The sequence below is a fragment of the Panthera tigris genome, chromosome B3 (assembly GCF_018350195.1).
Source record: "Panthera tigris isolate Pti1 chromosome B3, P.tigris_Pti1_mat1.1, whole genome shotgun sequence".
Taxonomy (NCBI): Eukaryota; Metazoa; Chordata; class Mammalia; order Carnivora; family Felidae; genus Panthera; species Panthera tigris.
Genome location: NC_056665.1, coordinates 129,446,042 through 129,518,130, shown reverse-complemented (window position 1 = coordinate 129,518,130; position 72,089 = coordinate 129,446,042). Strand labels below are relative to the sequence as shown.

General features: G+C 36.9%; 1 long non-coding RNA gene and 1 pseudogene across 1 annotated transcript; both read right to left on the bottom strand.

Moving 5' to 3' along the window:
* Positions 1-11,789: 11,789 nt before the first annotated feature.
* LOC102954907 lies at positions 11,790-20,266 on the bottom strand (annotated as a pseudogene).
* Positions 20,267-28,993: 8,727 nt separating this feature from the next.
* Positions 28,994-39,815, bottom strand: LOC122239294. The gene is made up of 3 exons (XR_006218251.1): positions 39,696-39,815; positions 30,311-30,494; positions 28,994-29,152 (listed from the first exon to the last, which is right to left on the bottom strand). It is a non-coding gene; the product is annotated as an uncharacterized LOC122239294 (long non-coding RNA).
* Between the last annotated feature and the right edge of the window lie 32,274 nt (positions 39,816-72,089).

The window sequence follows — 72,089 nt, the reverse complement described above, 5'->3', positions numbered from 1 at the left end:
CAGAGGAGAATGAAACCTATAAATGCCACGGAAAAATAGGTGGGGCATGAATTGTGAGTCATTTCTCTAAGAAGGAATGCCCATAGGATTAGTTTACGGAGAACTCATAGCGAAGAAACCATTACGAAGCAGATACACCAGTGGGTTTCTTCAGAGGTGAGAGTTTTTCTGTCCACTGAGAAAACTTTCCAACTCAGCGAGAAGAGGCACAGGAAGCATGATTGGACCACCGGGAATCAACAAGACAATTAAAGGCTTTCTATGAAAGGGTGGGTGGTTGTCCCTGATGAAGCTTCAGAGATCTATAAAACACAGGAAGTAAAACAAACAAAACATACAAGCTAACTAACTAGCATGTTAGCCTGGAGTCCAAGAGAGGATAATTGGATCGCTTGCCTGCTCCTATCCCAGAAACTTAAAGCACATTCTGACTCTTCCTGCACTAGGATGCTTGCCTACAATGTAATTAATAAGCATATCTTAGAGGGAGATGAATACTAAATTCCAAATCCACCATCTCTCTTTAGTATAAGTATACTAAGTTTAGCATACTTAACTTAAAAAACTCCAGCCATAGGTAAATTCAAAGGTGCTTTGGACAGCCACAGTATTGTTTAAAAAACTGGTAAAGTTTTCACACAGGGAGCCCTAAAAGGATCTTGAAGATCTACGTATCTCCTCTTACATTTTAAATACATACCTAAAATATGGAGTGCCTGGGTGGCTCAGGAGGTTGAGCGCCCCACTTTGGATCTTGTCTCAGGTCATGATCTCACGGTTTATGGCATCAGGCCCTGCATTAGGCTCCATGTTGACAACACAGAGCCTGCTTGGGATTTTTCTCTCTCCTCCTCTCTCTGCCCCTCTCCAGTTCATTCTCTCTCTCTCTCTCTCTCTCTCTATCTCTCAAACTTTTGAAAATAAATAAATACCTAAAATAGTTGCATAAATTATAAAGATCATAATTTCAGATATAAATTTGATATTTTTAAATAAAATAGCTAGATCATTATCTTATTGGTTGAATATATATATAAATCATATATCAACTATCTATTTAAAAATATGTTAAGTTTTGCTTTTATTATTACAATGTCACAGTTTATCTTCTTGAAAATATATTTCCATTCCACGTTCCCTGAATAATTTTATAAAGCATAATATATTACATATATTATCCTTAGTGTTTATTTTTTCTAACAGAGAAAGACTGAGAGTTTGCGTGTGCATGAAAGTAGGGGAGGGGCAAAGGTGGAGTGAGAGAAAGGATCTCAAACAGGTTACACACCAAGCCCAGAGCCTGACATAGAGCTGGATCTTACAACCTTGAGATCATGACCTGAGCCCAAATCAAGAGTCGGATACTTAATCCACTGAGCCACCCAGGCACCCCTTAGTCTTTTGAGAAATCTGTCATATCTCTGTATATTGAACTTTGTTCATTTCAATTTCCCCTAACAATAAGACTATTTTTTTTAAACTTTAGGGTTGAATTACCTTTTAATATCTGTAGCACTTAATTAAAAAAAAAACAAAAACCTAAGTGTATTACAACTTATGATAAAATAATTTGAAATATAACAAGCAAATTTAAAATTCTCCTTCTGTTTCACATGGAGGCTTTCATATCCTTGGACAATTTACTATAGTAAATTTCAGGCTGATGGTGTGGTAGGGTCCCCTCCCTAAGGAGAGAAAACAACAATAACAACAACAAAAAAAACCCTCAAATCAACTTGTAACATGAGACCACTTAATCAGACCTCATTGTTTGTGTGTTACCATATATGGAAGACAAAGAAACAGAAAATGTATAAAAAACTAAGCCACATGGTGTTCGGGGCTCAGTTCTTCAGGCACAAACCCAACTGAGCAGTGCCAGCAGGAATAAAGTTGCTTCCTGGAAAGTAAAACCTCAGTGTCAGGACCCTCTGCGAGAATCCTGTTACTGTGGTAGATGTAACTTTCTTCCTTAAAAGGCAGAAAAAAGGCTTTTAAAGGAAAGGGGTAAAAGGGGGCCTGGGTGGCTCAGTCCCTTAAGCATCCAACTTCAACTCAGGTCATGATCTTATGGTTCGTGGGTTCGTGAGTTCGAGCCCTGCATCGGTCTCTCTGCTGTCAGTGCAGATCCTGTTTTGGATCCTCTGTCCCCCCTCTCACTCTTGCCCTTTTCCAGCTCTCGATCTCTCTCTGTCAAAAATAAATATAAATTTTAAAAATGTCTGTCAAAAATAAATATAAATTAAAAAAAAAAGAAAGGGGGCACAGGAGCATGTCAGCATTCAGTGCAGGCCCATTCTCCATTAGATCCATTTTGGAAAAACATGTGTCAGTTAACTAGAATATGCTTCCCACCATTGTATATACCTCATGGGATGTCCTCATGCACTCACAGTGCAGAAACACTGGTTTGAAGTCCACTAGTTTAATCACAATTATAGGCATTTTTTTATTACCAATGTGATATATAGATATATATATATAATCACACACAGAGTTGGTTATATGTATATAGATGATATAGGTATAGGTATAGATATAGATATAGATATAGATATAGATATAGATATAGATATAGATATAGATATAGATATAGATATATAGATATAGATATAGTTATAGATATGGGATTATATACCCAACAATTTTAATATTATGTATCAACCTAGGAGATTCTTAAAAATTCATGGCAAGAATTCTAGCAACATTGTGTTCAAGAATGAAAGCTCATGCGGGCAAGTGACTTACATTTATATAGAATACTCTGCACTTGTTACAAACTGAGGAAAAGCTACATGGTTAATAGAATAATTATAAAGTTAAACTTAATGGAGAAATTATAGTTAACTGGAAATACACAAAGTTCTGACATTTATCCTCACAGCAGATGAATGAGAAATTTGCTAATATTTACAGGTATTTCAATGTTAAGTAACTTTCTCTAGTTCACATAGTCGGTTAAGTAAAAAAGGTCAGGATTTGAAACCAGCATTCTGACTCTGGAGCCAGACACAGAGCCATTCAATAGACTCCAATGACATAGAAAGATATAATTGATACACTATTAAAAAGGAAAATAAATAATTTTACAAAACAATTAAAATAGTATGAATTCACTCTCACAAAACAGAATTAAGAAGAGTAGTTAGGTATATGCATACCTGTGTGGTTAAGGTGAATGATGAAAGAACTAAATGTTAAATTTCATTTACTTTTAATTACATTAAATTTAAATTGCTACATGTGACTACTGGCTACCACAGGGCAGAATACAGATCTCGAGAGTAACAACAAGACAATTTTATGTCATGAATCAATTAAAGTTGTGTTCAGAAAAAAAAAAAATCATGACCTGAAATGCATATATTACTAAGTAAGAAAAAGTGAAAGTAAATGAATAAAGTACTATATTTAACTCAGTGCTAGGGAAAAAAAATAAAATAAAAACAATACATTAATTTATGGAAAATATTTGCTAGAAAAAGCAACAGTTATTACAATGGAAAATCCAATAATAATAGAATGAAGAAAGAATGCTAAGTATTATTTACCTGATTTAAGAGAAAAGTAGAAAAAAAATATAGCAACTCAAAAATCTATCCATGAAAAACAGAAAAACCATAAAAAATTGCTAATAAGAATAAAAATAATATTAATGCAAGGTATTACCAAAGAAATAAAAGTATTTTATCCAGCTTTGGGCAGATTTATTAGGAATGCTAGATGAAATAGCTGACTTACTAAGAAAATACAAATTATTATTTTTGACACAGAGACATTTAACAGATCTAAATATATAATAGACCTTAGAAGACTCTAACCCTCCCCCTTCCCTTCTTCTCTGCCATTTATATGAAAGAATAGGTTCAGATTTCACAGATAAATGAAGTTATCAATGAAATAGAAGTTCAGTTAAACTAAGAAAATAACAAAAGCTTCTAAATACATTTTATAAGAATACCATATATAACAATTGATTTGGAAGTAAATTGATTTATTCAAATAAAATCATCCTAAGTCTCTACATGCATCAACATCGTGTCTTATCAATATGACAGGTTAATATTCACGTTGTTTATATTAGACATAGTGGTTTGACCACTGCATATTTCTCTACTGTAAAGATACTTATAGTTGATTTAGTTTTTGCCCTAAATGATATAATTTTTAAAAATAGTTATTCCTCTTGGAAACTGTGGTGAAAGTTGTCAAAACTGGAGAAGAAATAAGATTATATCATATTTCTGTGGAAGAGGAAACGACCAGTTCACACTGGAAAGTAGTTTGTAAGCAAAGTCTCTGTGCTTTGACACCACAGGAGAGTCTGTATATCACATTAAGCCTCAGCCCTGAGCAGGGTCTGAGTTTATGGAGCATTCCTTTTATATAATTGAAGAAGCAACGTAGTGTATCACGTGAGTCATTGAAGTGTTACAAGTAGCAATAGAAAGTATTTCTTGGTTAGATTAAGAGAAGAGAATATAGTTGGCTGTGTAGCTTCCTGGAAAATTTTGTGGTTAGCCGACCAGTTTTTCAATCAGCTTGGTTAGCAAGTTTGAAATACTTGTATTTTTTTTGACTGTAATAACAGGGAAATATAATATTTGAAATGTATTACAAATAGTAATGTCAGCTAAAATGACATTTCCCAACAGGAATGGTGATAAGATCCTGTTCTTTTTGAATTATTTTGTAAAGAATACCTTGCATTTCTCCATGAAGTAAATAGGAACTACAGAAATAAAAGACATATTTTTATTCTATTGGAGAATATTTGTATTCCTATTTTAAATATGTTATTGAGAAAAACGTATGGATTTTATAAAATGCACTTCTAACATATGCAATTATTTCATTCGCATTAACTGTAATTTTCTTTTTCTTTTCTTTTTTTTAACTTATGGAAAAGTTTATGGTATCAATAGACTTATTTAATTTTTTTTTTTTACAATATTCTTTTTTTTTGAGAGACAGAGAGGGACAGAGCACAGGTCGGGGAGGGGCAGAGAGAGAAGGAGACACAGAATCAGAAGCAGGCTCCAGGCTCGGAGCTGTCAGCACAGAGCCCGACACGGGGCTCGAACCCAAAAACTGTGAGATCATGACCTAGGCTGAAGTCCAACACTTAACTGATTGAGCCAACCAGGGACTCCAATAGACTATTACATTGAATTAATTCTTGAATACCCAGGTTATTATAATGAACCTCCAAGACTGATAGACCAATCATTTAGACCATCCTTAAACAGACACCCCATTGGTTAAGAGTGGTTTCTGGCTTTGTATTTCTTAGGCTGTTATTCTTCCCTTACTTGCCGTATAAATTTAATCAAGTTGCTTGTCCTTATAATGTCACAATTTATCTATTAAATTGGATACAATAATAGGATCCGACATGTTTGTTGTAAAGATTTCAAATGAAGTCTATATACACTTAAAGAGATGCTTGAAATAGAGTAAGTTCTCAAAATTAATCCATTAGCTTTATATCTATTTTCATAAATTACAGGTGGGCTCTTAAACTATTCAAGGTAGGTAGACAGGATTATGTTTTTCATTTTCAACAGCTTGAGCCTGATTTCTGTTGAATCTTACTGGCATATGAAATAAATTCTAAACCAGATTTGTAGAAGTTAATTTTCATGAGAGATCAAGGCATATACCTTCGGTTCAAAGACGGTGAGCTAAACAAGGTGGAACAGGTGGGAGTGATGATGCCTTACACAGTCTTCTTGCTCAGCCCTTAAGAATCCCAAGGTAATGGAGATACAGCAATTCATTTAGTGATAATAAAAAGGACTTCGCAGTAAGGGAGCCAATGGTGCAGTAGGTCCCCCTTTGATTAAAGGTAGTGTCTTCAAAATCCACATGTGCACACCCTTACAGGTATGCAAGCACACAACGGTGCCCTCAGGCACACATGCAAAGACGGTGTCGCAAACATTCGCTTTCACAAGCAATGACACACATATGGAAACCCTAGGCTCCAATAAGACGGTTTTAGGGTGTGGGGTCTTCGGGAGAAAATTAAATTCATTGAAAGTGGAGCCCCCAGGGTGGAATTAGTATCTTCAGGAGAGGAAAACACATAGGCCTTTCCTGCTTCACCATACAAGAGGGCAGCTGTCTATATTGGCCCCCTGATCTTAAGCTTCCAGCCTTCACAAATGTGAGAAAATAAATGTTTGTTGTTGAAATCACCCAGCCTATGATAATTTCTTATACCACATCAAACTTCCTAAGATAAGCTGGCAGAGTTTTTTTTTCTGATTTGAGCAAGAATCAACAGAAAAAAAAAATAAGCAAGGGGGTATGGGTAAAGGCAGAAGCATAGGTGAACCTAAACATTTAGTCAGATAATTAGAGAATTCTTGGAAGGGACTGACAGCAGAGGGAATTTTCACAATCAAAACCATAGTTGCGCTTTCATTGTCATAGTGATTTTTAGCTGACTTTTATTCATGAAATTTCAGTTGACTGAGGAAAAAATGAATTCTACTCACACTTATAAGATGTACATATGTGTGTAAAGGTACTCATATGCTTATCCTGAACTGAACTAATTGTTCACTGGCATGGTGCCCCTGACAGCAAATACAGGCCAGCTTCGGAGCTAATGGTGTAGTTGACAATTAAGTTGTGCTTGGTCTATCATTCAGGGTTCAAGGACTACCTGTATTTTTGCCTACTGACTTTGATTCGGTTTGTCCCAAAGCAAAGACTTACTGCAACATGGAATAATGTCTCTAGAGCCTTTCATTCGAACAGGGTAGAGGCGCAGATGAAACCCATCATTCGCTACCACCGTGACGGATCGGAAAACTCAAGGAGTCTTCTGTAACTTTATTTTAAAAAAGTTGTACAGATGCTCACTGTGACCTACTGTTTTAATGACAGGCACTATCAGAAAACATCGTACGGATTGTCTCCTGAATTTCTAGGTAAGGAGAAAAATGCACATATACCTGCACACATACCTACATATATACAAACATATACGTATCATATTGGAATTAAGCTTACTCTTTGCTATTACTTTCTGATAGTACCTAGCAAAGATACTGGACTATTGCAGGCATTTGGTAGACAACTATAAAGGGTTTAACATGCAAAACACCAGGGAAGGCACACACGAGGACCCAACAAAACCCACCACCCACCCTACATTCTTGAACGATTATAACTCTGTAAAAACACCAGTGCCATTTTTTATTTTCCAAAATAGAGAACACGAGAAAGAAATCTTCCACTTTCAGCACAGTGGCAATAAAATATAAAATAATCAATGGATTTGCCACAGGGCCTAGAATATGAATCACCTGGACCACTATCATTTTTTCCATTACAGAACACAAAATAATTTTCTTGGTTAAAGGCAGTTGTTACCCTATCGCCTGCTCAAATCAATATCAGCTGTATGGTTGAGAATCCTCCGGCTAAAATTGTATATCAAAGATGCTTAAAGCAAGGGAGAATCATTTTTATTGTGGTTCCTTGACTTCTCTACTCTCTTTTACTTTATAAATAACAGCCAAGACACTGGGATTTTCCTCAAAGCTTCATCCCTGAGACAATTGTTAAGTGTGGTTCATGATGTCATATTATTGTTCAAAAATATTGGCCTCTAAAAAAAGATCGTCATTTCTGTACAACTCAGTCACCTATTCTGAGATGAAAATACAAAAGAGAAATATACAATTTAAGTGAATTTTTCTTGGTTAGTGAAATAAAATTTCAGGAAAGTTATTAAGAAGTTACTCCAGGTTTACTTACTTGAAAATTATTTGATCAATATTAAATATGATATCTATGGAGTTACATTTATATTTCTGATTTATAAATATTTTAAAAATACAAAGGAGATCACTACCTTTCAAAAATAAGTAATTCTAATTTAAAAGAAAATTAAGTTGATAGAGCTAGAGTGACACCAAATATTGTTATGTCATTCCCTCAGGATGAAAGAACAAAAAGCTAAAAGACATATGCAGATTTATTTCTACTACTCATAAGTAGGGATCATTAAGAACATGTGTAGATGACATTAATTACCTCAAATAAATAGGAGAAAGGAGAAATCTTACCGACTAGTTTACAAAACTCTTTTTCCAGAACTTTCAAATGTGGAGAACATCATCAGAGACATGAACATACCAATTCTTTTATTGCATTTTATTTCCACAATAAAGGAAGTGGTTTTACCAGTGCTAAACATTACTCAGGAATTTTTCATTTGCTTATAAATAGCTCTAAATCATAATGTGCTAATGCGTATATTGTTTTTACAAGTGTTTGTTAGCCAGATACACGTCACACGCCAGTATCTATGATAGCTACAGGTTACATTAGACAGCCAAGAGCCAATACAAACCTTTCCAGGATGAACATACTCCTGATTTATATGTCTTTATTTCTCTCACTAAATTTTGGTGACTTTGATTGTATATATGAACAACTGAGAGAGAGAGAGAGAAAGAGAAACAGAGAGAAAGAGAGACAGAGGGAGAGATAATAAGAGAGGTAGGGTTGATAGAGAAAGAATGTATATGGTTTGAGTCTATGGGAGGTAGAAAATTTCTTCTCATCAATTCTTAACCCAACTTAAGTGGTGGAATAATTAATAAATTAAAAAAGAAAAAGTAAATAAAATTCTAATATTAGCTCAGACAAATATTATGTCTTCAATAATGTAATCAAATAATATTTATGTGAGGTTTACCAGGTAACATGATGGAATGAGTTGGCATGCTCTGACTAACTCTATCCCAACTCTACCACAAACACTTACTAGCACAAATAAAATAAAATAAACCAATAATAATTGAGATAAAATAGAAGAAAAAAGAGGAGTTGGAAGAGAAGTAGAAAGAGAAGAACAAAAAGGAAGAGATAGAGAATATCTAATGCTTAAAATGAAAAAAAATAAATAAATGAAACCTGGACTCATCAGTAAATACTTCTGTTTTGGTCTTACTAAAGGCACTAGCCGGGGCTGGATTTTAGCACCCTTAGTGACATAAAAAAGAAGAGATTGAGCTCTCAGGGAGTTAGGAAGTTGGAATTCAATTTATATCATACATCCAGATTATGCATGTAGTTCCAATAAGATGCAAGAAAGTACATCTAAAAATACTATTAGAGGATCAGAGAGTTTGCCAACTAACTGAATATCTGTGTGAAATTGTGTACCGGGTTGAGGGAGGAGGGTATGTGTTAGTTGTTTCATGAGATTGAAAAACTAAGCACACATGCCTGTCAGGTGTCTGAATTTATATAGTTTGTGTGGTCAGGACTTAAACAAAAATGAATGGGGCACCTGGGTGGCCCGGTCAGTTAAGTGTCTGACTCTTGGTTTTGGTTGAGGTCATGGTTTCATGGTTCGGGAGTTGAAGCCCTGCATCAGGCTCTGCGCTGACAGCGTGTAGCCTGCTTGGGATTCTCTCTCTCCCTGTCTCTCTCTATGGCCCTACTCTGCTTGTGCTTTCTCTCTCTCTCTCTCAAAATAAATAAATAAACTTTAATAAATAAATAAATTAATTAGTTAATTAATTAAAGAGAAAGAAATAAAGCCAGAACAAAACTTTTGATATTCTTTTGATCTAGGAAGAAGCAATATACATTGTCTAAGATCATGGAAGGTAGATGACAAGATGACATTACATGGGTAGATGTAACCACCATGAAAGAAAGCAAACTGGGCAGAAGATGAGCCTACAATTAAAGAAAGGCAGAGAGAAAGGCGAAAGAAAGAAAGAAAGAAAGAAAGAAAGAAAGAAAGAAAGAAAGAAAGAAAGAAAGGAGAAAAGAAAGAAGAAAAGAAAAAAAGAAAGAAAGAAAAGAAAGAAAGGAATGAAGGAAGGAAGGAAGAAGAAAGGAAGGAAGGAAGGAAGGTAGGAAGAAAGAAGGAAAGGAAGAAAGGAAGGAAGAGAGAGAAAAAGGAAGAAAGAGAGAAAGAAAAATTTTAAATGAGGATCATCAGAAGATTAAATAGAAAAATCTGTTCCCCAAGGACTATAAATAAAAGTCATAAAATTTGAAATATATGTTACAGTAGTATGTTTTAAATTATTATGAACAAATAGTATACATATGAAAAGAAATGAAATGTAATTTCTATAAAGTCTTTATTACTAAAAATTCAATGAATGGTTAAAATAGCATATCACGTACAAATCTAAGGACAAAATTAGTTAACTAGAGCTATATTTGTGTAAATATTTGTATGGACAGCACAGTTAAAAACAGATGTACTATATGAGAAAATGTTTCAAAAACAGACCTGAAAGATACATTGCATGATGCAAAATATGTCTTATAGGAATATCAAAATGATAAAGAAAATGGCAATGAATCAGTAGTCAAAGCAATGTACAAAGATGAGATTTTAAGAGATGATGAATCTCACAACCTGAGGTTAAATCAAAATACCAATTCAAGGACTACACCAAAAGCAAATCTACGTCTGAACACTTTGGAATAGAATTAAAAAATACAACTAAAAAGAAAATCGTAAATCACACCAAAGAGAAAAGTAGATGATAACTAAACTACACCAGTTGTTTTTCAGAAAAAAAAAATTGAGTTCAAGAGTTTAGTTATTTTAAACCTAACTAAAATTTAGTTTTGCTATTATAATTCATAGTTAAAAAGTGTCCTAAACTCTCGACCTCAGAAAGAGGGAAATAAATCCAGAAGGAAAGAAAGAATCTGAAAAGCAGTTAAAATTAGTAAACAGTAATAAACATAAGTAACTATCGACAGTGATGTGCATAATAAAAATGATGATTAATTTTGGGCGGATAAATACTAAAGAGCAACTAAAATACTAAACAATGATGAAATGGATGATGTTAAGGAGTGATAATATTTAAAATATACTTTAAAAAATAAAATATTCTTAAAAACTCCTTTCTAGATAAACTTAATCATGAAATTGTTTTTATCTTTTTTCAAGTGATTTTGTTAAAGATTTAATTGTAACCAATAGAATAAAAATAGCATATGTAACACATAACTCTTTAGATATAAAATTTTAATAAAGAAAATGTGAAAAATTTGAGTAGTCAATTGACTTAAAGAAATGTCAGTAATAAAAAAAAAAAAAAAGAAAATTGAAAACACTTGGTCCAAAAATCAAAAAAACAAAAATATATAGGTAGAACGACATTCAATGATTAAAATAATTTTTAATGGCATAAGACTCCAATTTTATTACTTTTCTAAACTTTTAAGAAATAAGTAATTTTCTTGGTATTTACCAAGTAAGTATCTCACACAGGTAAAAAGAATGAAGACTTTCAGCTCATTTTAACCCCACTTTTGGTATTACTGGATTCAATTTGCTAATATTTTATTAGATTTGTGAAATAATATATATTAGAGAAATTGATCTATAGTTTTTCTTTTAATGTCCTTGATAGGGTTTGATATAAAGATTATCCTCACTTCAAAAAAAAGGATCTAAGAATGATTTTATCTTTATTAAATAGAAGATTTTGTATTTTTCCCTTTCTTAAATATTTTGAAAGATTTGCTAGTGAAATCATCTAAATCGGGAGATTATTGTGAGATTATTAAAATAATGAATGTAATGTTCTGAAAAGAAAAACAATGCTACTGAGATTTGTCTATTTCTCCTTTTAGTACTGTTAAGTTATATTTTCCTCAAATTGCAGCATCTAAATTGTCAGATTAATATACAGTTTCAATTTTATTTGTTTATTTATTTATTTGTTTATTTATTTTCACCAATAGGATTTTTTTATCTGTCACCATTAAATGTCTGAATTTCACACAGATTCTTGGGCTGGTGGCTCAGACCCATCAGCTTGTTCAGTTTTAGCACTGGTCTCATCTCTAGTCGCTTTTCCAGAACTACTACCTTTACCAGAAAGGTCCATAAGCTTTCCCAGTTCAAACCTGGGCTTCTCCAGCATTTTTACTTTTCTAGCAAAGATATCATGGAGTGGATAAGTAGATTTATAAGCTTTTCCTATGTCTCTTTTTTTTTTTTAATTTTTTTTTTTTAACATTTATTTATTTTTTTGAGACAGAGAGAGACAGAGCATGAACAGGGGAGGAGCAGAGAGAGAGGGAGACACAGAATCCGAAACAGGCTCCAGGCTCTGAGCTGTCAGCACAGAGCCCGACGCGGGGCTCGAACCCACTGACCGTGAGATCATGGCCTGAGCCGAAGTCGGACGCTTAACCGACCAAGCCACCCAGGCGCCCCTCCTATGTCTCTTTTTGATGCTGTCTGATGCTGATTGACTTTTTTTTTTTTTAAGTCATTTGCACCTCTCAGGTCATGATATGCATTGTCTTTTTTCGAAATTTGGTGGACCAGTTGGAACTGAGCATAAGAAGTCTTTCAAATCTGATTGTTGCATTTTTTTAGTAAAATCAACACAAAATACACAAGGCAAATAACCATCGGTAGTCTTAACATCAACATGAGCTTTAATCATGGTCTACCATTTTTGACCATGGAACACGTTTTGTCAGGGTTAAAACGCATGCCATGAAAATTAGTCAGACAGTTTTTGCCCTGTACGTCCTCAGCAATTTGCTTGATTTTTCTAAGTGTAACTTCATCATTCTGCAGATCAGCAAGGCTCACCTCCAAAACACTACCATTGAGGCCATCAGATTCAATTTTGCTTCCTTGAGCTCTCACGACTTGTGTTTTTCCAATATTTCTTACATTGAACATAGCTGGTGCTTTCACATCATACCAATCTTTCTTAGAGAATGGATCAACTACTCTCTTCTGGGCTCCCTTTTGCCACCTTTCATTAGGCCCTTGCTCTGGTGAAACATATATTCTTTACATTTCTAATGTCTTTAACATCTGAATATCTTCAAGCTCTATCTTTAATATCTTATATATTTTTAAAGTTTATTTATTTATTTTGACAGAGATAAAGAGACATAGAGCACATGCACAAGCAGGGGAGAGGCAGAGAGAGGAGAGAGAGAATCCCAAGCAGGCTCCACACTGTCAGTGCAGAGCCAGACATGGGGCTTGATTCCAGGACCCTGGGATCATGACCTGAGTCGCAATGAAGAATCATATGCTTAACCAACTATGCCAGCCAAGCATAATATCTTTCTCATATCTTTCTGATAGTATAGATTTATCACTTTTCCCCCTTAATTAGTCTTACTAAATTCTTATTTATTTTGTTATGTTTTCCAAAAATTAAATTTTACTTTATTGGTTTCCTTTACAAATAGAGGGAAAGATGCTTACTTTATAATTTAATACATTTTCTTTTATATTTACTTTTTCTTTCTATTTTCTTTGACCATCTTAACTTTAAGCTGGTGCAGTCTGCCTTTCACCCTCTCTCCCAAATACTTCACAAAAATAAGTCTTGTCAAATTTAGCAAGACCACCACATTCCTATCTCCATACGAAATTTTTTCAAGACTGTTGGAAATAGGTTGTTGATCATCATGTCACAATTAAATATATAATATAGTGACTTAGAATATAGCCTCTGGAGGCAAAATTTCTGGGTTGAATTCTTGCTCTGCTATATGACCTTACGTAAATTGCTTTACCTCTCTGTGTATAGTTTTCTTTATCATTAAAATCAATATTCCAAACGTAATATGGGATTGAGTTGATACATGTAAAATTCTTAAAACAAGCCTGGCACATATTTAAATTCTTAATGTATGTTTGCTATCATTATTATATCCTCATGTTTGTTTTCATCTAAGCAGTTGTGAAAATTACAGTGCATATCCATTTCCAAAACTTGGTCACTCTCAACAGGTGGTTTTCAAACTTTCATTTATGTCTGAATCATCTGGGTTGATTTCTAATATGTTTTGGGTCCTAAACAAAATATTTTAATTTAATAACTCTGGGTAAGATTCAAAAATCATTTTTCCAATAATTACTCCAAAGTTCTCGTGTAGGTGGTTTACAGAGTACATTTTAAAATCCTTGCTGCTGATGATTATCTCCTTGACCAAACCTTAGTCAGATTTTTTCTACTATGCCTCCATCTTGGCCTATAAAGACCTGAGCAAACATTACTATAGTTTGTAACAGCTCAAGTCAGTACCCTTAGGATGTCTCTAGACCCTCTTCAAGTACCTGCTTGAGCAAACTCAAGGCTGCCAAAAGAATTTACTCTGTTGCTGCCAATGTCTGAGGATAGGGCCCCTGTTTCCCAGTCTCTGTGCAAAGGGAGAGGCTTACATTTGGTAAGTGCCAGTTAGAAAACCCAGATGGGTTTCACTTGGACCACCTCCCTCTGCTTTTTGTGAGTTTTCACTTCCCTGACTGCTGGAGCCCCTGAAATTTCCACTCCCTCCTCTCTATTCTCTTTTCAAACATCCCATCACCTCTGAACAAATAGAATGGAGCTCAGCACTTGCCCCTACAATCCGTAGTTACTGAATAAAATCTGTTCTCCTTGAAATTAACGTATGGTGGTGTTTATCTTTGACACTGTCCTACAACTAGCATTACTTTAATGTAATTTTGAAATAAATCAAATGATGTAAGACTCTCAAATTTTATGCGTTTCTTTTTGTTTGGTCCTGCTACTAGGTAACTATGTGCTTTAAAAACCTCCCTGGTGGGGCGCCTGGGTGGCTCAGTAGGTTTAACGTGGGACTCTTGATTTTGGCTCAGATCATGATCTCTTGGTTTTGTGAGTTGAAGCCATGCGTTAGGCTCTACATTGACAGCATGGAGCCTGTTTGGGATTCTCTCCCTCTCTCCCTCTATGGCTACCCCTCCCCCCACTCACTCTCTGTCTCTCTTAAAATAAATAAATAAGCCTAAAGAATAAAATAAACCAACCAGGTGATTGTTACTGGACAAAAAATTTAAACCCATAAAATCTAACTGTGGCCTTGTTCTTTTTTACCATTAATGTGAAGAGTTTAATTTTGAACTCATTTTTGTTCAATTTATCTTATAAGTCCATCCTTATACCAGGACCATGCTGCCTTGCTTCGTGTAGATTTATAGCAAGTTTTGAAATTGGAAAATGTTAAGTGTTTGACATTATTCTCCTGTCAAGTAGTTTTGGCTACTCTGGGTCCCTTGCATTTCCCTATAAACTTTAAAATATTTTTGAATGCTTTTATTTATTTTTGAGACAGACAGAGCATGAGCAGGGGAGGGGCAGAGAGAGAGGGAGACACAGAATCTGAAGCAGGCTCCAGGATCTGAGCTGTTAGCACAAAGCCCGACTCTGGGCTCGAACTCACACTGTAAGATCATGACCTGAGCCAAAGGCGGACACTCAACTGACTAAGCTACCCAGGCACCCCTCCCTATAAACTTTAAAAACAACTTGTCAATTTCCACCAACACAAAGGCCTGCTGGGGTTTTGAAAGTGACTTAATTATATCTATAGATCAATTCGTGACAAATTGCCATCTTAATACATTTAGTCTTCTGATTCATGGACATGGAATGCCTCTCCATTTATTTAAATCTTCCTTCTCGCAGAGGCATTTTGTAATTTTCAGAACACAAGTCTTGTACTGCTTTTGTTAATGTTACTTCTAAATATTTTATTCATTTTTCATGCAATTGTGAATGGAATTGTTTGTCTTATTTCATTTGCAAATGTTCACTGCTAGTACAGAAATTTAATTAATGTTTCTATATTGATGTTAAATCCTGTGATCTTGATACTGACATTATTTTAAAGCTTTAGTAGTTTTTTGTGATTTATTTGGATTTTCTACATACAGAATCAGGTCATCTGCAAATAAAAAATCTTATCTCTTTCTTTCCAATTTAGATACCATTTATTTATTTATCATTTTCTTCTGTTTTTCTGTTTTATTTCACTACCTATACACCTTCAATGCATGCAGTGTTGAATAAAAGTGTTGAGAGCAGGCATCCTTGCTTTTTTCCTGATCTTAAGAGGGAAGCATTTGGTATTTTACCATTTGAAACTAAAATTTTCACTTTAGCAGTGAAACACCAAATGCTTCCCCCTAAAATCAGGAAAAAGCTATAGCTTTTTTAGCTATAGGACTTTTATAGAGACTCTTTATCAGTTTTAGGAAGTTCTCTTCTATTCCTAATTTGTTGAAAATCACCGTCCATGGATAAAAGATTTTTCAAAATGTATTTGTGCATTTATCAATATGATCATGAGGTTTGGTACTTTAGTTTATTAATATGGTGCATTACATTAGTTGATTTTGGGATATTTATACCAACCTTCCATTCCTGAGATAAACCTCATGTGGGCATGGCGTGCATACAATCATTTTTGTGTGTGTGGCTGGGTTTATTTGCGAATGTGTTCCTGAGGATTTTTACATCCATATTCATGAGATCTATTGGCTAGTACTTTTTTCCCCTATTGATGTCTTTTGATTTTCCTCTCTGGTAGGATTACGATAGCAGTTGCCTCACAAAATGAATTAGGAAAGTATTCCCTCCCTCCTGCTCTACGTTTTCTAAAGAAAAATTTCCATTTCTGTTACTTCTTTCTTTTTCTGGATGAGTTCAGGAGCCATGGTTATTACTTGCTTCATATAATGATTGATTAAATCACCAGTGTAGACATGGGAGCCTGGTCTTTGTGAGAAGATTTTTACTCACTAATTTAATTTCTTCATTTGTTACACATCTATTCACATATTCTTTTCTTATTGTTTTTCTTGTTGTTGTTCAGATTTATCCACATTGTCCAATTCGTTGGCAAAATGTTATTCCTAATATTCCCTCTGATCTTTTTAATTTCTGTAAAATCAGTAGTGATAGCCACCCTTTTATTCCTAGTTTTGTTAATTTGTCTATTGTCTTATTTTCTTGCCAACTCTAAAAAATTTTTGACAGGTTTGTTGATTTCTTTCAATAAAATTTTGGGGATTCACTTTTATGTTATTTTTTTGTATTTGGTATCATTTATTTCTTTTCTAATCTTATTTCCTTCTTTTTGTTTGTGTTGGGCTTAATTTGTTCTTTTATTTTCTAGCTTTGTAAAATGAACTCACAGGTTATTGCTCTGAAATATTCCTTTTCTAATGTAGGCATCTCTGTTATAAACTTTTATGTAAGCCCTGTTTTAGATACATGCCGTTAATGTTTATATATTGTGTTTTCATTTTGTTCAACTCAAAATATCTTCTGATTTCCTTTGTGATTTATTCTTGAATTCATTGTTTGTTTAGAAGTATGCTAGTTAAATTCCAAATATTTTTGAATTTCTCAAGTTCTCCTTTTTTTGATTTCTAATGTAATTCCATGGGGATCAAAGAACATATGTTGTAGGAATCCAATTATTCTAAATTTATTGAGAATTCCTATGACCCAGAACTTAGCCTTTCCTGGAGAATGTTCCATATACTTTTTTTTCTGCTGCTATTGGATAGTGTGTTCTATAAATGTCCATTTGCTCATCTTCATCAGTAATGTCTTTTATGGTCTTATGTCTCGAGTCCTTAAGAGTCTTGCTGATTTTCACTCTAGCTGAGCAGGCTAATGTTGGGAGTAGGGCATTGAATTCTCCAAATAATTTTGTTAAATTTCTTATTTCTCCTATACATTGTGTAAATCTGCTTCATGTATTTTTTAATCTTTTGTCAGGTGCATGTGTATTTGTAATTAACATACCTCCCAAGTGAATTGATGTTTATAATTAGAAAGTGTCCATATTATATCTAAAAACAAATTTTTCCTAATGTCTTTTTTTTTTAATGTTTATTCATGTTTGAGAGGCAGAGAGAGGCAGAGTGTGAGTGGAGGAGGGGCAAAGAGAAAGAGAGACAGAATCTGAAGCAAGCTCTGGGCTCTGAGCTGTCAGCACAGAGCTCGATGTGGGGATCCAACTCACCGATGGTGAGATCATGACCTGAGCTGAAGTCCGACAGTTAACTGACTGAGCCTCCCAGATGCCCCTGATTAGTTTTTAATCCATACATGCTTGCTACCATTATTGACATGGCTGGATTTATATTTACTATTTTGCTATTTGTTTCCTGTATGCTTCACCTTCTCTCCATCTCTCTCTCTCTCTCTCTCCCTCTCTCTTTCTGTCTCTCTCTTTTACTTCCTTTCTTGGTGTTATGTAGATAATTAATGTTCCATTTAAATTCTTTTCTCGAATTATTTTCTGTATTTTTTTTTCTTAGCTGTTGCTCTAGGAGTTACAGTATACTTCTTAATGGGTCAAAAATTCTAGTTTCTTTACATATCTCATCCTGTTTTGTTAGCAGCTAGACTTTAAAAATTTTTCTTTTAGTGTTTATTTATTTTTGAAAGAGAGAGAGAGAGAGTGGGGGAGGGGCAGAGAGAGAGGGAGACACAGAATCTGAAATCTCTGAGCTGTCAGCACAGAGCCCAACCAGGGCTCGAACTCATAGACCACGAGATCATGACCTGATCCAAATTCAGACGCTCAACCGACTGAGCCTCCCAGGAACCCCAAAAGCTGGACTTGTAGAATTACACTGCAGTAATATTGCAACAACTCTAGACTCTGAGTCCCATCAAGATTGATATTTTCTCCTGTTTTCATGTTTGTTTATTTGGACTAATTTGTGGCCATGTCTCTGCTCAGTTACTTGTTTCTGTTTTTGTCTTCTTTAATTCTTGTTTTTATTTTTAAGGTCAGCTTCTTTGATGTAGCTTTTGGGTCAACATAGCTTAGTTTTCATCCAGTGCTTGTTCAGAGGTTACGCTCACACACTTTGAAAGAGTAGAACTCTCACATTTTGCCCATAGATCTCTTAAAATTCAGTAGCTCATTAGGGCTCCTCTGCTCTCTTCTAAGTTTGCACACAGTGTTGTGCATGCAGCCTTTCTGGCAGTGAGCCTGCTAGTCCTGAGGCCATGGCTTGCACTCCTAGGTAGAATGTCTGGATGACAGAGCTGGGATGGGTAAGAAGAACACGGCCCTGGACTAAACTCCCACAATCCCTCAAGGTGTTTATGGACGCTCAGTTGAGATCCTTAACGTCATGTTTCTCATTTGTTGTATGCTTTTGGTCAATTTCCAGAGCGCTTAAATGGTTATTTTTGACAATTTGTCCAGTTTTTATCATTGCTTTTTGGAGAGAGATTTTGTCATTTTCTTTAATTTGCTGTTCCAGAAGCCTCACGTTGTTCTTTTAAAGCTACTTTAGATTAAGTTTGGTATTTTTTTTTTCCTCCGATTTTTTTCTTGGAATGAAATACAAGTATTTAAAATTTCTCAATTATATTTGAATCCCAATTGTTATCTACATTGAGGATGACAACGGTGTTTTTTCTTATAATAAAATATATTTAATTTAATCGAATAAAAATATATTTATGGTTTTTTTCTCCTCAAGTACCTTATGTATAGAAACATATCTAAACCCTTTTGACCTAATTTCAAGATGTCTTTACGAATTTATTTTTTTCTGTAAAGGTTCATTTTCCTCTGATGAAAAATGTACAGAGGTGTTTTATATAAACAATATATACAAGAAAATGTTTGTCATACTATTTGAAATATTCTCAAAATTGGAATATCAAGACAGATAGCACAATTCTTAGATGAAAACTGGAAAACATTCACCAGGCTTTTTAATTTTCTGGTGAAAATTCTATCTTAGAAAAATGCCATATGGAGCTGGGGAAAAGTGTGCCTTTAACAATCAAATGCATTAATCAAACATTAATTTTTGCTAACGTGGGTAGAGAGATCGTATTATGATTCTATGGCATATGTTTGATTATACAAACAGGAGTGCAGCACAGTTCTGTCTGAAACTCTATGATTTGTTGGCTAAAAGAGAAATTCTCATCATAAAAATCTCAGGAAGTCTTGTAGCTGCTTAATAAAGATTGATGTCACCTTGATGTGGGTGGTGTCACTAAAGCTGATTTATACTATCAATTCTTTCTCAACTTTATTTTTTCTTAAGTAGATTCCTGTACTGTTGTTAGCATATGTAACATTCAGTCTTGTAAGAATTAGAAGCTGGAATGGTTTCAGTAAATGGCTAAGAATTTTACAACTAATAATACTGTTCAAGTTCACTTTTCAAGTTCAATTATGAAGTTATTCAGTCACCCAGTTATTCAGCCATCCAGTTCTTCATGCCATTATTTGATTATGTATAACTTTAAAAAGGATAAATTGAATAAAATTTTATATTTAAATTTAAATATTGAAATACCTGGTACATTTCAAGGCACATAAAATAGGCTGAATCATTCTGGAAGACATTTGTCCCTAAATCTCTGTAAGCCTTTTGAGCTTTTCAGAGACCAGCTTCTTCCTCACCTCCTTTAGCCATGCTTATCCTAAGACTGTCTTTCCATATTGAAACATGCCAGCTTTTATATCATCTCCAGCAGACTTCCTTTTATTTATTAATGTATTTATGTATATCTTTATTTATGTATTTATTTATTTAAAGTTCATTTATTTTGAGAGAGAGAGAGAGAGAGACAGAGGGAGAGAGACAGAGAGAATCCCAAGCAGGCTCAGTGCTTTCAGCTCAGTGCCTGACACAGGCTCAATCTCAGAAATGGTAAGATCATGACCTGAGCCTAAATCAAGAGTCAGACACTTAGCTGACTAAGCCACCTAGCCACTCTTCCAGTAGATATATATATTTTTTTAATTTTTAATGTTTGTTTAATTTTAAGAGAGAAACAGACAGAGTGCGAGTAGGGGAGGGGCAGAGAGAGAGACACAGAATCCGAAGCAGACTCCAGGCTTTGAGCTGTCAGCACAGAGCCCAATGCGGGGCTCAAATTCAGGAACTACGAGACCATGACCTGAGCCAAAGTCGGATGCTTAACCAAATGAGCCACCCAGGTGCCCCCCTTCCAGTAGACTTCTTAACTAACCTGTCAGTATTGTGAATAACAGTTCACAGTTGTTTTAGAAATGAGAATTTCAGCCTCAAAATTTATTTATTCAAGGATGAAACTGGTTAATGGGACTTCTTATGTAAAGTATAATTTTAGATTCTTTCACATATTATGTTCATTTTTTCTCATCTCCTTCCCTGAAATAGATTCTTTACTCGTAGTGCAGAAACTGAGAGACAAGAAGTAAGCTATCTGAGGTCTGATAAATTTTCTAATTCATGCTTATCTGATTGCCAAACTCACATTCTCCCTAAGTTCATGTTGCATAATAAGTATTAGCTGAGTACTTATTATGCCCAAGTTTGTATACCAGGCTTTTTAGGTTTCTTTGTAGAGATTTCTTACTCAAATCTCTTATTCAATAAGAAACAAAAGTTCAGATAAAAAATGATTTGAACCTGTTTTTCTGCTTATTCCAACATCACACATTTATAAAACATTCTCTGGAGCCTTATTGCTTCCCAGAAAAATACATACCAAACACTGACCTATCATTATTTACTCAGAAAAAATGAATCCAGCTTATTTCCCTTAAGTACTGAGTGTGGGCAGTGACGTACCAGCTTCACGAGATTTTATTCTAACACTTAGATTACAACGATGGTAACAATTTTTTCATAGTTTTTCTGTATATGGGTAGAACTCTGGGCATTCGTCCTGGATTTAAAATTTACTAGAATTTCTATTTTTATGCTTAGTAAAAAAAAATCACCTTAAAATAAATCCACTTCCATTTTGAATAACAAAGCCAAAGACTTATATTCCAGCTTTACAATAAAATGTGGATTTCCCTTTAACATCTTGCATTTTAAAAAGCTGAATAAGATGACACTTAGAAAGACATTCCAGCCAGCTAATTAGTTCATGGGGGAAAGTTCAACACTAGAACAGTCTTTGGATGTACTGTATTTTTATTTGATTATGACCAGGATTCATTTTCATTTAATTTGCCAATATGCCTCTCAGTGTTTTATTCTTAGGTAAACAAGTGACTGTAGACATGTTGAGTCAATTACTCCTATTTTGTTCCTAAATTGGCATTAATATAGTAGCCGGATGGAAATGGTCTCATGCTTGCTGACACATTATTAATGACCAGTGAGGCAAAAAATATTGCCGTAGCTATATTTATTTGTCTCTATGCTTGAGACCGATGGGCTTGATCAGTCTCATGTTGCATGTTGTTTTTCCTTTTTGGAACCCACTGTCAGCATCCTTTTACTGATAGCAAAGTCAGCTTCACATCTCCCAGCTCTATTGGAGGCTGAGTCAGGGCACAGATAAAACACTTTTTAATGCCTTTGCTTCCGTTTCGGATTTCCACTAACAATGCTTCATACTTTGGGACAACATTCTAACTACAGCACACTGTAACTTTTTTTTTTTTTTTTTGATTGGATATATTCCATCAACAGGCCATATCACATCTTCATGAAACTTAATGGTCAAGTACCTGATGATCACCTAAAATAGCCTTAAAAGCTTAAGACTAAAATTTCAGTATTGAAGTTAAGACTCAAGCTCTGTGGCTATAAGATCTGAGATTTAGTCACAACTGTTCCACTTCATCAATGAGTTAACTTGGGCACATTACTGAATTAATTAGGCACATTGCTTAAACTTTATCTAAGATTTTTCATCTCTAAAATGAGGGTGGTTGAGTACCAAATGAGATGTCAGTCTATATCATCAAATCAAGCTGCATGTTCCCTCTACTTGAACCTAATCCTTTGCTTACAGTAATCAGAATCTTATCTGGTTCTCAGCTTCAAGCTCTTACTACAACACATTGCCCCTTTACTCAAGTAGCATTTGGAGTCTATGCCTCATTTTCACATATTTTCCTCCTGGGAGTGTGATCCTATGTTGCCTGCCCTGTATTACTAAAGATTCCAGTTCTGGGTGCTGTTCCTAAGAGTGTTGCATGCAAATCAGTATTGCTGAGTGTGCTACCTAGGGCAGCCCCCACCTCTGTTTAGATCCTCCCAAGTCTTTCACAACCACCATCTACCTATTCATGTATATTTATTATCATCTATATTTATTACTGGCTTTGTGGATCCTTAAAAGCAGAATGTACATTTCAAGACACCAATTAAAGCATCTCTTGTCAATCCTTTCTTTTTTTTATATTAAATATAATTTATTGTCAAATTGGTTTCCATACAACACCCAGTGCTCATCCCAAAGGGTGTCCTCCTCGATGCCCATCACCCACTTTCCCCTCTCCCCCACCCTCCCATAAACCCTCAGTTTGTTCTCAGTATTTAAGAGTCACTTATGGTTTGCCTCCCTCCTTCTCTGTAACTTTTTTCCCCCTTTCCCCTCCCCCATGGTCTTCTGTTAAGTTTCTCAGGATCCACATATGAGTGAAAACATATGGTATCTGTCTTTCTCTGACTGACTTATTTCACTCAGCATAATACCCTCCAGTTCCATCCACATTGCTACAAATGGCCAGATTTCATTCTCATTGCCAAGTAGAATTCCCTTGTATATATAAACCACATCTTTATCCATTTGTCAGCTGATGGACATTTAGGCTCTTTCCATAATTTGGCTATTGTTGAAAGCGCTGCTATAAACATTGGGGTACAAGTGCCCCTGTGCCTCAACACACCTGTATCCCTTGGGTAAATTCCTAGCAGCACTATTCTTGGGTCAATCATTTCTAATACATGTTCTGGTTTAAAACCCCAGCATTGTTTTAAATGACTTATAAAGGTATTGTCTCATGTGACTCTGTGAAGTGTCCCCATTTTTATTTATTATCCCCGTTTTTCAGATAGGAACGCTGAATCACAGTAGGTAGAGGAGCCAGGATTTAGAATTTAAAACTCTGACTCCTGAGGTCGTACTCTTCACCATTCTGTGTCCCTGTGGCCATGAAACTAACTGCCTCCAACACAGGACTCCTGCAGACTTCCCATTTCCAGACTCCTTGAGTGTTTCCCAGATCTCCGGTTGAAATACTCTCTGAAGTATAATTAATACTTTTGTGCTTCTTTGCAGAATCTGACTGAGGCTGATGCTCTGTGTCACTGGGCTTCTTCCTCTTCACTATCCTGATTCTGAACTCTTGTGGGTCTCTCCCAGAGCATTTCCTTAGTAAATCACTTGCACACAATCCTCATCTCAGGCTCTGCTTATGATAAACACAAACTTAGCACAAATAATTAATAATTAGAGAGGACTTTTGAGGGAAAATAGAGAAAATGATTTATGAAGAAGACACCAAACAATCATATGATTTCGGCCTCAAATATTTCATGATAAAGGTATTCCATTTTCCTTGTTGCATCTAAGAGAAATTAACAATAATTCATTAATAATATCAAAAACCCATTTAGTGTTCAAATTTCCACTGTCTCATTATGTTTATTCATTTTTATGTGTTTGAATCAGAGCCCACATAAAATTCGAATAATGTAATTTGTTGATGTTTCTTTAAGTTTCTTTTGTAAGTTCTGCCCAACTTATTTATCCTTGTGATTTATTTGCTGGAGATAAGGTTGTTTGTCCTGTTACATTCCCCACAGTCTGCACTGTGTTGATTATATTTCCATGGCACAGATTAATATATTCCTCTGTAAATTGCTAACTGTTTATAGAGGTCTGATCTGATTCATTTTTGTTTCTTCTGGCAAGGCTGCTTCGCTGGTAGGTGGTATGACCTTCTATCGGAAAACACAGAATGTCTACTTTTTTGTGTGTTCACAATTGTTGATGATCAGTACCTAGATTCATTTATTCAAACAGAAGTTTCAAAATGATAATTCTATTTTTTATAATGTCTTCTTTATCACATTAAAATCTCTATAAAGGGGGAAAAAACCCTTCATCTCATACCTGGTTTACTAGTTTTCTACTTATTATCAAAAAGGTCATAGAAATGCCTAATCTTTCATTTACCAGTTTCAAAATAATGAGTTTGGGTTTTTATACAATCTCCCAGTGATGACCAGTGTGTTTTCTTTGCTCATTTTGTGTTTGTTATGAATTTATGTATTTAATCATTCTTAATATATTTCATCCATAGCATTTGTTATTCTTAGCAATGTTCAAATTGTCTTATCTTTGACCAGTGAGACTGTCTTCAAATCGACTCTCAGGTACTTTTGGATAACATGCTTAATTTCTGACAAAACAAGATGTTCCAGGTACATTTCCTGCCCCAGACTTGTAATCACCTATTTCTCTAAGACACCCTGTCTCTTTTCCAGGTACATGTAACTTAAACCCTTTCATGAGTTGCTCCCATTCTCCTAAAAATGAAAAATCTCCTCTTAAAGGTAATGGATGACCCTACAGTTTTAATCCAGTGGCTCTCCCTTAGCCATTCTCTACGATTTCCTTTACAATTTTCTCCTTTGGAACTTTTTAATTTTGACACTCCACTTTTTTTTTCTCTAACTATTTCTTAATTATACTCCGTTACACTATTTTTGGTTAATCTCTTTCTCTTTTCGCTCACTAAGCATAAGTGAATTACACACATACACATATGTGACATGTATTTATATATCCCCTAAAGGAAGTAAATAGGAATTGCTGGTATCTCTGGGCATTGAAGGGAGGGCTCAGTTCTTTTAACAAGTATGCAATAGGCATTGAGAACATACTATATATCAGCAATAAATCCATGAATAAAACAGAGGTTGTGTTTGAGTGTCAGAAGACAGAGAATTAAGCGAAAGAAATATACGTATATACAGTTGGTAATTGCCATACAGAAAATTATACTTTTAGAAATGGACTTCAAGTACCCAGGTGGACAGTAAGCTCAGAAGGCCTCTCTGAAATGTTGAAATCTAACCTGAGTCCGGAGGAGGTGCTGGAGCATGCATATACCTATGTAGAGGAGAGCATGCTGGGGAGAGGAAATAGCAAGTACAAAGGCCCTGAGGAAAATGTGTGCCTTGCACGTTGGAGATGCAGTGAGAAGTCACCTGTGGCTTGAGATAAATGAACTCAGGAAGAGTGGGATTTAAGATCAGAACAGCAAGGAGTGGGGGAAGCAGAACATATAGCACCTGCCCTATAAACCATGAGAACTTTGGCTTCTACTGAGTGAGAACTCTCTGAGGTCATTGAGCAGACAAGTGATGTAATGTAACTTAACAAATCGAAGGGATCTCTTGGGCTGACATGTGGCAAGTAGACTGTAAAGGAGCAAAAGGAGTAGCAGGGGGACTTGTTAGCAGTTATTGCAATAATCTCGGCCAAAGAGCAGAGCATTAGCAGTGCTGGTGGTTAAGAAGTGGAGAGATTTGCCTAATTGAGAACTCATTCCCTGCCAACACCAGAACCTGGCATGTTGCCCTGATGTGCCAGTGGGAGCCAATTACACTGTGTCCAGGAGGCACTACATTTTATTCTTTCCAATTAACCCATTCTTGTGTCCTCACACAAGCTGTATTCTGATGAATACAGACATGCCCACCTTAGTCAGAGGGTTTTGACCACAACTCTGTAATCACCACTTGGATGCACCAGAATACAACACATCTCATGCCATAAGCAAGCTGCAGTCTATAGACATAATTCTTTTGGCTGCAGCTGCTAATGACCTACCTGATGGCCACCCAGCTCAACTTGTCCTTCAGATGTACATTCGAGATTCTCTCTTCCTCATTCCTCCTGCAATCCCTCAACAATTAGGAACTTCTACATCTTATTCCTCATCCTTGATACTTTCAATCTGTTCGTTCAGAAATTCAGAACATTGAACTTTGCATTAGAAACTGCCAGATTACTCTTCATCATCTCATTCTGGACTGCAGAGAAAATGGTTCAAAATGACTTTTTTTTAATATACGAAATTTATTGTCAAATTGGTTTCCATACAACACCCAGTGCTCATCCCAAAAAATGCCCTCTTCAATACCCATGACCTACCCTTCCACCCCCCATCAACCCTCAGTTTGTTCTCAGTTTTTAAGAGTCTCTTATGCTTTGGCTCTCTCCCACTCTAACCTCTTTTTTTTTTCCTTCCCCTCCCCCATGGGTTTCTGTTAAGTTTCTCAGGATCCACATAAGAGTGAACACATATGGTATCTGTCTTTCTCTGTATGGCTTATTTCACTTAGCATCACACTCTCCAGTTCCATCCATGTTGCTACAAAGGGCCATATTTCATTCTTTCTCATTGCCACGTAGTACTCCATTGTGTATATAAACCACAATTTCTTTATCCATTCATCAGTTGATGGACATTTAGGCTCTTTCCATAATTTGGCTGTTGTTGAGAGTGCTGCTATAAACATTGGGGTACAAGTGCCCCTATGCATCAGTACTCCTGTATCCCTTGGGTAAATTCCTAGCAGTGTTACTGCTGGGTCATAGGGTAGGTCTATTTTTAATTTTTTGAGGAACCTCCACACTGTTTTCCAGAGCGGCTGCACCAGTTTGCATTCCCACCAACAGTGCAAGAGGGTTCCCATTTCTCCACATCCTCTCCAGCATCTATAGTCAAAAATGTTTAAAAATTAGACTAAAGTTTATGAGTAAAGTACAAGTTATGTCATGAATACCAGGGTCATATGATGACTTTTTATTATTCGATCTCCTCAACCTTGGGTTAAGAGTCCTTAAATTGGACCAACTGGGCAGGAATTCTAGAAAATCATTTCCCAGGAGAAATAGCAAACTAATAAACAAAGGTGGTTTGCCTTCAGATGATTACTAAAAAGGTACAAATCATCTATTATCACCCTGAAATGAAACCCACCAATTCAAAATAATAATAATAATAATAATATAATAAAAAAAAGACTGACATAAAGAGTTGTCAAGAATACTTTTTATCTGAAGTGAGTAGTTCTCAGACATCTTAAATAAGTCCATAAAACTGATAATAAAACAAAACATATACACACACACAGATACATTCAGGTAAATGATATAAAATACTGTTATTGAAAAGCATGTACTAGGGCTGCTTCAGTGGCTCAGCTGGTATTTGTTGACTCTTGGTTTTGGCTCAGGTCATGATCTCGCAGTTTCATGGGTTCAAGCCCCACGTTGGGGTCCATGCTGACAGCAGGGAGCCTGCTTATGATTCTCTCTCTCCCTTTATTTCTGCCCCTCCCCTACTCACACTGTCTCTGTCTCTCAAAGAAGAAAAGCATGTACTCAGTAGTTTTGGTGATTCAACCACCATAAGCTCATTCTACCTCTAATGTAGATGGAAGGAAAGCAGGGACCCACATATACCCTTGTCTACCTTGAACTCTGAAGTCATAGATCTTAAAAGATGATGTGTTCTCGTTCAGAAAATCCCAGATCCTGACTCATTTTATTTTTCCATATTCCTGACTACATGTATAGGGCAGGAAAGAATGTTAACTCTTGTGATAACCAAGCCTGGGTCAGAGAAGAGAGGGGAACAGAGTAAAGATTATTAATAGAGAGTTGTGTAGGATAATACAGCAGCCAGCTCTATGGAAGTGTGGGAAGTCAATCATCTTGACCTAGTATTATTCAGTCTGCCTTTTGTCTTATTGGCCTGTATGTTCTTTGAATGAAGTGGGCATCTAATGTAGTCTGAGAACTACTCCCTGCTTCTGCCATACAAAGTGTTTTTGCAGTTTGGACAGCTAACCATGGTCCTGAGAATGCAGCTGCAACAGAACAGTGGTGCCACACAATTTGGATTAAATCCCCTGATTAGTGAGGCTTTCACAGTGATCTTTGTGTTTCCCAATATTAGATCATGACCTGAACAGCCCTTTGGTGAGGCTGAAATGGCCAGTCCACTTTGCTGCACTTTTGATCCAGGCAACTCTTCGGTACCATACGGTATAATTAACACACGTTTGGGCAAAGTAACAGCTATTCAATTCAAACTAGCTTACTCAAAAAGGAGGAATGTACTAAGGAGATTCTTGAATTCAGAAACCAATGAAAGGAAAGTATTTGGGCTTCAGAAATTAAGGGATCCGAGGATTCCAACAATGTTAGGACTTTTTCTCTATTTTTCTCTGCTCCTTTCCAAGCATCTCTTTTCTCAGCCCCTTTCAGTTGTAGAATATCTTCCCCCATTTAAGTTCATGAAGCAGAAAACATGGTTGTGGGTGGTTTCTTTATTGCACATATTGTGACTCAAACATCCAAGGAGTTAATACTCCAGCTTCTTTGGCTCAAGTGCAGAAATCTTGATGAAGTGTCTCACAAGTTCAGCTTATGGTTGGTTCCCAACCACTGAACCAACCATCTGGGGTGGCTCAGTGGTGTTGGTGGCCTGGGTGTTCCTACTACCAGCCAATTTTGAAGCCTGTGTCTTACTAGAAGATCAATTAACTCTGTCCAAGAAAGGAAGACATGGTGTGATATGGCTACTCCTGCTTCAATAATGAAATTGGGGAGAAAAATTAAATTCCTAGAAAAAAAAAGGTGCTGCGGGAAAACTAAAATAACTGTATATTCTGTTTGCTCCCCTATGTACATGTTCTTCCCCCCTTTGTATATTATATACCTTCCCAGTATGTCTTCTTAAATGCAGAATTGTCACTCTTACCCACCCCCCCCGCCCCCTGCACATACATGCTTAGGCATGCTGTAATGTGCATAATTGTGAATCTTCACGTCCAGAAAATTTTGGAATGACTTAATGGCATTGTAATACAACATACTCTTTATTTTTCCTACATATAAAAAGAAATACGCATACTGCAAAAAGGAAATGTAGCAACTGTTTGTAATGATTAAGAAGAAATAATTCTTAACTTAATAGTATTGGTTTAGGAAAAGAGCCAAACAATAGATAAATAGGATACCTCTTCAGAAAAATAATTAAAACAAGGACCGTAAAGATTAATTTCCCATTTTTATTATGTGTAGATATACTAAAATGTATGTTCATACTCTTTAGCATATCTGTATTGGCTGAACATCTCTTTCCATTAAAATTAGTTTTCCAAGGACATGCACTACATTATTGAAAGTTGCCTTTTTGATATAGATTCTTCTCCAAAATAATTTTATAGTTGCTAAGCAGTCAATTGCCAACTGCATACTAAAATATACATAATGTAAATGGAGGCAAGAAACAGGAGTAGGCAAACGTGAGGAAGAAACACAATCATTTCTATTCAGTCGGAAAAGGAATGAGTGGCTGGCAAGGTAAGAGTGCAGCAAAGTTATGCCACCACCAGCCTGATATTGTTGCAAAACTGCTTTCTTGTCAACAACAGAACTTTTGTATGCAATCTTGGGACAGCTTTTAGCAGCAACATATTTGGTCTTCACCCTGACTACCATCACATTTATGATGATCTTATTCGGGCCAACGACTGGCCCAGGTGTGGTATTTTCAGACTGGGATGTTTCCACGTGTACCACTACATTTACAGCATAAAGGAACACCCAATATTCTTATTAAGATGTAGATGATACAAGTTCATTGCAGGGGAGGCATAAAATTATGCAAAACTCTCTGTCTAGAGTTGGTGACCACATACCATTTTGGGGCTGATCCTTATTCCTTCCAACGATCACTAATAGATTGCTTCCTGCTGGTCCCCTTAATTGTGGAGGTCTAGGGCTAGCTGGCATCAATTGCTTTGAGGAAAGGTGAAATGAAGCATTTCATGACATGAACAGGACAGATCGAATCGAATCCCCTTTGGTTGACAGAACAGGACCCTAGGAAGGAGGCACATCAATTTGTATGAGTGAGAAAGTGACAGAATAAAAACTGGAAACCACAATGGGAAGAGAGGAGTCCTGACTGGTGATTCAGGGTCAGACCAGGGCCTGTAGGCTCTTAGAAGAGACTGGATATGACCCTGTATGTGGCTTATGGTGAAACCCTTCTGGAGAGAGACCCCCTATACCATGGTTGAGTTTGTGGTTTTGTGGATAACATGTATGTATTGATATATGCACCTTAGTTGAAGGAGTACATCAGGGAATTTGAATATGCATATAAGAAACTTTTAAAAATACTGTTGACCCTTGAACAAAATGGGTTTGAATTATACAGGTCTACTTATGGATGCATGCATATGTATCCATTGATTCTTAGTTTTCAAATAATCAGAACTTATTGAGAAAAACACACACTTTGGAGTGAAGGATTAAGATTTAAACACCAATTTTACAAACTCCAGGCAATTAGACAAATTACGTGAACTTTCTGCCTTAATCTAACCCACAAGTTTATTGTGAGGATCAGATGTACTGTTATAGAATCACATGTGCATGTAAGTTAAAGTAATACACTGGACTGTGAATTTTTATGTCTCTAGCGACCAACTTTGTATGAATAAGGTTTTATCAGATTTGTTTTGGAGTTCCAATGTGCAGTAGTCTCTCACTATTGTTTACTGAGTAAATAAAATTGGCTTCTCAATAGAAAAAAGCAGGACTCACTCTTAATACACAAATTTCATTAAATCAAGATCCATTTATTAGTTGGTAGTTAGAAATATCCTCGTCACTAATGCTGAGCCTCAGGACATTATAACAAATACCCACCATTTCTTTATTATTGATTCTTGGTTGCATCAGATAACAAGAGCTCCACTGGAAAGAATGAATGATAAAGTGAATTTCATAATTTATTCTACAAAGGGAACGGGCATTCATTTTTCTGGTTTGAGAGAAACATGAATATTTTGTATCATAGAAGAAAGACTTGCACCAGGCAAAGATGCTTTCAGTGTCATGCCTAAAGCCTCAGCAATAATTAATGGTAGATTTGGAATACGAAATGCATTATGTCATGTCTTACGCCGTGTAAGAGGTTGAGATATTGGACTGAAGGTGTCTTGACATAAAGATCAAAACAAAGACTAGGCGTGAATGGGTGTTTGTGTGTTACTCGAGAGCAATATCCAGCTGTTGGTGGGCATTACTGTTACTGCAGCCCTCATCACTCTGCCCCCTCTCTAATCCAGTGGGTCAGTACATATGCACAATGGATGCTCTGCTTCATCAATCAGTCCACATTCTTCAGTCTATCCTTCTCCCCTAGTCCGTCTGCTCCTGCTGATCATTCTCCCTGGCATCTACTTCTTCTGGTCCACCGACCACAAGCAGAGGTAAAATTTAATTAATATGTTAATTGCCTTTAATTAATATATCAATATGCTAATTTATACTGAAAAAAATTTTTTTAGTGTTTATTTACTTATTTTGAGAGAGAGAGAGAGAGAGGATGAACAGCGGAGGGGCAGAGAGGCAGGGAGGGAGAGAAAGAATCCCAAGCAGGAGATGCACTGTCTCTGCAGAGCCCGATGGGGGAGCTCGATCTCACCAACTGCAAGATCGTGAGCTAAGCCTAAATCAAGAGTCAGATGCTCAGACACCCAGGCACCCGGTTAGCTGATGTTTTAACTAATATCAATTTAACAGTTTGAATCAAGGATATCTGCTTGGTTAAAGACTTTTTCCTGGTCCCACAACTAGCACACATGTACTTATTTATCAGAATCCAATGTGACCGAAAAAAGGCCGGAGCACACACATATGTAACAAAATGCAGAAACTAAAATCTCAGAATAAAAGAAGGCATGCGTTGATGTATGGGTATGGTTTTCCCACTTTTTTTTTTCCTATCTACCTCCTACTCATTATTCAGTTAAGTATCTGTTCTGCCCTTAAGCCTTCCCTAACTCACTTAAACTAGGTCATATCATCGGGTAAATATTCATTGAACATGTTAACATGCCATGACACTGATCATACTTTATTGAGTTTATTTATTTAATGTCCATCTTTGCAGCTAAACTTTACTTTTTACAGACACAGAACGTATTTGCTCTCTTAGCCCAATTTTCTGTACACAGTAAGTGCTCATTAGGAGTTGGTGAATGAATGGAGAGCTGGCTACAAGAAAACACTACTTCCTCTCTTCTTCCAATTCACCACACCGGCACGAAACACGTGCATGTGCACACGTGTGCACACGCGCACATACATGCACACATGGATGCACATACACACACCATGATGCAAATGCAATTCATTAAAGGCCGAAGTTTGCCTTTGGTGACATGTAAGGATTAATAGTCTTTTATACCCAAGCTATTCTTGTTCATTGTATATTTAAAATGGGAAAGTGTAGTGTAAAAAAAAAAAAATTCAACTGAGTAAGATTTAAAGATCTCCCTGGCTTTATTCAAGGATTCATGAATCAGGCAGCATCCCATATGGCAAAGAGAAAAGAGCTCTGAAGAGCTGCACAACATGAAACATTTTTATAAGCAGAAGGAGGTGGGGCAAGAAAGTTATACTAGCAAAGAACTGATTGTGGCAAGGTCATTTTCCTTTAGAGGACCACAGGGTCCATCAAACAGATTACCTCACTAGTGCCGACCAGGTAATTCTAAATGGACTGGTTTATCTGGGAGGGGCTGAAATTGTAATTGAGTTAAGGAGTAAGTCTCAAATTAGTGATGTGGGGTTCAGCACAAGTGACTCCATTTAGAGTATATTGTCTCTTTTTTAACAGTAGCAAGTTTTGACAGAATTATGGTTGAATAATAGGGGTGCTGTTTATGCCAGATGCACTTAAAACATCAATATCACAGAATCTCTCTAGCATTATTTCTTATGGATGTACTGCAGAGAGTTGGGAAATACAATGCAGAAGAATTTATAATCTAAGACTTTCCTAAGAAAATCACCCATGCTTATTGGTATGGCATTACATTTACTGTAATTGCCTAATATAAGCGTAAATATACTTAATTAACTTTTCTACCCTCTTTCCACTAACAAAATTGTGGCATTATTGTAAAATACCAAACATGGACAGCGAGAAGAAAAAAGTTTGCTTAAGAAAGAATGCCCTGTTTTATTTGTAAAATGACACATTTATTCGTTTTACTTATTCTGCACTTTAGTTATATAATATATGCATACTGAACAGCAAGCTTAGAGAATAAAAGAAAATGCTCCTTTCACATAGGATAGTGTGGTATAAGAAGAAATATATTTGGTCTCTGTCCCAGCTTCCTGGCACAAAGCTCCTAAAAATGCTTGTAATTTCCTGAGTGGTAGGAGCGTCTTTTGTTATTCATAATGAGTTCCTTTCAATTACACCTTAGCTCATGATGATTAGGTGACTTAGGACAGGACCACTAAATAGCCTTAGTGGGTTGGTCACCGGAAAGACTAAGTGATTAGAGAGCTGGAACTTTCAACCCTGCCCACTGACTTCTGGGAAAGGGGGATGGGGTGGAGATTAAAGATCTATAAAATCTCTTGAACAAGGAGAAAAGATGAGCTTCAAGTTGGTGAATGCGTCTGGAGCATTGTGCACCGTGGTTCCAGGAGCGGGGGAAGTTCTAGGACTCTCGACCCTCTGAACCTTGCCCTATGTACATCTTCATCGAACTATCCATCTGTATCCCTTATCACATCCTTTATACTAAATGTAAGTGAATGTTTCTCTGAGTCCTTGAGCCACGTTAGCAAATTAATTGGACCCAAAGAAGGGGCGTGTGGGAACTTCCCATTTACAGCAGTTTATAGACACCTGGACTTGGAATTGGTGTCTGAAGTGGGAGCAGTGCTGTGAGACCGAGCACTTAACCTGTAGGATATGACACTATCTCTAAGGAGATAGAGTCGGAATTGCATTAAATTCATAGGACACCTTGGCCGTGTCCACTGAGAATGTGAGAATTGCCTGGTGGTGTTGAAAAACACACAATAGAAATGACTATGCCATACTGGATCCTCAAGATTTTGTTCAGGTCACTGATGGACTCACTTAACACTCATGCTTACTGTACCACAAAGCAAAATAAGGTTGATCGTACATTGTGCATTTTTCGATGAACAAAGCACATTTGAGCAATTCAAGCTCACCCTGAAACTCTAAGCTGCACAGCTTAGCACATAAATGAGCTCTGTACAGACACAGGTCCATCAAACTTCAGCGTCCATGCTCTGGACCATTGCCCCATTAGGGACCGTCTACTACACACATGCGTGGTTCCCTACAGTTTGCCTTTTCTCCTATTCTAGCTCTTATAAAACTATTTCTCTGGAATTAAGTTAAATCTAAATTTTTTTCCAACTAAGTGAGAACTAAAGGGAATCAGGAGAGTCCCTTCTTGTTCTTATATAGTAAGAATAGTGAATTCCCCAATCCCAACATCTAGCATCTCTATAGCCTGACCATGTTCACTGTGACAGAGGATTTTAAAAGCTCACTGAATATCCAAGAGGTTTCCTACACTTCCCAGTCTCTTGTGGATGTTCTGAGTTATGTGTCTGGCTCTGGCTAATGGACTAAATGAAAGTCACCATCGTTTTGCGGCAGTAGAAAGTTTTAGGTAGTGCCCTATCTCTCTCTTTTTCTCATTCAGTAACCCTGGAAATCATGTGTTGAGATTGCAGGACCTTAAGATGTTAAAAATAAAGAATCCCTAAGTCAATACGACGAGTTTACCTGGAAATCCACTGAAATGTGGCCAAATTTATGTGGATGGAAATAAACTTTGGCTTATTCAGCTCAATCTGATTAACACAAACACGATCTAAAATCTTGAAGTTAAAGATATTAGCATGCTTTCAGTTTGAGGTATCAGAAAATCTTACTACAAATGACTTCAACAATAGGAAATGTATTATCTCATGAGAAAATATAATCAGGAGGTGAACTATTCTACCATCGTAGCTCAGTAATGTGTTCATAATATGACTGCAAGCCCCAAACATCACATTATGAACTTTAATATCCAAGGTTAGGAAGAAATGTGTTCTATTTTCATGTCTCAGTTTTAAGGGAAGGAGAATTTTCCTATTATTTCCCCTTTCCAAAATAACCCCTCCCCTCTTTATAAGTAAGTGTCGAACTCTCCTGCTTAAACCAATGGCTATAATTGAGTTGGCTTTACTGGGATTGGTTCCCTAGTCTAATCAACATTCATTACCCAGGGTTAAGAGATTCCATAAAAACAAAACAAAACAAACAAACAAAAAAAAACCAGTCACCCAATTCCTAAATAAACATAGGGTTCTGCTACTGTGTAATGTCCTTTTAACATTATGCACCCAAGTACAAATGTGATTTTAAGGTCAAAATGTGGCTGATATTACTTTCTCTTCAAATCTTCTATTTTTTCCAGCTAATTAATATTTTATAGCAGCCCCAAACATGTAATCATTGTTTGTTAACCTAACACAGGAGTAGAAAAGCTTCTAATGGGAGCAAAAAAATCTCATCAATGTTCAATTATTAACTTACTTTCCTTTTAAATCACAAACTGACCCAATTTCAGGTTGCTGGCTTTAAAGTATTATGTGTATCTTTTCTATTTAATTTTAAGCTATTTGTGTTGGTGTCAGGTAGAAAGTACCAAATTTGGGAATATTCACTTTTGAATATTAGAGCATATGGATATTTGGAGACAAGGACCAATTTACAGGTAAAAATGGATTCTCCTTGTTCTCCGATAGGCTGCCACATTAAGCCAACTTGACTGAAGAAGATCTTTTTTACTTAAGGAAAATAATGTTTGTTTAATGTAAACTCAAGTTCAATTCCATATTATGAGCACAAAAAGAGAAGCTCACCCAAGGAATCATTACTGTAATCGTGAAGGTTGGTCAGGACCTATAAACTATTCTGTTTTCTGGCTTGAAATTTTATCACTTTCTGAGGTGATTTCTAAGAGAATCCACTATAAAAGTCCCCAGTGTGTATGTTTTTTAGGAATTCATATTATAGTCTCCACCTCTCCAAAGTATGCATTTAAATGATTGGCGCTAATGTGCACACAGGATCAGGTGGGTTATTGGCTCTTCAGGATCACTGGAGCGAGGAGGTGAATGATGTGTGAAATGAAAAACCTGACCCAAAGCTCAGAGGGAGTCTAGGGGACTGTTCTGTCGTCCTGGAAGCGCCGGGTTAGCGTGATGATGAGAATCACACAGGTGGATCATAAAAGCTCCCTGAATCTCAGAGAGGGGAGGGCGGACGAGGATGCTTTAATGAGCTATTTTACGTCCATCCTTTCCTCGGTACATCTTTCTTATCTCTCAACTACTCAGAGTTGTAACAATTAATAGTCTCTATCTCCAAGTGAAGTATTAAGGTGAGTAAATTATCTGGACCACTTGAGCTGAATGACTCAACTTTACCTCCATTTTCAAGAGATATTACGGGAGGAGGGAGGAGGAAAAAAAGGGGGGGGGGTAAGAAAGAAGCTACTAGGGGTAGAAGTTTGTCTTTAGAAATACTAACTTCAGTACTTTACCTGAGTTTTCTGTGGAGACCTAAGGCTTAGACTTAGAAATATCACATCCTGATTTTCATTAGCCTGTGCAAAATTAATATAATATACTATAATATTGAATAAACACACATGCACACACTACGCACAACATTAATATAATAAAATACACAACACATATGCACAAGAAATGAGATAGGAAAAATCTATTGAAGTGTCTGAGCTGTCTGTAAAATGTTAAGCTCTTGGATCACCTTGTCATGAGTATCAGGTGAAAAGCTTTCCAGGATTGGACTAACTGTAGAGGGATTAGGGATTGAGGAGAACCAACAAGCAACCATAGTAGACAAGCAAACCGAAATAACTGAAATCAGTGTGACTGTTCTTACTCCCAGAACCTCCTGACTTGTAGCAGCAATGGTGGTAATTAACATGTGTTAGCTTCAATGTTTCCTGAAAATGGACCATACGCTATCACAACACAATATTTGGGTTTTTTAGTGATGATCTCATTTTTAATTTGATAGTTACAAATTTTTTTTTGTATGTATTTGGGAAAAACATAACTCAGGTGCCAGCACGTCATAGCTTGCACATTATTCCTTACGAGACGATCAAGTAGGAGGCATACCATATAATAACATATGTGGAAATAGGATCTAAGTGACACGTTTAAGGAGCACTAAGATACAGCGATGGGAAGGGCTTACAGGGTTTTCAGGAGAGAAAGAAGTATCACAATTTTCTTTACGATTTTGTAAGACTCAATGACTCATTTGTCATTTGGTTCCAAATGTCCCCGTCCTAGCCTGTACATTGCAACCAGGTCATTCCACTGCTAACCCCGACTCTATGTCATTTTATTTACTACTACTGTCATCATAACAGCCACCATTTTTCAAGTGTTCATCATGTGCAAGGCACCGGATTAAATGCTTTAGGCGCAGTGTTTCAATGAATTCTTAAAACAGTAGACACTATAATTATTCCCATTTTCCAGATAGCGATGCTGATGGTTAGAGATGCTACCATTTTAATCTGACTCTTCTTACCAGGCTATTTTGTTTTCTAAAATTTCCCTCTTTATATCTCTTATACTCCCTACCTATATATCTTATATATTAATAATACAAAACAGCATGTCCTCATAACAGCAAACATTTATTGACCACACACTGCTTAGAGCATGGGGTTAAGTGGTTACCGAGATTGTCTTATTCAATATGCATTCACAAAATCCCTACAGTAGGCATTGATATTATCTTCACTTTATAGGTGAGGACATGGAAGTGGAGAGAGGTAAAACAACTTGCCCAGTGTCACATAGCTATGGAGCAGACCACATCTCTACCCCACCTCCCAACCCATTCTCAGGGAACAGCATTTGCACTGGCCTTCGGTCTCAGACTCTAGTATCAGGCTGAATCAGTTACCCTTCCCACTGGACTCATGTTTGTAAGGCTGAGACAGACTTGGTAAGCTCTGGGATCTCTATTTCTGTTCCGCCAGTCTATTCCATGTACTAGAATTACTTGCAGGTAACATGGAAGAAGACAACAGCAGAGACAGAGAGAAGGAAAGGAAAAGGGACAAGAGAATTGTAGCAGAGGAAGTTAAATTGATGTTCCCCTCTACTTATGCTTCAAGTCTCCAACATATTTGCATACTTAAAAATTAAAAGTTTCAAAGAACTCCTTGGCTCAGTTGACCTCAGTGTTCTGCGAAATTCTAAAGTAATGATAGGCTCTGTCACATAAGCTTTAAAGACAAATCTGCTTAATGAATTGAACTTTTCAATTACAAATTAGCTAAAGGCCAAATTATGTTCACATTGTCCTTTAAAAAACCTCCATTCTCAAATCCACCAGTGAGTTTAATCCCTTGAATGTAAACAAGAATCGGCATGATTAAACCCTCTTAATTTTATTAATATAGTTCCAAAGGCATATAAGTTTATTGTAAAGTGTTTTCCAAAGTCTTCTTTGTCCAAATTACTTAATATTTTATCCTTTATGCTTTCTATATTATTTACTTATGGTAAGAGGATTCAAGATATTCATAAAGTGTGTAATGAATTTAACATGATACACTAATTAATATCTAGTTAAAACCATTCAGAGATTAAAGATGGCAAACTAAGTCATTTGCAGGTGCATTCTTCACTTAGTTATTGGGGAGCAATTCCATACTTTGCTTTCTTTACCATTTCAAAAAAAAGACACATACTCTTCCATGCAATCCCTAGTTATCAGTAATAAATCTATAAATAAACACATACCTACATACATAAATAATAAATAAATACAATTATCAACTCAACTTTTTCAGCTGGGCTATTTCTATATTCCATGAAAAATAAGCCTTAAGTGCTGACCTTTAAAATTATTATTATTATTATTGTTGGGGAGACAGAGTATGAGCAGGGGAGGGGCAGAGGGAGGGGGGGAGAGGGATAGAGAGAATCTTCAGCAGGCTCCATGCAAAGCATAAGCCTGACTCAGGGCTCAATATCATGAATTGTGAGACCATGACTTGAGCCAAAATCAAGAGTAGAACACTTAATCTACTGAGCCTCCCAGGTGCCCCTAAAATTATGAAATACACAAAAATATCATGATAACCACTGATAGGACTTATTCAAAGTAAATTATACCTGCTGTTGGTCAGTGTGAAATGGCATCAGTTGACAAAACAAAGTACAACCTCTTTCATCTAAGGCGTGAGGAAGCTTGGCTGGGGTTTATCTTAGGTTGAGTGGAAATTGCTCTTCTAGAAAATCCAATTGCTTAACGTGGATACACTGCATAGAGAAGTCCAAAGGAATAGATGATATATTTAATTTAGCAAACAGACATTAACTAAACTTCCAGCAAACTGATGATTTTGAGGAACACGAAAATAAATGAGGCACTACACCAGTTATAGCAAGAAGGAAGGTAAGAGTAATAGTTAACAGAAAGGAAGGCAACCGCTGCATTACCCATACTTCTCTTGACTTAAAGTTCACAACAACTTAAAGAGGAAGATGGAATTAATAACCCCATTTTAAAGGTGAGAAACATGAGGCTGGGAGAGTTTTTAGCCAATGTTTTCCAGCTAACTGTTTGAGTCAGGATTCCAAACCAGGTCTGTCTGTTGCCAGGACCTGTTCTCTGAACCATTATTCTTTGCTTTTCTAGCAGTACTATGGCAGACCTGGTAAGGGTGCAGACGGTGAAAAATAAGATCCTGTACTGACTCTGCATCAATGATAGCCAAGCATGAATACACATATGGAAAACACAAGACAGTATAATAATTTGTTCTTAACTAGGTATGAACATGACAATGAACAAAAGGAATATGGTGGTTAAGATCAATGAGAATATCTGCGTCCATAGTGTTCCCTTGCTCTCAGTCTGGGAGAGGGCATTTAGATATATGGAGGGTAGGGGGGATCATTACTGGCCACAGAAAGGGTCTAAAACAATACATAAAATAAAATGTACATTTACATAGTCCTTTTCTGAGTCAAAAAAAAACCTCTATGTTCAACACTTCATTTAATTTTCACTCCATTCCTGGTGGGTAGGTTAGATTACCATTCTAACTTTAACTTTTTGAGGCTCAGTGAGGCCCAATAAGTGGAGAATTCTGAATGAAAACTCAACTTTCCTGCTGACCAATGGTCTTTCTAGTAAATTATCACAAAAAGTGGTAGAATAAGCATGTTCTGTAGTGGTTTGGAGATGGGGACGAGTGGGTAAAGGAAACAGATCAACTGCAGTTTGTTGGATGGGAATAGGGGGAGAGTTATGTGCGTTTATGAATGTATTCCAATAGGACACATTTATGAGCTCAAACGTGATTGAGGTGGTAACAGGAGAACGGTGTGGTTTGTGGAAGATAGTGGACAGTATTCCACCCTGAGCTTTAGAGTTGGCAAACCCAGGGTAAATACGGCAGGCTATTTAACTTCTCTAGCTCTGAGTTTCTTTATCTTTAAAGTGGAAGTATTAATCTCTCCATCACCAGAGTTTTATGGTGATAATAAAGGATAAATGTGAAAATATATGTGAGATGCACACAGCAAGCTCTCCATTAGTGCAGTGGTTGTGATTATAATTCTGAAGAGAGTGAAAGAGAAATTGTATTTCAAGTTGGTTAATCTGGAAGCAATGTAAAAAAGAAGAGAATCGTGAGACCTTGGGTCAAGGGAAAAAAATAATGTGGCATCATTTTAACAATATAAAATTTTACTCTCCTCCATAATATCTTTTCCTGGTTCTCCATTATATTTTTGTTAAAGTAATCAAACAAGGAGGCATTACACTGAGGTGGCTGTAACACCTTGGTCACCTACATAAGTAAACTAGAACCTAAGCCAGAGACAATTCCTAAAAATAACTCAAGGTTAAGAAGAAAGCCAATCACTAACAATGAACTTCACTTTCCCAAATAATGCAAGTACTTAAGCTATAGTCACATAAATGATTTCCTTGCTTTGCTCCCATCTTCTCTATAAAAACCTTGTCCCTTGGGGCCCCTGGGTGGCTCAGTTGGGTAAGCTTCTGACTTCGGCTCAAGTCATGATCTCAGGGTCCATGAGTTCAAGCCCTGCTTTGGGCTCTGTGCTGACAGCTCAGAGCCTGGAGCCTGCTTCAGATTCTTTGTCTCCTGCTCTCTCTCTGACCCTGCTCACCCTCTGTCTCTCTCTCTCAAAAATGAATAAACTTAAAAAAAATAAAAAAAAAAAAAAACTTGCCCCCTAGCTTCTGTGGGTAAAGCTCTCCTACCTACTGTTTGGTCTTGCCTGATTGGAGTCAATGCTTGCTCAAATAAAATCCCTCCAAATTTTAATGTGCTTCATTTATCTTTTAATACTTGGAATGAAATTCAAATTTTAGGTAGTAAGTCCTACAAACACCTGTATAATGTGGCTTCTGTGTTCTCTTCCAGATTATGTCTCCAAGATTCCCTGTTGGTTTGTAATCATCAGCTATCCTGGGATTCCTGGATTTACGTCCTGCTCTTCAGCCTTGCTAAAATGTGCTTTCTACAACCGCTCAGCTGGTCTTAAGTGTTTGCTTCTTCAGATAAGACTTCCCCGACCTTTTGTTGTCCTCATTAATTAATTATTAAAATTTGTAATTACATGCATATTTGTATGTTTGTGTTCAAGTAATTGAATTATTTACAAGGAAATAGAGAAGCATCAATTAATGTGACTCAAGCCTCTCAGAAGCTCTGAGTGCTCAAAGTATGGAGACCTGCCGAGGGAAATGAACCATTTATATAACACTTCATGGTATCAATACTCGAGATGCCAGACATGGTAATGAGTGATTAATTGCCAAATGAAGGGAAAGAAGAAAAAAATCTGTAAGTGTTAGAGTTGGGATGGCAGGAAGCTCTTGGCTCGTCTAAGAAACGATTGAAGAAATCGTCAAAGGATTTACCACTTACAAACTTTAATAGCCATCTAAAGATGGCTACCATTTTTCTCGAAGCTAAAATAAGAAACTATGGTTTAAAGTCTTCAAACCTGTGGATCTGTGGTGTGTGTGCATGCCTGGTTATGTGCCTTTCCTGTTCTTTTTATGCGTATTTTCCTTTCTGTGTTTTGCTTTGCTTTTGTGTGTATGTGTGAGACTGGTAGGGGTATGTGACAACAGACACTGTTTTGAAAGCAATGGGAAATGTGCCATTTGGTGTCATTTTGCTGCACTTGGCTTCTGCCTTCTCTTTCAAGTTTTCTTCATGGCAACATCACTAAATTAGACTGTCAAAAGTTTCTCTGTCCAACAAAGGATGTCTCTTGAAAATAATCCATTTGTTGGAGAAGACAATTGTATTAAACACAAAATAAACAAGAAAATGCTTACTAACAAGATCAAATAATTTTCTATTCCATTTGATATGCCAGGAACATTTTTTCTAAAGCTGGAGACATTGTGGTTTGCTTCATCAATTTCAACAGCTTTAGTTTTTTTGGTGTTTGTTGGTTGGTTGGTTGATGAGAAGTACAAATGTAGAAGACAAGTATCCCACTGTGCCCATGGGTCTGGCAAATCACTGAAAAATAGCAAATATGTCACCAATTAACTAGTGGAAAGGCAAAACAAAAATGCATCTAGGAAATGTCAAGACAGATTTCAAGCCTGAAATCTGACAGCATCCGGAAGATCCAGGAAATAAGGAGCAAGTATAATCTTGAAATTCCGTCTTCTGAGGAATTCTTTCTTAATCAGCCACAGCATTGTTTTGGGGAGATTACCAAAGTAGGTATGGATTTGGGACTAGGAAGTCCAAGTCATGATCAGGCAGACAAAGAGAAGTTTCTAGGCACTGTTGTCCAGGTCAGGAATTTCATTATTACTTCTCTAGATAGATCCTTCCCAACCACCATTTATGGTTCAGAAACACCATTTACCATCAGTTATGTACACCATAGTATATTGGTCCTTCCATTATTTATTCTGTTCTGAAGTCTTACTGTTAATACGTTTATTGATTTGTCATTGATTGCTTCCCTCTTTTCCCCCAGCATGGACACTGTGAAGCCATGAACCTTGTTGATCTTGTTCCCTGTGTACCCCTAACTCATAAAACAGTACCTGACACATATTGGGGTCCAAGTCAATGTTTACAGTAAACGACATGAAAGTAACATAAGGAACAGAAAGAGAGAGAATGGCTATGGCATAGTAATGTGTTAATTATCTGCTCAGGATTTGTTTGATTTTCTTTTTAATTTTGTTCCTGTAGCTTAAAACATTTGTAATAACTATAGTAAAAGATACAGTAATTATGAAACATTGAAAGTCAAAAAGTGCTGCCTTTCATTTGTTAAAAGAGTGTTGATTACTTTATTTTTTGTCATAATTACAGCACCATTTCTTCAAAGCAGAATTAGATGGAGTAACTAAATGCCACAATGATTTTATCCTTGAAGAGAGAATAATCTCTTTATTTTATTTTTATTACCACTCATTTATGCTGTTATTCATCATTCATTCGTTCATTCCTGTTTTAACACTTCTTGAGTGGTTAGTGTCTGTCATTGTCCTACAAAGTGCTAATAACAGACATAGGTGCTTTTCCTTCCAGGGAATCCGAATCTGGTAGACAGAGAGGTAAGGAAACCAATATGTACCAATGTGATATGTCAGTAGGGTTGTGTGCAGTGAACTGTGAGACCACAGTCATCGCTTGGCACAAGAAGTCCACAAAGACCTAGCAGAGAAAGTTGCACAGCAGAAAGTAGAGGTTAGGACAGGCTGCAGGAATCATCTAAATGGCAAATAGGAAAATTCAACTAGTTGTAATAACTGAGCAGGATATATTCAGGAAAGAGGCTGGAGGGGTGGGCTGGGCAGTAGTCATCACAGGAGGACTTTTATGCCATGTACCCTACAGATAGTGTAGATTTAAAAGCTACCTGACCCCCGATAATTATGAAACAGCAAGGATAGCCCAGTTACACCACACGAAGCAAGAGCCTACAGGAAGAGCTGCTGGCAGTGTGAGAAGCAGGGCTCTCAGGCTGACAGTGCCTTCTGGTGGTAAAAGCGCCACCAGTGTCCTTAGCTTTATAGATCAGACACTCAACTTGTTTAGTTCATCCAGAGTACTGGTTAGTTTAGGCTGCCAAAATTCACAGAAGACCAATAATATTTGGTCCAAGTGTAAAAGGACACTTAGGTTGACTCATCAGTCCATCTCATCCTGGGCAAGAACCTCCAAACAGAACAAAAGAAGCAGAAAACCTTATTGATAAAGATATTTGAGTAAGTTGCCATGATGAATCCATTCATCTACTGGGGGACAAACAAAATATAAAGCTAATTATGTGCACGGTCAGAGTCAATTCAGACATTCAGATGACCAAAAATAAATGCATGTGTGTCGCTCTTCGAATCTTCTGTAAGTTTTTAAATTGCGTTTCTTTTCTTAATAGTTTCTTTAGATTGGAGTAAACTTGATTGAACTTTGAGTTCTTAAGTTTCTATAAGGATATATTTTTCTAAAATAAAAATGTTATCACATAAATGTAGCATATAAACCTTCTCAAATATTTACTAGATGTAAAAATATCAAGGTGAAGTCACCTTTTAGTCAAACACTTAAATATAAACTATTGCGATTGTATTGAAAATCCTTGCACCTTTTTATATGATAATGTGTACATATACATTTATTTCCTTGTAAGTCTCTTTTTGATTAAATGATAGATCGTTAACATCTAGGGACATTGATTGATATGTCTTATGTTTTGTGTACAGCAATGTCCATATTTATATATTCCAAATCTTGTGATAGTAATGTAGGCTATAGGTACATTAATTTCTTTTAAATATTAAAGAATATTAAATATTATATTCTTGAATATGTATATACGCCCTCTTATTTTTATCATAAATTCCTAGAAGTGTAATTTATATCAAAGGTATGCATATGTTAAAGATTTTGCATTAGATATGAATATTATTGCTTCCCAGAAAGTACATTTTAGGCAGTAATTTTCATCAAAATTATATTAGTATTTTTGTCAATGGTATTTTGATAGGCAGAAAATAGGTTTTCTTTACATATATATAAAAAAGACAGATATCTTTGATTATTAATGTGGCTGAATACCTATCTTACTAATCCCCTGCTTTTTTTTTTTCTAACTGTATCCTTTATTACTTTTCCATATTTATATTGAGATGCTAGTTTTTGTTATTTTATTATGGATTTGTTGGATTCTATTAATATGACTGATACTGAGTACCGCTTGTGTGCCACTCTTTTGGCATCTAAGCTATAGGAGTGAGCAGAGAAAAACAAAACAGTGAGAACAAAAATAAATAGACAATTCATTAATTTATTAAATACCTTTTTTTCCAGCCACTGAGGGACAAACACATGCTATTTTTCCCCAACATTTCCCATAATATTTACAAACCACTGCTTAAACTAAATGCCTCTGCAATATGTCAATGCATACATGATGATCTGATTCCTATTATTTTTCCTTTTCAAAGAGTGATCTCACCTCCTAATTCTGGGTCTTTCCATCGGATCAAGATTAGTTGGTATGAGGTACTGGAATGCAGAAGAAGAAACAACCAACCCTCTTTTAAAGATTCCCACATATCCACAGGGTACATTTCAGGAAAGCCTGGATCCTGAGATGGCCCTTACCAAACCCCAGGTGTGCCTTTATTTTCATTATAATAAGGAGTGAGTGGAGCCCTCTGGGCAAGGAAGGGAGTATCAGCAGTTTGAGGAGGACAGGCTGAGTCAGGAAGAGGAGAGAATTTGCTTATCTTTGCTCTGTAGGTTCTGTACTGGTTAAATCTCACTTGTGGAAACAGGAATTTGTTTACAAATGAACAAGAGAAAAAGAGTTTTAGCTCTGATGATCCACCTAGTTAGACACTTGAGAAACAGGAGAGCCTGACTCGACAAGAATCTTTGCCAACCTTATCACACGTGCACCTTGCAGGCCGACCCGATAAATGCATAAATGGTTTTGCTACAGTGAGAGCTAACCAGAATTTCCATCAAGTCACTCTTCAGAACTTCGCCACAAATTTAATTTGAATCTTTTATGCTCATAAAATTTCAATATTTACTCTTCCCAGCCCACATTCTTATTTTACTTTTGATTGCCTCTGCCCTTGCTCTTTCAAACAAGATCTAAATGGGAAGTGTCAGAATATTGTATCAAAAACGATTCAGATTGTTTCTGAGAGTGCAGATAAGCATCCAAACTTTTGAGTGCCGGTTCTAGCTGATTATGTCTTTCCGCGTGACTTCAAGAAGCAGTTCCTGGGCTGTGACAAGTATTTCCCATCACTGTAACTCACAAATGAGTCTGAACACTGAGAGGTGTAGGGCAATTGACAACCTTAGGGATAAACCAAGTAAACCGTCATCACCAAGGCTGATATTTGGTGGCTGCCGTGTCCCCTCCCCTGTTGAGTGATGTGCTACATCAGTTTAAGGCATGCATCATTTCATGAGAAAGAAAGCCTTTGGATTTTAATCTCACAGCAGATTCAGTTTTTCCTGTGTGTAGAGTTTTATCATCAACTCTTCAAAAACACTTTATTTTTTAAAAAATTTTTTTTTCAACGTTTTTTATTTATTTTTGGGACAGAGAGAGACAGAGCATGAACGGGGGAGGGGCAGAGAGAGAGGGAGACACAGAATCGGAAACAGGCTCCAGGCTCCGAGCCATCAGCCCAGAGCCTGACGCGGGGCTCGAACTCACGGACCGCGAGATCGTGACCTGGCTGAAGTCGGACGCTTAACCGACTGCGCCACCCAGGCGCCCCCAAAAACACTTTAAAAAAAAGACATTTTTTAAGTGATTATTTAAAAATAACTGAAACTTAAAAATCCTGTCTAGGATTAGTGTTTGCAGTTTCTATTCAAATGAGGTAAATGGACAGCCTCTCTTGTGCCTAATTCAAGCTATCTTTTTTTTTTTATGGGTTATTTACATATATTGACTTCCTTGTGGGCGATTTTCATATTTACATAGTACTTCAGGGAGCTTCGGGTATTTTGCAAATATTAAATCATCTAAAGGTCACTAATCCTAATGGTCCTAAGAAAAAGGTAAGAATTTTTTAAAGCATTTGAGAACTACTCATGATCAAATCATTTTCATCATTTCTGGGAACAAATGTCCATGATTGCACAGTGTTTCTGCACAGGAGCAGAGTTTTCTATCAACTGGATGGACCATAGATGCAGGAATCCATGGGATCTGTGTCATTACTAACAGTGCAAAGACCTGATGTGGTGTTTAGCCGTGAATGTACCCACTCTTTGTGCTGAGAAAACTGGTTTAAACTAGATGTTACTAGAAAATTTTAGCTCCCGTACAGATCAACAAACATATTAATGACCCCCACCATTTAGATAAACTACAAGAAGTCCCTCCCTAGTGCTTATTGAAGCCAGGGTTACTGTGAATTGTCTCTGAGGAAGGACTCCAAATAATCATCAAATCAAAACAAATCATCCTCAAATCAAGTGATAACATTTAGCTCTGTGCCTTTGAGACCATTCAAGTATTTTCAAAACAAAAATACGAGCCTTCTGTGTTTTCCTGCAAAGATTTAAAGCATTAAAAAAATCTATACGAAAAAGTGAAAGCAACAGTAAATTTTGCCTTGGTTGAAAGGTGATTTAATTATTTTTAAGTCTTCATTCATTCATGCATTCATCATTTCTTTCTTCATTCATTGAGCACTAGAGCCAGGAGCTGTTAGAGTTCTACGAATGCCAAGAAGCATAATATAAAATCTTACCCTGTGAGAGGTGACAGTCTAATCTTACTAGAGAAACAGGAGAGAAACTAGCTAAAATGCAAGTTGATATTTGTTGCAAAGTTTAAAGAAGTAGCACGTAGAATTTAAAGGCTCTGACTTTAATTCCAGTGTCCTTGGGCAAGTCACTTGATCTCTTATAAGCTTCACATCTCTGAATGAATGGAAATAATGAGTATGTCAACCTCACCATGTGGTTGTCAGAATTAAATGAAATAATATCTATAATGCAATTAAGCTGACATTAGGAAATGCTCAATAAATCTTAGCTATCTTCATCGTTGTTATTTTTGGTTTTTTTAATGGCTGTTTATTTTGGAGAGTGAGAGAGAACGTGGGTGGGGAGGGGCAGGGAGAGAGGGAGAGAGACAGAGAATCCAAGCAGGCTCCACACTGTCAGCACAGAGCCTGGCTCGGGGCTAGAACTCACGAACCACGAGATTATGACCTGAGCCAAAATCAAGAGTCGGTTGCTTAACCTGCTGAGCCACCCAGTCACCCTCATTGTTGTTATTTTTGTGGGAATAAAGTATTCTTCACATATAGAACATGTAGCTACTATGTCTCTCTGAGGGAATAGAAAAGCATCCAAAGAATAGTGTAACTTGCTATGAAATCCATCTGCTTACTCGTGTTTTGCATATGCAAGAATAGTTTTAAAAAGTCTTACTAGTGAATTAAACCGTTTGTGGGCTTTACCCAATGAAATTTAGAAAAGGGAGCAATTGTTTTTGGTTAAAGCAAGACCTCACTCAATTCTAAGTACAAAATCACCACGAGGAAAAATTTTCCCTATCTTTTTCTCTGAAAATTCTAATGGGACATTTAATCATTGAGTGTATTTACATTTGCAAATGAAGTGTATGTTTCAATCTCTTTCAGAAAAGAACAAATGGAAACATATGCATGGAGTCATCACATTGTCATCGGGCCGAGTTAATCCCTTTGAATCGAAGCTTCTGGACATTAAAGTCCAGCTGCTAGTGGAAACAGGTCTCCTTTAGTCAGATGTTTATGAGCCGGAAGTTTGCCAGGCTATCCACAAGTCAACGCCCAGAAACATGACTTGAGAACACAGTGGCTACTCCTATTTGTGGCATATTTATAATAATGATTGAAGATGTTTATGGCTGCCACAGAGTCATGTATTGAGAATGACTGAATCACATGGTAGTTTTTTTAATGCTTATTTTTGAAAGAGAGAGAAGAGATTGTGAACGGAGGAGGGGTAGAGGGAGAGGGGAGACAGAGAATCTGAAGCAGGCTTCAGGCTCTGAGCTGTCAGCAGGGAGCCTGATGCGGGGGCTCAAATTCAGGAACCACAAGATCATGACCTGAGCTCAAGTCAGACGATTAACTGGCAGAGCAACCCGGGCGCCCCTGAATCATTTTTAAATGGGAATTATGGTACCATATTTATATGTAGGAATGTTGAAAGATAGCAGTTTCTGTTAGACTCAAATTCTTTTGTACCAGGATCAGGTACAACTTTTAACCGGCAGACCTAAGAGAATACTTGTGTTACAATCTGAAGTGTCTTTGTACGTGTCACAGTATTCCTGAGGTAAGATGTACCCCTTTTGCTTCAGAGCCCTGTCTCCCTCTGCAGCCGTTCAATGCATTGGCTGCAAGTATTCACTCTTAATTGTGGAAAGCCGTGTATCTCTCCAATGTCTGAAAAACTCTGAAATTATCTGGGAAGTTATTAAATGGACTCTATATTAACTCTATATTTATAACCAAAGATATTTAGTTCACTCTAGGCTATCTGTGGGATTAATAGTTGTAAATGTTGGGAAGGCATCAGATCTGTTTAAATCTTTTCTTGGTGGCAAAGAAACAAGACCTTTCTTAGTGTAGAACTTTGTGTGTGTGTGTGTGTGTGTGTGTGTGTGTGTGTGTGTGTGAAAATAGATCCTTTTTTTTTTTTTTTTTTTTTTGTAAAATACTGCCAGAGTGTGAGCAGGGAAAGGGCAGAGGATGAGGGGGAGAGAGAAAATCTTTTTAAAATTTATTTCATTTTATTTATTTTGTTAATGTTTATTTATTTTTGAGTGAGAGAGCAAGCTGGGGAGGGGCGAGAGAGAGGGAGGCAGAGGATCCAAAGCAGGATCTACTCTGTCAGCACAGAGCCCCAGGCAGGGCACGAACTCATGAACTATGAGATCATGACCTGAGCTGAAGTCAGACGTTTAACTGACTGAGCCACCCAGGTACCCAGAGAAAATCTTTTTTTTTTTTTTTATGTTTATTTATTTATTTAGTTAGTTATTTAGAATAAGTGGGGGAGGGGCAGAAGAAGAAAGAGAATCCCAAAGAAGGCTCCGCACTCAGTGCAGATTGCAATGCAGCGCTTGATCTCAAAACTGTGAGATCATGAGCTGAGCTGAAATCAAGAGTGGAACACTCAACTGACTGAGCCAGCCAGATGCCCCAGATCCCTAATTTTTGTACAAACACGAACGCCATGATAAACCCCAAGCAATGCCATCACATATCCCCATTACAGCAAGCTAACCATAAATTCTCAGAGCTCATCGAACCACAGACTTCAGTCACAATGTTTTTGAGATGTCTGCATCTGAAATAATAATGCATTATCTTACATTGTTTGGGAACTGATTCTGAAGATGCTTTGCAAAAAGAGGGATTTCCCAATGATTTGATAATTGGAGAACCTCCCAGAAAACTCTGTATGAGAACACAGGTGAAAACATCACTCATCCAGCAGATTATTTTCAACATCAGTCACATTACTTTGTATTTACACTTTGTGTAGTGAATGAGGCATTTGATAAATGTTCCTTTGATTGGGTAAATGAATATTAAATGAGAAGCCATAATCCCAACTCAATGGCATGCACAACCCAAGCATGACACTGTGTACTTCCCTCCTAAAGAGAGTAGATTCTTCCTGCTTTTCCAGTGGACTATCTAGGAATTTTTCTCAAGCCTTGCCTTTGATAAACCTCTCGTGTCAGACTCTGGATGGCTAGAATTACCTTCCTGTAGGCCGATTCCCAATCATGTGGTCTTATTTCATTATAATTATCATTATAGCCCTGGCTGGAGGGTTCTGCTTAGTTTTCCAGAGTTACAATTCCCTCTTGACTATGATTAAACTGTCTTTGGATTCATGGGCCTGGAAAATTTGAACAGTCCAATTTAATGAAAAACAATTTTCATAGCCATCTGGCAATGGTCTGAATATTTCTAAAAGTTAACTTTTTGCATATTAAACTTTGAAAAGAAATAATTAAATCAGCTTTCATAATAGCCCACGTGGAGTCTGTATGTTCCCACCAGCCCACTGATTTGTGTATCTATTGTACTTTCTCAGTACTTTTGCAGAGAAACAGATCATTTACATAAATTATAATCGATGGGGGTCTGAGTGCTGAGCATTTTGGAATAGCCTCTTGGGTAAGTTAGATAGTTAGAGACTAAGAAATTAATCTTATCTGCTTGGATTCTTTCATCAAGGCAAGATTTAAATCAATTAATTATAATTTAGGAAATTTTCAAAGCTAAAAAGCTTTCAGAGTGAAAATTGTGTTTGGGTAATTATGAAGAAAGTTCTTCCTATTCCAAAAGATAGCCTCACAAAATGCCATTTTACAGGTTCTTAAAGTTGTTTATAAACTTTCCATTTTGTTTTTATTTTCTAAAGAACAATGCCAAAATTGTGAAAAGAATTAACCATTTATTGATTATAGCATTTGTGCTTTCTAGGAGTAATAACTCAGAGTTTCTCACAGACAAAGTAGACAGTTTTGGATCCTTCAAGCCTGAGTATAGTTTGTAAAACTATTAAGTAACACTTCTGCTTGCCTGGAGAAATTTTGAAAAGCAGAACAGAACAAAACAAAAACCTCTATGAGCTTAAAACATGATTTTTATTTAAATTCCTGCTGGGCAGAGCTGGTAAATTATGTCCCCTTATCTATTTAGTTGGATCTTCTATGAAAGTCTAGACAAATAAAAATTCTGAAAAATGGTAGCTACCCAAAACTCCTTATTGGCAAACACTCGGTAGGTGGCAAAGTCAGGTGGGAATGGTATTCGTTTGACAGTCAACCTTGATCCTCACCGCTGCTTTTCCTATTTCTGCCATTTTTGGTATAAGACTGTGAGCCACACCCCACTCACTCAGGGTACTCACTTTATATACTTGAATATGGAGAATAATATCGGAAGAAATTTGTGGGTCAAGTCATAGCATGAATGTTTAAGTACAAGTACAGGTGCAGATCCTTTGCACATAATGCTTTGAATATCATTCCGTGGAATGAAAGGCCCTGGGAGAATCTTCATTCAAAAGTTTTCAGGGCTTACGAAAATGACAAAAAAAAAAAAAAAATCACTTGCTTTATCACTCAAGTCTTGATAACTTTAGTGGAAATGAGTATATTCTGTGAAGGCCAAATTTATTTTATCGCTGTTCTAAAGTCCTAAAGTCAGAGGTGCTTGCGAAGCTAAACATTCACAGGTAGCCAATATCCACAATAATGATGCTGATAAATCTAAACCGCAAGGTACATTTGGAATCTTAATTTAAAGCAATACTAATAAAATATGTGATTGACCTGACAAAACATGCCCTGTTTAAGTAAGTAATTAAGCTGATGCAATCGACAAAAAACTGTTTAAAGAGTTAATTGGCTTTCACAAAAGAGACAAATCTATAGTTTTATGCTATTTTATAATATTCTGTATGAACGTTTTTCTCCCCCCTCTTGGCTTTTGCTGTTACCAAGCTGGTAATCCTTGAGAAGTAAAGGAAGGCCTTATTCTGTGCCTGCTGTTTATCACTTTCCTGAAATCATAATCCTCTCTATGTCTCCATAATCATCTCCACAGGAATTAATTGTGATGTCACAGAAGATTATGACATGAAGTGAGAAAAAATCGGCAGGACGCTGAGCTCTGTTAAGAGCGAAGATCTTTTTCTCATAAAAATATATGCTGTACCTATATCATGCATTTGTTTAAGAATAGGATCTAATTAAACGAGAGTGAATAAATGGCTAAGCCAGGTTTCTTTAAGTTGAATTTTTCAGAGGCTCTGAGGGTCAAATTTAATGATTCCTTAATTAAAGTCAAATTTTTTTCAGCAATTATACCAGAAGTGTAATATATGCTCTTTCCACTCTCATGTTCGGGTACGTGTCATGTATTTAATTGTGTCACAAATAAAATGGCACATCCATCAGTGATTCTTAACCTTAGCTGCACCTTGGAATCACCTGACAAACTGGAAGCTTGACAGTCTCCTGGTGCCCTTGCTCTTCCTCCCTCTCCCCCAGAGCATCCGATTTAATTGGGATGAGGTCTGAGATCAGGAGTTTTCAAAGCTCCCAGATGATTTTCATGGGCAGTGAGGGCTGAGGACCAGTGTTCTGTATCATCGTACTTGCGGCAGGAAATTGCCATGGGAAACATTTATTTCATCTCTCATGGATAGAATTTTTAGAGAGAACCATATTTTCCAAGTGTGGTTTTATCATCTGAGCGTATCTCCCGATCATGTCTCAGAATTTAATTTAAAAAAGCACAGCATTTTATGGAGAATTTAGCGCGAGAACAAGCTGATGTGTGATCTTGGGACATGAAAGTAAAAGCTTGCTAATTACCCAGGAATAGTGGCAGAACAGCAAAATGTAAGATGCCGTAATGCTTCTGGGAAAAGGTTTTTCCCAAAGAGTGGCTTTCAACCCAACAACCACAGCATCTAGTGGGCTTTTTGATGGGCATCTGTGGCACACTTACCGGGAACTTCCAAAAATATGTGGGATGCAGGAGGTGTTGGAGGAGACTTATGAGGTAAGAAGTTCATCCTTTTAGTTATTATATGTAATTTTATCATCTTCAGTGTCTATTGTATAGCAGGTATTTGAAAATATGGGAAACCATAGGAGTATAAGAAATATTTCCAGTATTGGGGCGTCTGGGTGGCTTAGTCCGTTAAGCGTCCGACTCTTGATTTCAGCTCACGTCATGATCTCATGATTTGTGTGTTCAAGCCCGGGGTCAGGCTCTTCTCTGACAGTGGAGAGCCTGCTTGGGCTCTCCCTCTCTCTCTCTGCCGATCCCCTGCTCACACACACAGTCTCTCTCGAAACAAATAAATAAACATGAAAAAAATAAATATTTCCAGTGCCGTCCCTCAATTAAAAGTAAACAAGCACAAGAAACGATAGCACATACGGGTACATAACAGGCAAAACATTCGGGGCCACAGATAAGCTATAGAGGTGACTATGTAAATGAGAAAAGTTCCCTTCCCAGGGACCCTGTAGCTTCACTGTACCACAGGCTCATGGTTTGAAGTCTAAGTCACTCTCTAGGCTAGGTGACCACACAGTTCACAAGTCTGACTTCTGGGTGCAGACCTAGCAATTAAATAATCACAGAGCTCCTAACAGGGGAAGAGAGCTACTTCTGACACCCTTAGGAACTCTGCCCAAGTCTATGTCACTATCCCAGATATTGCTGAGTGGCATTCAGAAAGCCCACTCTGGAAGGTGTGTGAAGGTGTGTGATTCTGGAACAGCCAATCCGATCACTCTCCCTTGGAGCCACATTTCTTGCAGATTGTTTGAGTTGCCAGGAACAGGGACCAACTAAGTTAGGCTACTTGTGTAGAAATGGAGTTATTTTACCAGGGATGCAGATCAAGCCCGTCGTATCACCGAATGCTAGACTCAGAATAAATACATTTATTTTTCTAAGTGTAGCAGTGAAAACTTTTGTTATTTTATTTATCTTATTTATTTATTTATTTAGAATGAGAGAGAAAGAGAGACAGTTGGGGAAAGAGGCAGAGAGAGAGAGAGAGAGAGAGAGAGAGAGAGAGAATCCCAAGCAGGCTCCCTGCTCTCAGAGCAAGGCATGACGTAGGCCTTGAGATCATGACCTGAACCCTGAGATCATGACCTGAGCTGAAACCAAGAATCCGATGGCTTAACCGACTGAGTCACCCACGCACTCTGGCTTTATGTTATTTATTATTATTATTATTTTTTAAAAAAGTTCTTTTTAATGTTTATTTAAGTTTGAGAGAGAGAGAGAGAGAGGCTGCATGTGAGCAGGGGAGGGAGAAAGTAAGAGAGAGACACAGATGAGCAGGAGAGGGGCAGAAAGAGAAGAAGACACAGAATCCGAAGCAAGCTCCAAGTTCTGAGCTGTCAGCACAGAGCCCGACATGGGGCTCGAACTCACGGACCGCGAGATCATAACCTGAGCTGAAGTCAGGCATTCAACCCACTGAGCCACTCAGGCACCCCTAGCTTTGTGTTATTTTTTTAAGCTAATTTACAATACAGCAGTTCATCAGGACATGTATCTGTAAATTATTATTGTAGATAGAGAGCTGAATTGTTCTGCACAAAAATTTCAAGGACTTCTGAATTTCTGGACACACATCAAGACCAAAGATATGAGTTGAGTCAGAAATGAGAAGATCAGGGATAACAAATGCAAAGAGGCAAAACAGCCAGGAGAAGAGCAGCACGGTGGGGAGGGACAGTAAAACATGCTTAAGCAGGAATGGACAAGGATTTTAAAAGCGGGAATATTTTAAATTACGTGGACCCATGTTGCTGTAATGTACCACTAAGGTAACTTCATTATTATCCTCAAAATAGGATGACAAGTAGATTGAAAGCAGTTGTCTTTGTAAATCATGTTTTAGGGAAATGAAAGCAAAAACAAAAAAATTGATTTTTGAACCCTTGCAGGACGGAAAAATTAGATAGTTAAAATGTCAAGGAAAAAGAGTTTGAGAAATCAACAAAAGAATGACACTGGAGTTGCCCGTGACTATAATACACTCCACAGGATTGCCCTCTGAGAAGACAATAGACTCTACCTAAAGCCCTGGACACAATGCTTTGCATATAAAAAGCATAGGGGCGCCTGGGTGGCTTAGTCAGTTGAGCATCAGATGCTTGGTTTTGGCTCAGGTCATGATCTCACCTTTGGGAGTTCAAGCCCCATGTTGGGCTCTGCTTAGGATTCTCTCTCTCCTCTCTCTCCACCTCTCTCTCAAAAAAAAAAAAAAAAAATTGCAATAAATAATAGCAAACATCACCAATCATTATTTTGTTAGTGTTAGAACCAATAGATGTATATAATCTCCTGCATTATGGAGACTCTTTTGAAGGGATATGCTCTTCCAATTTAGATCATGAAAGAACACTTAACCTCCATTTATACTTCAGTTTCTACTCTCTGATTAAACTTCCTTTCAGCTTATCCCTATAACTCAGGCAAAAGACCCTGCAGGCAATGCATCCCCAGATGGGAACCCAAACTACCCCCTCCAGCAATAACAACTGCCCTGAGGCCAGCAAGTGATTGACCCCAAGCCAGTGATCAATCTGACCTTCACTGTCCACCTGTGTGTATCTCCCGACTTCATCCCACATTTTCCTTATATAAACCTGGGGGTATTTTTAGAACTCTGAGCATCAGTCCATAGTCTTCCCGGTGTCCACCTCCCTGAAATAAATCCCTTTCTTGTTTCACCACTGCTTGTCTCTCTGCCTCTGGAATTTGTCAGTGGTGAATATCTGAACCCGGTCTGTTTGGGATCCCTGAAGCCAGGACTCCTTGCACCCTATGTCCTGGTTACAATAACGGTAATTTATGGTATGGTCTGACATTCTGGAATATCATGGCTTAATTGGAAGTATATTTAGTATCTCAGAGTTTTTGACTCCAAAAGTATTCAAAAAGAAAGTCCTACTGATTTGTTTTGTTCCGTCACTGCTTCTCTCCATTAGCCAAGAAAAATAAAGTTGGTCTTCCCCTGAGTGGTGTTACACTTGATAAAAACAAGACATACAGAAGACACTTGGTATAGAAATATAGATTTCTGTACACACGTGTATTTTCCAATTTCAATGTTTTTGCTTACAAGGAATGAAAAAGACAAGTAAATAAGAGATCTGACGGTGTGGATGGGGGTGGGTCCATGATGCTAATTGAGTTTCCTGAGAAATTATCTCTCGTAGGACACACGTTCCTCTTTGTACTTTTCTGTAGGTTCCTTTTTATTAAACAACTTTTTAAAAGCCTACTCTTTTGATATATTAAAACAATAAGAGTAAATCTACATTTACTACAAAGATAAATTACCACCAAATCTAATCTAGAGAAAATGCATTTTTGCTTTCCTAGTAATACTAGAAAAAGAACTAGTGATCAGATTTCCTATTAGCGAAAATAAGCACTTTAATAAACTGCTCGGTATCTCCCAGGTACTGTAAATGGCAGCTGCTATTAGACCTGGTCTCAATAATGTAATAGATAGCCATATAAACCCACATACCTAATGGAGCATAAAGTAAGCACAGTCTTTGCATGGCTTTGCCATGTAATTGCAGCTTTTTGAAGAATGTTTTAATTTTTTGTTTAATGGTCTTGCCAGTTTTCTACAATCAAGGATAGTAAACTGCATCCCTCCTGACCCCTGTAAGTTACACTGTGATGGGGTTCAGGGCAAGCCCCCCAAAATATGGCACTTTGGCATATCATTCATTCTGAATTAAAATTACATTAAAAATAGGCTATGTAAGAAAAACACTCTCACCATCTTTTGTGCCCCCTGTCCCCGCCCTCCGATAATGGGAAATAAATCTCCAGGTGATAAAAGTTACCCTCCAGGTACCCGGAGGGAAGGCTATATCCTTATCACCAATGATAGAAAATCCAAGGCTGAGAAGTTTGTATAAACAAATCTCCTTACTTCTTTACTAATTTACTAGCCTGAGAGCTCAAACTTCTTTGTCTTGTCAATTCTTCACAGATCTATTGTTTCTTCATTTAAAATGTATAAAAACTGCCTGCTTTGGTTACTTCTGTGAGCCTCATATTCCTATGAGTTTCCATATGTACGAATTAAATTTTTGTTGTTGTTGTTGTTACTCTATCTTATGGCACTTTAATTATTAGACCAGCCAAAAAACCTAGAAGGGAAGAAAGAAAAAGTTGTCCACCCCTAAAACTATAGCCCATGAACTTCTCCACTTTAATTCTATTACTTTTAAGACAAAAACTCTTGGTCCCAAATTCCTTTTTAAGGAATAGCATCTATGACAGTATGCAAATAAAAGATACATTTTAATTCAGGTTGCGTAATCTTTTGTTTCTATCTTTAGAGAAAAATACATTTAGGTTTATGTGCATGTAAATATACATATGTGTGTGTGCTTTTGTGTTCCAACATTGAACTACTAACATTTAAAGTATCCTGATTAAGACACCATTGGTAATATATTTGAAACGTAAATAAAACAAATCAGAGAATGATCATTAATAGTTTGAATGGTGTCTAATCTCCCTATTCTAATTATTATGCTAATATTTCCATGTAGCTCCTTATAATTATTTTATTATTAATATCCATTTCTTCCATAAATGATTAGAATATATATGTGCTTATAATTATATTTACCCATCGGAACCTCATAATAATTAACTACTCTATAGTCAGATATTTATCACAAGAAATGTCACAAGCATAGTCAAAAATTGTACTTCCTGTATGGATAGCATAAAAGCTTTTCAATCAAAACAATTTGTCATGTAACAGTGATTATTAGGGAAGCAAATTTAGAGAATCAATCTCTAAATTATTGACCAACAAAATCTGAAATGTTGGCTTGCAAAACAAAGCATGGTTTCTGTAATTGCAATTTAGTTATGTACTCAATTTCTAAATAATCTGGGTGTATGATTAAAACAACACTAACTTGGAGCTCACTAAACTACTGAATCAGATTAAGGGAAACACTTTATAACTGGATGCTGCCGTCTCTAAACAGCTGGGGAAAATGACATCTCCTAGTGTTATGTAAGGAAGGGACTGTGTTGGGTGCCTGGGTGGCTCAGTGGGTTAAGCATCTGACTTCAGCTGAGTTCATGATCTCATAGCTCATGAGTTCCAGCCCCGCGTCGGGCTCTGGGCTGACGGCTCAGAGCCTGGAGCCTGCTTTGGATTCTGTGTCTCCCTCTCTCTCTGCCCCTTCCCTGCTCGTGCTCTGTCTCTCTTTCTCTCTCAAAAATAAATAAACATTATTATTTTTTTTTAATTTTTTTTTTAACGTTTATTTATTTTTGAGACAGAGAGAGACAGAGCATGAACGGGGGAGGGGCAGAGAGAGAGGGAGACACAGAATCCGAAGCAGGCTCCAGGCTCTGAGCCGTCAGCCCAGGGCCCGACGCGGGGCTCGAACTCACAGACGGTGAGATCGTGATCTGAGCTGAAGTCGGACGCTTAACCGACTGAGCCACCCAGGTGCCCCTATTATTTTTTTTTTTAAAGAAGAGAATGTCTAAGAGGAGATTTTCATCTAGACTACCAGTTTGTTAGCTAAAATGTTGACTAGTTTGTTAGCTGAAATATTGACTGGGGTTGTATTTTTGGTTTGGTGTGTTATAATCTAGCTTCTCCAATGTGTTTACAACTATTTTGCTACAGTTAATCTTCTGTTTCTTCCTGCATATGCTGACTCATGCAGACACATCAAGCTAGAATCTGTTAGTCTTCATGGTCAAATATAAATATTATAGTAACAATAATATACGCATATGCACATTCATAACTAATTCATTGAATAGGAATTACTAAACTCATTTCCTAATTTGGAAAGCTGGAAATGGGCCATCTTTCCATATTTGTTCTTAATAGTCTGTGGTTATCAAATGTGGTGACCTGATTTTCCCTATACCGTGACTGGCAGAGTCATATAGTTCTGTCCCCCCCTTCCCTGTGACTTCACCTGTGACCTTCCCAAAATAGTCTACTTGGTTTAAGATAATGATCTTCTCAAAGCAAAAATGTCATCTTTGAGATTATTCATGGTGACTTTGTAATTCAACAAATGTTTAAATTTTAAACACAAATGTACACTTACGAACATAGAAAAAGAGTAGCAGATTAGCAGTAGCACTGTATTTAATTACACATTTCCTAAGAGAGAGGGACAGAGAAAGAGGGGAATGCTATAAACATGCATGAAAATTATCAGATACAACATTTCTTCCCCATTTACTCTGGAATCTCCTATAGTCACCACTACTATAGCTGGCTTCCCTTACCCAGGTCATCTGTCATCCCACAGACCACTCTGTGAACCCAACCAAGTGATAAAGTTTATGAGTCTTGGATTCTTACTCTGAAAAGCCCGTGTCTCTCCAGGTGGTCCTTTCCAACTCCAAACTCCTATGAGTTGGCTGTAGAACCAACACTAGGAAATCCCAGGGTTATGATATTTCTACCTTGCCAGCAAGCTTTTCAATTCCAGAGGTCACATTACTTTTCAATTCTGCTAAATCTATTAGCTTTATGGGAGTATTGCCTGACGTGGTGCTGAATGTTCTGCCTTTGGCGTTCCAGGAACAGAGAAGGGAAATTAGCTTCTGCTTTAGCTGAATTCCACTTCAGTGCAGCTAGGAAACCATGGCTCACATTAGAGGCAAAATGGATATTTAATTTAGACTATAATATAGTCCTAAATTCCCTGTGATGCTTTCCATTTCCATTCTTTCCCCTTCGGATGAACTGACATAAGTTTCATTTTTAGAATGAAAAGCAAAGAACATATTCAGTTTAGGCTGTCATAGCATAGAGACAAAAATATAATTCAGAATTATCTTCCTTTAGAATAAGCCTTTGAATTGACAGTGTAGTATTGTATGCTACATAATACAAGCTTTTTATGTAGCATTAATATACTACCTTACAACCTTGACAATTTACTCTGACATTTTGCATTAACATTGCAGTTAACTATTTGATGATACCACACTGCCAGAATAAGAGAGTATTTTAGTGGCTGATTTTTTCCCCCTGCAGTACTAATACAAAAAGCAATAATTTGCCTGCCATGCCATTTATTATATTTCACAATCTTTTCCTAAACACCCCAAAGCATGATTGTATTAGAGTCCACATTTGGCGAGCAAGTACTGCTATATAGATTCATTTTTCTCTTTGACACCCAAAATGCCACATGGGTATATTTATTAATCAAATATTTAAGCATGCTAAGAAAGCTTTTTTGTGGATTTGTCTAAGCTCTACACTTTTCTTATTTTTACCTTGAATAGGAAATTTGCTTTTGATTGACAATAAGTGACAGTGAAATTTTATTTTGAATTTGATATTATGTCTAGAAAGTCATATTTTATGTACACAACATGATACAAAAAAAAAAAAACCCACAAAAATGGCAGGTAAGTCAGCCGGCAACTCGAGGCCATCAATGTCTTTGACTTGATTTAAGATGATGACTTTTCTCAAAGCAAAAATGCCAGTTTTGATCTCTTGTATTGGGTTATTCATGCTGACTGTGTTTCAACAAAACTTGTAATTTCACACAAAAATTTATGTTTATGAACATAAAGTGTAGCAGCAGAAGATGACTGGTAATGTGTATTTAATTATACATTTCCCAAGAGAAAGAAAGGAATCTGATGAACTATCAAAATGCTTTAAGAAGTAGAAACATTCATAGCAACCAAACTAAACCAAACCAAAAAATATTTATGCCTATATATATATATATATATATACACACACACACACCTATATATATATATATATATATATATATATATATATATATATATGCCAAACTTTGTTATTGAGCATTGATTTTCTAAAGCAGCCATGCCTTAATCACATATGGGTTTACTCTTTCAATAGAAGAGTTACTAATATTTCCACTCTTTTTTCAGTCGCCTCCAGATGATTTTGCAATGGTTTCCAATTAAAAAAAAATGTTCATTCCATTTTTATGCCAGAGGATATTGGTCACAGAAGCACTTCCCAATTTTAGCTTTAAAACAACAATTTTTTATTATTTGTTCCGACGTCCATGGTTCAAAATTGGCATTTTTGTTGTTGTTGCTGTTCTATTCAACCCTTACAGGCATTTTGTCTTTTGAAAGTTCTTTAAAAAGCTCACTACAGGTTGTGAGCTGGAAGTCCAGTAGCTTCCTCAGTGGTTACTAACAAGCTGCTATTGAAAGACCCCTTTGCCCTCTGTTTGTGTGCCTCAACACTTGTTACTGGATATCTGATTTTCGGCAATACTGTGACACTTGAATGAAATTCCTAGACAGACCTCATATATATTGCAGGTGGGTGGTCGGAGAATTGCAATCAAACCAACGTGAGTTTGCTCTTTGGTGAGTCACTGATAGAAACTACACCAGGTGAGCTGCTGCACAAAGGAAACTTTATTTGCAGCAAATAAGGAAATCATGGGGAATAACTTCCAAAGCCATGACTCCCAAGAAAAGGCAAATGGATTCCTTTTATTTAGGACAGGATGAATATTTGTCAGGAAGCCTTGTCATCCTATGTAGAGTTGGGCATATGGTCATGCAGGTGCCTTAAGGAAACATTTGCCTTGTATGAGACTTGTGCTACAACTAGGGCATAGATGTTAATATTATCATGAGGTAAAGGTAATTGCCAGTCATTCCAGAGGTCACTCTATGGTCCATCTGCATAGGCATCAGGCAAGGGTTTAGCTCAAACTTGTCTGTGTGGTCTGCACCACAGCTCTTCCCCCAGGCACTACTATTGATTGAGGGGTAGTTTTGATTTCCACCACGGGATGTTATGTCCATAGGTTTCTTCACCTTAGTTAAAAGATGAGCTAGAAAGAAGAGCTTAAGGACAAATGTGAGACAAATTTCAGTGGGTGGGTTAGCAGTAAAGGTCAGGTTTGGGGGTCTAGCTGATGACAGAATGAAGGGCAAAATTCTCAGAATGCAAAACTATAGAGAGATAACCAGCATCATTGGTTGTTTTCAGACACAACCATAGGAGAGAGAAAGAAGAGATAGAGAGAGAGAGAGGAGAAGAGGAAGAAGAAGGCAATAACAAGAAGGAGGAGAAGGGTGGGAGGAGGAGACAAAGAAGGAAAGCAGACAGGAGGGAGAAGGGAGGGAGGTACTTTGCATGAAGCAGTGAAAAACCCTATTTTTGATTAAAAAGGTTTTTAAAATATTTATTTATTTTTGAAAGAGAGAGAAACAGAGTGCATGAGGAGAGGGTAGAGAGAAAGGGAGACAGAATCCAAACCAGGCTCCAGCACAGAGCCCGATGCAGGGCTTGAACTCACAAACCAAGAGATCATGACCTGAGCCGACACCAGATGCTCAACCGACTGAGCCATCCAGACGTCCCCTTACCCTATTTTTGATCCAGAATTTTGTTTGTTTACTTGTTTTCAGCCTGAAAATAATGCACTCACTTTCCAGAAAATTATTATTCTTTCTTATGAAAACATTGGATGAAACTTCATTTCCCACAAACCTTTCAAAGTTGATATACTCCAATTTAGAAAGAATTATTTAAAAACACTAAACTCTGATTTACATTATCTTCTTGTAAAAGACACAGATCTGCCATTCATAGAAGCTCAAGAAGTATTCTACTTAATCAACTACCTGAAGGGTGTGCACCTGCAGGAGGAGGTACAGATACAGCAATTTGGTTTGCGCTTAAATGTTGTGGTACTTTTCAATGTTTGGTGTATCAGAATAGAACTTCCTCTGTTACCAGAAACCCCCCATAGGTAACTGGGACTACAAAGTTCGCCTTTGTACCCTTTTCCTGCCTTAATGATTTTTCACTTGAAGACCATACAGCAGTCTTCGAAATATTTTGCTTCCATTCTCCCTCAAAGAATGGTTTCCAATTACAAATATTTCATCATAATTACAGAAGTTTATTTTTGGTTATATTGAATATTTTGTAAGATGAAATGAATATTTACTGTAATTGGTATAAATACTTTTCATACTTTTATAAAATGGGTTTTAAACATCTATTGAATAATACACACTCAATCTTAAAGAATCATGTACACATTTTTATCCTTGGATTTTATTTAGTATATCTTGAGAAAATTGGTCATCTTAGACAAAAATTCAGTTAGGTTTAAGAGAATCAAGTTCAATTACCCTTAACGCAGAGACTTTTTATGTTTGTTAGTTTGTTTTGTTTTAGAGAGACAGAGAGAGGGGAAGGACCAGATGGGGACAAAGAGAGAGAGGGAGAGAGAGGGGAGAGAGAGAGAGAGAGAGAGAGAGAGAGAGAGAGAGAGAGAGAGAGACACTCTTAAGTAGGGTCTATGCCTAGTGAGAACCCCAGCATCCCAGGACTGTGACATCATAACCTGATTGGAAATTAAGAGTCAGATGCTTAATTGACTCAGTCACCCAGGCACCCCAGACCTTCCCAAGACCTTTAAATTTCAGAATGTACAAGGAAAAATAGGAAGACCAATAAGTTTAAATCATATCCATGCATCATTAAAGCAGTTTCTAGAAAACTAACAGATTTAATCTCTTTGTTTCACAACTAAGACTAGGGATATGCCTTACTTTGCTGAAGTGAGGGAAGGACTAACGGGATCATGATCTAAATCTCTTAGGCAGCTTTTCAAATAGACTATGTGGAAATTAAGGACCTAGAATTTGAGGATCTCAAAATGGATTCCCGTAGAACAGTGTTGGGTACCACTGGGAAAGTCTTTGTGTACTTATCACTCTTCCTGTCTGAAGACTGATCATCTCAATACAAAACTCAAGACTTGTGACATGGCAGACAAGACTTCCCTTGCTCTGGCTCTGCCTAGATCAATCTCCTCTCATCACTCCCCATGCCCCCAAAACCAAACTTGGAGTTCTTCACATACTATGCCATTTCACAGAATAATCCCCTAGATCCCCTCTTTCACTGAATAGGTAAAATATATCTTTTTATGTACACATTTCACATTAGATGAACATTAATATGCAGTTCTCATGATTGTAGCATTAAGTCTAATTTATAAGATAATGCCTGAAATCCTGTGCATGGTGGGGATAAGTTCACATTGGACTTTATTGTAAACCATCTAATTTTTGTGGCATATTTCAATCCCATCCTAAATCCTACAATCATCACCAGCCCCAAACTACTGGACACCAAAATAGACACCCTTGGAAACAGCAAGTGCTGAATTCTCTACCTTCTGGGCATTACTCATAGTTAGGCTTTAAAGAGCAAAATTTCAACTTTGCCCATGCAGCAATTAGATGGCACATCTTTATTGCTATCTCACAGACTTAAGTGTTACTAGAATCCTTTTTTTCTGGAGTGCAGAAGTACATACCCCACATTATTTGCCTGCTGGGGTTGCCTCCCAACATGGAAAAGTGATTGCTATTTTTCTGCTAAGACACAGGGGGAGCTGGTGAGAAACAAGAGGGGTGGAATGCCTTGACCTTTAGAGGGGCCAGCGTGGGAGTGGGGGTGGGAGTGGAGGGGTGGGGAGTCTAAATTTTTTCACTACAGCTTAAACTTTCTTTTCTTCAGTCATAAACAAGTTCTATTTTTTTGGTAAAATTTTAAATTGTTCAAAATGTTATAGATAAATCAAAGAGTGTTGGATAGATGATAAGAGTATATCAGCATCATTGAAAAAAAATGTAAGGGGTTAGCTGACTCATATGGCCACTTTTCTGAAAAACGTGAAGAGTATCCTTGCATGGGCACATAGTCAAGAATGGAAAACCATAAATATTTTTTTTTCTTCTGCATGGGGATATCAATTGATCTACAAATGCAATGCACATGTAGTAGACGTTATAATGACAGACCAGAGGGATGGGATAAGAAAAATAAATTATGTGGATCACTCAAGATGATCAAATAGTCTTTCTCCTTTGATCCACTATGACTACCATGTGACAGATTGACTGTTATACCAAATGAAAACATAGTAGGCTAAACGTCACTGACTACTCCCCCTGTACACACCATCATAGTTCCAGTGCTCTCCTAAAGGAAACACCGATCATCAGTTTGGTACATTCCCTTTCAGGCATTTTGTCTACACATTTTCATATATACGTATGTACGTTTATAAAAGAATATCATTGTATAACTTATTTAAATAGCTTTGGGGGCACCTGGGTGGCTACGTTGGTTAAGCGTAAGGCTCTTGGTTTCAGCTCAGGTCATGCTCTCACAGTTTGTGAGTTCAAGCCCCACATGGGGCTCCACACTGACAGTGTGGAACCTGCTTGGGATTCTCTCCCTCCCTTTCTCTCTGGCCCTCCCCTGCTTGCGCACAATCTCTCAAAATTAATAAATAATTTTTAAAAAATGAATAAATAAGTAGTGTTTCACTATATGCCTGAAATCTTTTCCGTACCATGTAATGAATACTGATATGGTCATCTGAATGAACTACAGTTAATTAAACTATTTCACAATCATAGGTATTTAGACATTTTTTTTTCAACTTTTCCTATTACAAACTATGATGAAGATTATGTTCGTATGTATGTTTTGTGTCTTGTGTATACATGTGAAAGTAGTTGTTCAAAAGTTGAATGGCTGCTTTTAGGTCAAGAGCATTTTTAGCATCAGTACTTATTTTAAAAGATTCTGCAAAATCTCCCCAAATCACCCCAAATGCTGAGTAAGTTTGATAGAAGGTAAAAATGGAGGCCTAAAATTTCCAATTTGAAATTTTGTATTTTGTTTTTGATTTGCAGTTATCTAGATATGACTAACAGTAGTCTGTTTTTCTTAGTATCTCAGCCATATTTACATCCTTGGTAAATTGTCTGTTCATAAAAATTAATCATTTTTCTATTGGCTTGGTTGTATTTTCTTGATTTGGGAGGGTCCCTTTTTGTATTACAGAGAATAAGTTTTAGAGTCATTTATGTTATTAATGTATTTTCTAGTACACTGCTTACCTTGACTCCAACTAATTTGTCTTCTGACTTATGGAAGTTGTAAATTTTCAGTGTGATGAATTTATGACTCCTTTATGATGTTTGTTTTATGTATGTTGTATATAAAGACCTTTTCCCCCAAAGTCATAAACATATATTCTCATATTTTCTTTTAATATATTTATAGTTTTGTTATTTTTGTTTATATTTTTATTCTCTCTGGAATTTGAGTAAAGGGGCAAGTATATAATTTTGTTTTCATATGAATATCAAACTTTCCTGGCAATATTTTTAAAAAATTTTTTTCATATTTATTTATTATTGAGAGACAGAGAAAGACAGACTGTTAGCAGGGGAGGGGCAGATTGAGAGGGAGACACAGAATCTGAAGCAGGCTCCAGGCTCTGACCTGTCAGCACAGAGCCTGATGTGGGACTCAAACTCACAAACCGAGAGATCATGACCTGAGCCAAAGTTTGACGCTTGACAGACTGAGCCACCCAGGCGCCCCACTTTCCTGGCAATATTTAGTGAATAATCCCGGAATATGTTTCCTCACCAGTTTAGGACACCCTTTACACACTGCCAAATTCCTATACATGTAGTGTATTTCTTTTTTTTTTCATGTTTGTTTACTTATTTCTGAGAGAGAGAAGAGAGGGTGGGAGGGGCAGAGAGAGAGGAGAGAAAGAGAATCCCAACAAGGCTCTGTGCTGTCAGTGCAGAGCCCAGTGTGGTGTTTGAACTCAACAAACCGTATGAAATGGTGACCTGATCGGAAACCAAGTCAGATACTTAACCGACTGAGCCACCCAGGTGCCCCATATAGGTCTAATTCCATACTACGTGTTCTGGTCAATTAATCTCCTTGTCCGTTTTGGTAAAATACCGCACTGACTGAATTTATATAACAAACATTCTGGGATGTGATAAGGTGATTTCTCTTGCTCTCTCTTCCTTTGACTCTCTCATATTCTCATAATCATTTGGCTCGTAAAAACAGTAACAACATCATAAGCATTTTTGAATTATTTTGTCAACTTCTATGAATAATATTTGGGAATTGATTAATGAAAGCAAAGTAATTACTGTTGTGCATCTTCCCCCTCATGACTACTTATTGAGTTTTTAAAAATTTCCATCAGTTAAGTTGTAAAAAGTTGTGCCTTTTTTAAATTGTGTTTGTATTAACACCTAGTACTCTATAGCCTTGCTACCTGGTAAAGGGTTTTTTTTTTTTTTGTTAACTTTTTGTGATTGGTAGGTTTATTTATGAAATAGTTTTGATTTCTATGATATAAGTTCTATCTAGCCCCCTGCTGATTCTTTGTTGTTGATTCACTTGGATTTCTTAGGTAGACAATCAAACCAAGTGAAATAAACATAAAGGTATTGTCTCTTTTAGTCTCTAATCCATATCCATTTCTTATCTGATTCAATTGGCTGAGAACTCCAGTACTATTCTGAATGGTTACTGTGGTAAATTCATTATGTCTTATTTCTTATATTGATAAAATGATTTCAGGTACTCATGCACAAGATGTTTTCTATTAAGGATGTCCCCTTGCTTCATAATTTCTAAGATTTTTTTTTTGGATTTAGTTTTATCAGGACTAACTTTAGCTAAGACTTATTGGGCATGCACTAGGATTATATTTTCCCCTTTGGTTTACTAATTTAAAAATTATATTCTTTGGGTGCCTGGGTGGCTCAGTTGGTTGAACATCTGACTCTTAATTTTGGCTCAGGTCACGATCCTGGGGTCATGGGACTGAGCCCTGCATCAGGCTCCTGTGCCGAACATGGAGACTGGTTGGGGTTTTCTCTCTCTTCCACTGCCCTTCTCCCCCACCTGCATTCTCTCTCTCCTGCTCTTTCTCTTTCTCTAAAATAAAATAAAATTGTATTCATATATATATATATGTATATATTCATATATACATATATATATGTGTATATATATATATATACATATATATATATGAAGAATGTATGGATGTAGGAAACATAGGTGTATATAAAATATACATATATGCACTGTTATTGAAACATCTTTTTGTTACCGGGGACACATCCTGCTTTGCTACTATGAGCTACTCTTTTACTATTTGATTTATTGTTATTTTATTTAGGAGATATTCTTACTGTTTCCTTTTAGTGTGCTATCCTAATTTTGTGCAATTACCAGGGTTTGTAGTGTTATATTGAAGGAGCTATCTGAAAGGGAGCAGGATTGTAAAAAAGGTTCAGGGGTAATGGTTGTGCAAAGCCCCTAACTTTCTGACTTATTGCTATGTAGCAGCACACAGTCTTATTGTTTGCTTAGTCTGGCCTCCGATCAAAGCTACCCTCCATTATTGGATGCCAAGGCAGGGGAGAAGCAAAGGTGGCAAGTTTCTTTTGCTCTTCTTCTTACTGTATCTCCACTTCCTCACTTGGCCTCTCTTTTTGGTCTCTCAAGAGTCAGACTTAAGAAGCAGCAAGGACTAGAAGTGAACAAAGTCGAATGTGACTCATTTGCTCATTATCGTCTGGTACCGGGACTACCTATGCAATAGATGTCTGAGTTCTGGCTTTTTCTCTTGTGCTGTGCTTTTGTTGACTCTTGGAGATTCACAGTACTGAGGATGCCACACAGATGCCATCTGTCATCTGCTGCAGGAAATACCTTCTTCTGGCTGGCTTCTTAGGACCCAAAGCTCCTGTTTTCCATCAATTCTTCCTACCCAGCCACTTCCACTTGCAATTTCCTCAGTCTCCTGCTGGCCTGCTTGAAAGGAATTAATTTCAGCCTGGGCAAGGCTTGGCTCTTAGTCTTGGGTGATTCAACTCACAGAGAAACTCAAGAGTCGCCTTCCCACTGATTTCTAGAAGCAAGTTCTAGTGCCTTGAGTGCTGCAGTATGCAGTCTACCCATATCAGGCTTCTCAAAGGTTATCTGAAGCTCTTTATTGCCAGGAAAGGGTTGGGGATCCACAATGGACTATCACCTCTCTCCAGATAAAATAATTAGTAAGAATTCCTAAGGAACACATCTCATCAGTCTACTCCCCTCCATTTTTAAGGCTTCAAGTTGGGAGATGCACTAAAACTTCCATGAGTTTTCACAGTATCTCAGCATGTTCTGCAGTGATAGTCTGGCAACTATTGTTCTCCAGCTTCATGGTCTCTGTTGAAGTCCCAAGACACCAGTAAAGTTGTCTTTATACATGCCTCGCAAAATGACTTGGAGAGCTTCCCACCTTTTTTTCTCTGTTCTAAACAGTTTTTATATGGTAGGAGTTATTTGTTCCTTGAGAGCTTGATATCACTTATTCTTGAAACATCTGTGTCTGTTTACTTTTAAGAGGTAGAATTTTTATTACTGCTTTAATGCATCCTATAGTTTTTGTCCATTCAGGTTTTCTATTTTGAGATGATTTTGTCAATTTATAGCAGGGGACCATAAATTTTCTATAAATTGTATTTGTCTGCATAAAACATTTTCTTTCTCTTTTTTTAATTGTAATTTACAATGAATTTCTTCTTTAAACCAAAAATTATTTAGAACTTGGTGTGTATACACTCACACACACACACACACACACACACACAAAGATTTAGCTGCTTATGATTATTGATCTTTAGGTGTATTGCATAATGGCCATTGAGCAGGGCCAGTATAAAATCAACTTTGAAGAGGTTTAATACCTGATCATTTTGTATCTTTCATCTGCTTTTAAAAAGTTTGTTCACTATGATTTAACAGGTAGGGGGTTTGTTATTTATTTACTGGAATGGTTTTTGGTAATTAAATCTCCTTCAATCTTTAACGTTTGCCATATCACTCCACATATTCTGAGACCGGTGTATTTAATTATCCTATTGACTGTCCACTATTGTTTCTTTTATTTCTTTCCTTCCTCCTGAGTTCATATTATGTCTTATTAGAAGGAATCATCTAAACATATTTTTCTTATTGTGGTAAAAAATGTATATATATACATATATATGTATATATATGTATATATATAATATAAAATATGTATATATATGTGTATATATATACATATATGTATGTGTGTGTGTGTGTGTGTGTATAACATAAAACATACCATTTTAACGCTGGGATTCAGTGGCATTAATTGCATTCATGATGTTGTAAAACCATAACCACTGTGTACCTCCAGTAACATCTTTTGGTAGATTCTGTTTAGGTTACAATTCAGAATCTCTGAATGTCTGAAAAATCTTCATATCACCAAGTCTGTGGTTGCTATAGATGGGTTTAAAGTTACTTTTGTTCAAAAACTTATATTTGTTGCTCTATTGATTTCATGCTGAGAATATTGTGGATGAGAGTCTGTCTTAGCTCGGACTGCCTTAACAAAATACTATAAACAGGATGGCATAAACAACAGAAATTTATTTCTCACAGTTCTGGAGGTGAGTTGTCTGAGATCAGGGTGCCTGAATGGTCGGGTTCTGGTGAGAGATCTCTTCCTGGCTTGTAGATAATCACCTTCTTAATGTTTCCTCACATGGTGGTGAGAAAGAGAAAGAGCTCTCCGGTTGTCAGCGAGCCCTCTTGCTCAACTACAGACCCCAACAGTTATTTATCACACTTCCTTGAGGCATTAACAATGTCTGGAACATTCTGCCAGACCAGAAAAGCCCTAATAGTAACTAGAGGCCTAGACAACCACACCCCATGCATTTCCTTCCCTGCCCATGAACAAGGGCTCAACATATAACCACCCCACCCATGGTCACATGCTTCCTGCCTGCTTCCTTGCATGTACCCCTGAACCTCTACCTACAAAACTCTAAGTGCCCATCTTGCGGGCAGAGAGGTCGCTCGTTAAGGCTTGAGCCTGCCATCTCCTCCAGCTGCCAACATTTGAAATAAATTTCTCCCTTCCGCTTTTCCAAATCCTTGTTTCTTGAGTTATTGGCTTCTCTTATGACAAGTTTCTCCCAGTTTGCTGGGCGAAAACTCA